The following is a 72089-nucleotide window of genomic DNA, read 5'->3' on the forward strand; positions in this document are numbered from 1 at the left end:
TCCTGGCACTATTCTTCACTTTTAGCACAACATATACAAAATGGGTAGACCTTCAAAACATCATGAAACCACACCTCTAAGTTATCATGCAAAAATTTTATAGACATTTCCAAACATAATTAAAAATCCACATCTTACTGAACTATACATGCATCATAGATTTATAGTATTTCATGAAGAGGTCCTTGAAAATATCCTAGGGTAGAATGACTACTAGTATAGGTAAGAAATTTATTACATTTTAGGTTTTTAATGCATGCCTACTTATATTAAATACTAAAAAATTTCCTTATAATGCTGCCCTAGAAAACCTAAAAGTATAAGTCTAAATGTTACCTAGTTTGGAGTGTAATTTTTTTGAATATCTTTTGCTTGCTAAGTTCACTTAATCATAGTTGTAAAAGTCCTAAAAGGTTCCCTATTGTCATTCTTAAAGTATTTATGTTTTATTAATATAGGAAAGTCTTATCTCTAAGAAAAAATTACATAATAAATTTCTCTTAAAAAACAAAAGTGGAATACATTTCTTAATAAATACTTGATACATAATAATTTCCAACTCTTTCAAAAGAATAATTGCAACATTTTTCATCAATAAAATTTCAAGAAAGGCAGATAACAATCATATATTTACATATCAATACCCATTACAACCCTTCTTTCCTACCTATCCAACCATTTTACATTCCTTAATTTAAAATACAAGAAGTTCCCTTTTTGGATTTATATTTTACATCAATTAAAATACATCAAGTTATCATAATCTAGAAAGATCTTCAAAAAATCATCATAAGAATCTTCATAAGTATCTTTATAATCAGAGAGATTAGATTTCCGCGATCCATTAAAATTGTTCTTAATTGCTTCTAGATTAGATTGTGTCAATTTTTTTTACCATCAACGTTTCGAATCACACTCCATGATTCATCAGAAGGATGAGAGAGCAAGAGCTACAAAAAATAGCATAAGTTGCACATTGGGACTGACTCTAAAGATAAAAGGGACTACATGGAGGGAGAAAGCACACAAACTAAGGGAGGAGACTAAATAGCTTTAACAAAGAAGTGAATAAATAAAAGGAAAACTAAGAGACCATAAGGGAATGATAAAGTAAAAGTAAAAATAAAATAATAAATGGAACAAAAGAAGACCAAGCTGACCGCACCATCATGGAGCCCAAGACGCAATGTGTAAATATAAGAAAATATACAAGCGAGCATCTATATATCTAAACATGGGTAAATGTCCAATGTACCTATGTATGCAAATACAAAAATGCCTAGGTATGTTAAAAAAGTATAAAACATCTAGATGCAAATATTTATATCTGAAAAAATACCTATAAACCTAAATGTATAAAAATCAATATATCACCAATTATATGTGTGTGTGTGTGTGTGTGTGTGTGTGTGTGTGTGTGTGTGTGTGTGAATGTGTATAGGTAAATATAAATAAAGACATACACCCAACACAACCTAAGCCAAAAATTAAATAAAGAATAAATAAGAAAAATTATTAAAAAATTAAAAATTAAGAGTTTAAAACTAAAATATAAATGAGAAGAAAATAAACAACAAAAAATTGAAAATAAATGAAATAAATTTTAATAAAAAATAAAATAAATAAATAAGTAAATAAGTAAACCTAAAAACACAAGAGAGAATAAATGCATTAAAAAATAAAATCAAAAAAGAATTGAAAAGATTAATGGAAATAAAGGTAAATAGAAAAATTAAGTAAACAATAGAAATTACAAGGAAAGAACATGGAGGAAAACATCAAAAGGAATAAATAAATAAATAAATGAATGAATTATATAAGCAAAAGCATGAATAAGTTAATAAATAACACAACTGATAACCAAGCAACCCACACTAACCAGGAGCCCAAGACGAAAAGAGTATATATATATATATATATATAAACATGCGAGAAACTATATATTTGAACCTAGGTGAATATCCCATGAACCTATGTGTGCATCTACAAAGATGATGAGCTATATGAGTATATTAATATTGTATAAGAATTAATATTTGAAAAAAATACCTACATACATAAATATATAACTATGAATATGTCTCAATTTATACCTATACATATATAGTATATATACATATATAGCTATAATTCACTATATTTATACATTAATGCGAGTATGTACACACACACACACACACACACACACCCAACACAACCTAAGCAAAAATAAAAAATATAAATAAATAAATAAAGAAAAATAAGTAAATAAATTAATAAATTAAAAAACTAAAATATGAATTAGAAGAAAATAAAAAACCAAAAAAATGAAAATATATTGAATCATTTTTTTGTAAGGTAAATAAATAACTGAGTAAAAAAGTAAGAAAATAAGTAACATGCCACACAAGTGTTAATGAATGAATTAAAAATTACAAATCAAACAAAGAATTGACAAGAATAAAAGAACATAAAGGTAAATAAATTAATAAAAATTAAAGAAACAAAGTAAAGTACATGGAGGACAACACCCAAAGGGAAAAAATAAATAAATAAAAGAAAATTACTGCCAAGCAAGGAAGAAAGTGAGAGAAGGAACAAGTGGAAAGCTAACAACCCAACCTAAGACCTAGACCTAAAACTAAAAGAAAAAACCTAGAGGAGAAGCACCAACCACAAATTCCACAAGCAACAAGACAAAAAAGAACTACACAACAACCACAAAAGAGACACTGCCTTAGAGGGAGGAGCACAAAATGCTAGAGCAGAGGTAGGGGGAAGGGGGGGAGACAAGAAAAAGAAAAGAAAACCGAACGAAGGAAAGGGGGGGGGCGGGGGTGGTGAAATTAACCCTTGAGCTAGTCTTGGGAGGCCAGCATAGGTTGCCAAGCTAGGTTAAGGGTCCAAACCTCATCACAATTAAGGTTGATAGGGTGGTTGTTGATTTCAACAACTTCCTTTAGAGTTAGTCCCTATCTGCAACATATGGTATTTTTTGTAGCTCTTGCTCTCTCATCCTGATGATGAATCATGTAGTGTGATTCGAAACATTGATGGTAATTTTTTTTGACACAATCTAATCCATAAGCAATTAAGAACAATCTTTATAATCGTCGTAAAGATCCAACACTAGACCACATGCAAGCCTCAAAATATGTTTCCATCCAACCTGAGCTAGGAGGAAAAACCATGAACCACATTTATTCAAAGGCAATCTAAGGCTTATACACAAAATCAAGTACAAAGGTAACATAAGTCTCCATAAAGAATAATAAACAAAATGAAAACACAAAACATATGGAAAATTAGAGCCATAACTAGAGTGAGGGGTTCAACTACATCTAAGTGAGTTTCATGGTAGATTCTTATAGTGTTGGGGTTTTTTCCTTGACCCAAAGAACATCCTGGAACATATAGTGTCTTCTCCATGAGCACTCTAAATGTATATGTATGGTCTTGTAGTGATGGGATCACTCCTGTAAGTCAAAGATTGTCCTTACTAAATAGAACATCATCTCTCTATGTAATCCAACAATAAATCCTTATTAATTAATGTAAATTCCAAAACCACCATAACTCATAAGTTTAATTAATATTATCACTTATTAGTCAATTAACATGTATAGCCAGCCTACACAAGGATCTAGTCTCTAACAAATAGGTATTGTAAATCTAATAAGGAAAGTAAGATGCTGAAATAGTGGGGAGGGAGGGTGGTGAATCGAGATCTATAAAGAATTTCAAGACTTGAAACATAAATCACATTCATACTTAATTCACCACACAAGTATGTGTAGGATCATGGTGTACCAAACTATGGCCTTAAGTGGCAGTCAAAAATCAGTAAATCAGAGTTATGTCAACTTGACACATAATTTTAAAGTGGTTATGGACTTTATATCAAAAAGTTTTAAGAAAATAATTTGTAGGAAACTGAATGTAGTTTATTAACTACTAGACCTTATCTTGAGAAAAAAAAATTGATTGGTTAAAAGTTTGGATTTTAATGTAGTACTACAAAAATTTCAAGGAAAAAATAAAAAATACATGTATGTCTAACCACCTTAATCAAAATCAAATGATAATATTGTTTTAAAATAATTATAGATATAAAAAGTAGACTCATGCCTGGATGTGAGACATATTTTTGAGTATTTTTATTTCAAATAAATAATTAAATATGAATTTTCTACCAAAACTTTTTTGGAAAAATAAACTCCCATGTTTGACCACCTTAACTAATAGAAAATTTTACCAAATAAAAATTATTTTTCTTATACTAGGCAAAGCATAGAATTTGATGCAACTGTTGGATTTAAAAAATGTTATATTGTTTGAAAGTTATAGCTATTTTTCAATTAGTATGTCAATCAACACTTTACAATAATCTTCATTAAAAATTAACTAATAAATACTTATTGAACTTAGAATTTGACAACAATTATATCAATGGAATCTTGAGAGTGATATAAAAAAACCCTTTTCATTTAATTCAATTTTGATCAAAATAACATTATCAGATGGCTATCCAAAGTCTGAGTGTCATTGAAACCCTTCTCAAACACATTTTTTGGGTTGACTGAATAGGATTGGTAAATACTAGGTCTAATCGGATATCCAATTTCAAATTGGATATCTGATCAGGCCTGACAATTTTCCACACCAATTTGGAGGGGGGATTTTTTTCAATTTTAAATTTGCAGGGAGAGAAATTTAAGGGGAAATAAATTTAAGAGGAAAACTTTAGACTGTTTTAGAGAGAAATTTATTTTGGGAAAGTGCGAACATTAATACTATTATTATTATGTATTATTATATTATAGTAATATGTATGATTATTATTATTAAATATAATATAGTTATAAATATAATAATAATAATTACAGCTAAATATAATATAGTGATATATATGATATATATTATTATTATTAAATATATATAGTAGTATTATATGACTAAATTACTATATATAATAATATATATGGTTATTATTATTACTAAATCTATAATCTACTAACATATATGATTATTATTATTATATAATCTAATAATAATTTATTATTATTATACTAAAATATACAATATTATTTAATTATTAAATATAATATTGTCATAAAATGCAACACTTTGATGCATTTCATGACAACATATGTCACTAGGGCCCCTAATGACCCCTTTCGACGCATTCTCAATGGTCCCCAGGGGTCCTAGGGATATACATTGTAATGGAATGTGTCGAAAGGGGTCATAGGTCAACCTATGACCCCCTTCAACCCATATGAATGATTCTAATATATCCTTAGGGGTCCTAAGACCCCTAAGGACATATGTTGGTCGAAAGGGACCTATAACCCCCTTTGACCCATATGAATGATTCTCCTAGGGACATATCTCATCATGGAATGGGTCGAATGGGGTCATAGGCCACCCTATGAACCTATTCAACCCATATGAATGATTTTAATATGTCCCTAGGGGTCCTAGGGACATATGTCATCATGGAATGTGTCAAAGGGTGTCATAGGTCACCCTATGATCCCTTTCGACCTATATGAATGATTCTAATATGTCCCTAGGGGTCCTACGACCCCTAGGGAAATATGTCATCATGAAATGGGTTAAAGGGGGTCATAGGGTGACCAATGACCCCTTTTGATAACCCCCTTCGACCCATTCCATGATGACATATGTGCCTAGGGGTCGTAAGACTAGGGACATATTAGCATCGTTCATATGGGTTGGAGGGGGTCATAGGGTGATGGGTCGAAGGGGGTCATAGGGCACCTTATGACCCCCTCTGACCCATATGAACGATGCTAATATGTCCCTAGGGGTACTAAGACCCCTAGGGAAATATGTCATCATGGAATGGGTCAAAAGGGGTCATAGGTCACCCTATGATCTCCTTCCACCCATATGAATGATTCTAATATGTCCTTAGGGATCCAAGGACCCCTAGAGACATATGTCATCATGCAATGTGTTGAAAGGGGTCATAGGTCATCCTATGACTACTTTTGATCCATATGAAAGATTTTAATATTTTTAGGGGTCTTAGGACTCCTAGGGACATATGTTGTCATAGAATGGGTCGAAAGGAGTAATAGATCACCCTATGACCCCCTTCAACTCATATGAATGATTCTAATATGTCCCTAGAGGTCCTAGGACCCCTAGGGACATATGTCATCACATAATGGGTCAAATAGGATAATAGGTCACCCTACGACCACCTTCGACCCATATGAATTATTCTAATATGTCCCTAGGGGTCCTAGGATCCCTAATGACATATGTCATCATGAAATGGGTCGAAATGAACTATGACCCTCTTCAACCCACATGAATGATTCTAATATGTCCCTGGAGGTCCTAGGTCCCCAAGGGACATATGTCATCATGGAATGTGTCAAAGGGGGCCAAAGGTCATCATGTGACCCCCTTTGACCCAAATGAATAATTCTAATATGTCCCTAGCAGTACTAGGACCCTAAGAACATATGTCATTATGGAATGGGTCAAAGGGGGTCATAGGTAACTCTATGACCCTCTTTGACCTATATGAACGATTCTAATATGTCCCTAGGGGTCTTAGGACAACTAGAGACATATGTCATCATGGAATGTGTCCTATGACCCCGTTTGACCCATATAAATGATTCTAATACATCCCTAGGAACCCTAGGGACATACATCAACATGTAATAGGTTGAAAGGGGTCATAAGTCACCTTGTGAATCCCTTAGATCCATATGAATGATTCTAATATGTCCCTAAGGGTCCTAGGACCCCTAGTGACATATGTCATCATGGAATAAGTCGAAGTGACCTATGACCCTTTTTGATCCATATGAATGATTCTAATATGTCCCTAGAGTTCCTAGAACCCCCAAAGACACATGTCAACATCTAATGGGTTGAAGGGGGTCATAGGTCACCCTATGACCCCCTTTGACCCATATGAACGATTCTAATATGTCCTTAGGAGTTCGAGGACCCCTAGAGACATATGTTGTCATGGAATGGGTTGAAAGGGGTCATAGGTAAGCCTATTACCCCCTTTGATCCACATGAACAATTCTAATATGTCATGGAATGGGTCGAAAGGGGTCATAGGTCACCCTATGACCCCCTTTGACCCACATGAATGATTCTAATATGTCCATAAGGGTCCTAGGACCCCTAGGGACATATGTCACAATTAAATTATCTGAAAGGGGGTCACAAGTCAACCTATGATCCCCTTCGACCCGAATGAACAATTCTAATATGTCCCTAAGGGTCATATGTCATCATGAAATGAGTCGAAAGGGATCATAGGTCACCCTATGACCCCCTTCAACCCATATGAATGATTCTAATATATGTCATCATGTAATGGGTCAAGCAGGGTCATAGGGTGACTTATGACCCTCTTTGACCCATTCCATTGAAAGGGCTCATAAGTCACCCTATGAATCCTCTCAAACCATATGAATGATTCTAATATATCCCTAGGGGTCCTAAGACCCCTAGCGACATATGTTGTCATGGAATGTGTCAAATGGGGTCATAGGTCACCCTATGACCCCCTTCGACCCATATGAACAATTCTAATATGTCCCTAGGGGTCCTAGGACCCCTAGGGGCATATGTATTTATAGAATGTGTCAAAGGGGGTCATAGGTCACCTTATGACCCCCTTCGATCCATATGAATGATTCTTATATGTCCCTAGGTGTCATAGGAAGCTTAGGGACATATGCCATCATAGAATGGGTCAGAGGGGCTCATGAGTCACCCTATGACCACCTTCACCCCATATGAATGATTCTAATATGTCCTTAGGGGTCCTAGGACCCTTAGGCACATATGTCATCATTGAATGTGTCAAAGGGGGTCAGTAGTCACTCTATAACCCCCTTCAACTCATATGAATGATTTTAATATGTCCCTAGAGGTCCTAGGACCCCTAGGGACATATGTCATCATGTAAAGGGTTGAAGGGGGTCATAGGTTGCACTATGACCCCCTTCGACTCATATGAATGATTCTAATATGTCTCTAACGTTACTAGGACCCCTGGAGACATATGTCATCATAGAATTGGTCAAAATGAATGATTCTAATATCTCCCTTGGTGTCCTAGGAGTGCTAGGGACATATGTCATCATGAAATGTATCGAATGAGGTCATAGGTCACCTTGTGACCCCCTTTGACCCAAATGAATGATTCTAATATGTCCCTTGGAGTCTTAGGACTCCTAGGGACATATGTTATCATAGAATGGGTCGAAGGGGGTCATAGGTCACCCTATGACCCCCTTCGATCCATATGAATGATTCCCTATGACCCCCTTCGACTCATTTCATGACAACATATGCCCCTAGGGGTCACCTATGACCCCCTTCGACCCATATGAATGATTCTAATATGTCTCTAGATGTCTTAAGACCCCTAAGAACATATGTTGTCATGTAATGGGTCAAAGGGGGCTATGACCACCTTTGACCCATATGAACAATTATAATATGTCCCTAGGGACATATGTCATCATGGAATGGGTTAAAAGGGGTCATAAGTCACCCTATGAACCCCTTCGATCTATATGAATGATTCTAATATGTCCCTAGGGGTCCTAGGACCCCTAGGGACATATGTCATCATTTAATAGTTTGAAGGGGGTCATAGGTCACCCTACGACCACCTTTGACCCATATGAATGATTCTAATATGTCCCTAAGGGTCTTGGGATCCGTAGGGACATATGTCATCTTAGAATAGGTCGAAAGTGACCTATGATCCCCTTCAACCCACATGAATGATTCTAATATGTCCCTAGGGGTCATAGGATTCCTAGCCTAGACATATGTCGTCATGGAATGTGTTGAAAGGGGTCATAGGTCACCTTATGACCCCCTTCAACCCATATGAACAATTCTAATATGTCCTCAGGTGTCTTAGGACCCCTTAGGACATATGTCATTATGGAATAGGTCAAAAGGGGTTATAGGTCACCCTATGACCCTCTTCAACTCATGTAAATGATTCTAATATATCCCTAGGGGTCCTAGGACCCTTGGGCACATGTGTCATCATGTAATGGGTCAAAAAGGGTCATAGTTCACCCTATGACTCGCTTTAACCCATATGAATGATTCTAATATGTCCCTAGGGGTCCTAGGGCCCCTAGGGACATATGTCATCATGTAATGGGTTAAAAGGGGTCATAGGTCACCCTATGACCCATATGAACATCATCATGTAATGGGTCGAAAGGGGTCATAGGTCATGCTATGTCCCCCTTCAACTCATATGAATGATTCTAATATATTCCTAGTGGTCTTAGGACCCCTAGGGACATATGTCGTCATGGAATGTGTCAAAGGGGTTTATAGGTCACCTTATGAACCCCTTCGATCGATATGAACAATTCTAATATGTCCCTAGGGGTCCTAGGACCCTAGGGACATATGTCATCATGGAATGTGTTGAAGGGGGTCATAGGTCACCCTATGACCCTCTTCGAACCATATGAATGATTCTAATATGTCCTTAGGAGTCCTAGGACCCCTAGGGACATATTTTGTCATGGAATGTGTCGAATGAGCTATGATCCCCTTCAACCCATATGAACAATTCTATTATGTCCCTAGGACCCCTAGGGACATATGTCATCATGGATTGTGTCTTTTGACCCATATGAATAATTCTAATATGTCCATATGTCATCATGTAATGGGTCAAAGGGGGTCATAAGTCACCCTCTGATCTCCTTCGACCCATATGAAGGATTCTAATATGTCCCTAGGGGTCTTAAGACCCCTAGAGACATTTTTCATCATGGAATGGGTCAAAAGGGGTCATAGGTCACTCAATGACCCCCTTTAACCCATATGAACAATTCTAATATGTCCTTAAGGGTCCTAGGACCCTAGGGACATATGTCATCATGGAATGTGATGAATGGTGTCATAGGTGACCCTATGACCCCCTTCAATCCATATGAATGATTCTAATATGTCCCTAGGGGTCCTAGGACCCTTAGGGACATATGTTGTCATGTAATGGGTCAAGACCTATGACCCCCTTCAACCCATATGAACGATTCTAATATGTCCCTACGAGTCCTAGGACCCCTAGGGACATATGTCATCATGGAATAGGTCAAAAGGGTCATAGGTCATGCTGTGACCCCCTTCAAGCCATGTGAATGAGTGACATATGTCATCATGAAATGTGTCGAAGGGGGTTATAGGTCACCCTATGATCCCCTTCGACCCATGTGAATAATTCTAATATGTCTGTAGGGATCCTAGGACCCCCAGAGATATATGTCATCATGGAATGAGTCAAAAGTGGCCATAGGTCACCCTATGACCCCCTTCAACCCATATGAATTATTCTAATATGTCCCTAGGGATCTTAGGACCTTTAGGGATATGTCTTCATGTAATGGGTCTAAAAGGGTCATAGGTCTCCCTATGACCCCCTTCGACCCATATGAATTATTCTAACATGTCTCTAGGGGTCCTAGGACCCCTAGGGACATATGTCATCATGGAATAGATTGAAAGGGGTCATAGGTCACGTTGTGACCCCCTTCGACCCATATGAACAATTCTAATATGTCCTGAGGGGTCCTATGACCCTTAGGGACATATGTCATTATGGAATGGGTCGAAAAGGGTCATAGGGTGACATATTACCCCTTTTAACCCATATGAACAATTTTAATATGTCCTTATGGGTCCTAGGACCCCTATGGACATATGTCCTCATGGAATGGGTCAAAGGGAGTCATAGGTCAATCCCCTTCGACCCATATGAATGAGTCTAATATCTCCCTAGCAGTCCTAGGACCCTTAGGGACATATATCATCATGTAATGGGTTGAAGGGGGTCATAGGTCACCTTATGACCCCCTTCGACCCAGATGAACAATTCTAATATATCTCTAGGGGTCCTAGGACCTCTAGGGACATATGTCATCATAGAATGAGTTGAAAGGTGTCATAGGTCACCCTATGACCCCCTTTAACCCATATGAACAATTCTAATATGTCTATAGGAGTCGTAGGACCCCTAGGGACATATGTCATCATAGAATGTGTCGAAGGGGGTCATAGGTCATCCTGTGACCCCCTTTGACCCATATGAATGATTCTAATATGTCCCTAAGGATCTTAGGAGCCCTAGGGATATATGTCATCATGGAATGAGTCAAACAGGGTCATAGGTAATCCTCTGACCACCTTTGACCCATATGAATGATTCTAATATTTCTCTAAGCGTCCTAGGATACTTAGGGACATATGTCATCATGTAATGGGTCGAACGGGACCTTTCAACTCATATGAACAATTCTAATATGTCTTTAGGGGTGCTAGGACTTGTAGGGACATATGTCATTATGGAATGGGTCAAAAGGAGTGATAGGTCACCCTATGACCCCCTTCAACCCATATGAATGATTCTAATATGTCCTTAGGGGTCTTAGGACCCCTAGGGACTTATGTCATAATGGAATGTGTCAAAGGGTGTCATAGGTCATCTTATGACCCCCTTTGACCTATATGAATGATTCTAATATGTCCCTAGGGGTCCTAAGACCCCTAGTGACATATGTCATCATGTAATGGGTCAAAAGAGATCATAGACCTATGACCCCCTTTGACCCATTACATGATGACATATCTCACTAGGGTTCCTAGGACCCCTAGGGACATATGGCATCATGGAATGGGTCAAAAGGGGTCATAGGGTGACCTATGACCCCTTTCAACCCATATGAATGATTCTAATATGTCCCTAGGGTTCCTAGGACCCCTAGGGACATATCTCATCATAGAATGTGTCGAAGGGAGTCATTGGTCACCCTATGACCCCCTTTGAATCATATGAATGATTCTAATATGTCCCTAGGGGTCCTAGGACCCCTAGGGACATATGTTTTTATGGAATGGGTTGAAGGGGGTCATAGGGTGACCTATGACCCCCTTCAACCCATATGAATGATTCTAATATGTCCTTATGGGTCCTAGGTCCCTTAGGGACATATGTCGTCATGGAATGGGTTGAATTGGGTCATAGGGTTGAATCCTTATGAACGATTTTAGTATGTTTCCAGGGGTCCTATGACCTCTAGGGACATATGTCGTCATGTAATAGGTCAAAGGGGGTCATAGGTTCCCTTCAACCCATATGAATGATTCTAATATATCCCTAAGGGTCCTAGGACCCCTAGCGATATATATATATATATATATATATATATATATAAAATGTATTACATTATTATATTTAATCTAAATATAGTAAAAATAATAATAATATAATATAATAATGTATATTATCTTTATATATTATAATAATAAAAATATAATATATTATTATATATTATATCTTTACATAGTCATAGAACTCAAATAACTTATAACTCACAAACTCAAATTATATCATAACCCACAAATTTGTTTTTCCCTCCAAATTTTTTTGGACGGGTATCAAGTATCCAATTTGATATTGGATATTTGATTTGAAATCATAAATCCTATATCATATTAGATATCTGTTATATTAGCATGATTTTCCACAAATATTACATGTCATTGCAGACCCAATAACATCATTTTTTGGGGGTCTTTTTCATGGGTTTTACAAAAAGTACATTTTGGGGCCCAAGCAACCGAAAAAAGTTTTATAATATAACTCTAGGTGTCCAATATTGTCATCTGAATGGCGAGTGGTAGTTGTCAAAAGGTTAAACACAAAAGGAAGGTACCCAATGAAGACATTGCAACATATAGGGAAAGGGACAAAATGGAATATCGAAGAAAAATACAAGGAATGTTAAATGTCAGTCAAGTTGATGATGAATTAGTAAAAGGTGAAATCATAGAGTTAGATAATGAATGTGTAGTTGGGGAATGAAAATTTACCAATTGAAAATAATAATGCTAGAATTGAAAATTTAGAGAATGAAAATTTTGAGGATGAAATGCTACCAGGTCATAATGTAAATCGCATAATTGACCATGCCAAACATGGTAATGCAGAGGAACCTAATGCACAAGAACCTTACATATCTCCTAATTATAATCAACATGAAGGTTCTAGAACATCAAAATGGATAATTAAAATTGATGAAATGATTATTACTAGTTTGGAAGGGAAAAAATTAGAAAGAACCATTTGATTATGGGCTTTGAGACTATATAAGATGTTTTTCAGCAATAAGACAGTGGTGGAGCAATGTCATCTTTTCATGCACTTATTAAAGATGCAAAAGATGAGACCTATGCTTTCCAAATTGAAGATTCGTGTCAATAAAAAGTTGAAAAGAAATGCCATTATTGTGAAGAATCTTTTCAATTCTCTCAATAGCATTGGAAAAAATAACAGGGAGAAGGATAACAGAGCTGCTTGAAGGGTTATTACAACCTCTTTGGTAAGTTATCATTTGAGAAAGGGTAGATATATGAGACAAACTTGTATTGATTTGAATCTAAATCATACTAGTTTGAGAAGTGCACTTAGTCAATGAGAGAAAATTGATGATGCTCTTCAAAATGAAACATGGGCATTTGGTGAGAGACTTCCATATTTTGATAAGAAGCTATATGATGATGTAAAGGAAGAAATTACACAATTTTGGTACTATAGCTCATGAGTATTACCCAATGCTAAAGACATGTTAAAGTTGAGAATTAGCATTAGAGATTGCATGCCACATCCTAAACACTATTTGGAGGTAAGTCAAACTATGTTATTCAAACATTTTAGGGAGAGTTATCTAAGTCTTCATATATCACAAAGGGCTTTTGAACCTTTGAAGCCATTTTATTGTGTGCCACTCAAAATTTGAAATACATGTTGTTGCAAATATCATGTTGAGTTTTTTGTGCACCACGAACTATTACACTCCATCCATTCTACTTTGCATAGTAAAGAAATGTTGGAGGATTATGGTTCTAGTGGGCTTCCAAAATCATCAAGAGACTTGCTAGATCAACTTTTATGTCATAGAGTTGATGGTTGTTTCTTTTATAGAAATTCTTGCTTAAATGAGAAGTGTTTAGAATGTAGTGGCTTATCCAAGTTTGACGTGCATATTTCCATGAGGGGTGCAAACAAGATCTTGGAAAGAAAATAGTGAAAAATGTTAGAATATTCAAATATGGAAAGAGTGCTTATGAGAGGTGGGGGGGGGGGGGGGGTGAATCAGAAGTATCACACTTTAGCCAATAAAACTTTTAGGTGGAAGTAAATTGCATACATGTAAATACATCAAGTAAACATGAAACTAAACACATGCATCAACAACACATAACACTAGAATTTGGTAACCCAGAAATCCTCCAAGAATAAAAAGGTAAAACTGGGGTGGGGATGATACCCACAAAAATTACTACAACAATATTGTTCAACCACTTCTGATAGTCTGCCCTGTTAAAGGCTTTACACTGTGTCAATAGTGACCTAGTTAAAGGATTTCAAACACTTAACATGAAGTGTCACCATGTTAAAGGATTTAATCACCTTTTGATAAGGATCTACAAATAGCTATTAATCCAACCTATCTACATAGGATTTTCTTTCTAATACAATGGTAAGAGAGTATTAGGTATTATAAACCTGATTGTTTGCAATCCTTGATTACTGAATGCAGGAACTTGTTCTGGCTCTTTCTCTGATTTCGATCCTTTGAGATCTGATTTCTATTTGTCTACCTTGCTTTGTTCTGATCAACTGATTAATGAATTGCTGCTCTTACTTTCTAAGTCTCCTCTCGCCAAATACCATTCTATTTTTCCTTTTTAATTCTGCTCTACTCCTCTCATTTTTTTTTCAATGAACCTTTCATCTTCCTTAAAAAGGCTTTGAAGACTTAGGGTTAGATATGGATCTATGATCCACATTGAATCTCAATTTCTTGCTCAATACTTGTCTTTTTTTGATTGGTTGCATGCCTTTCCAAGTTTTCCAATTGACTGCATGCAAATTGCATAGGAAATGTAAAAGATTCATTCTTATCTCCATATCTTTCGAGATTTATCTTATGTCAGCTACAAAAATAGTTTACATCATAATTTGTGCAATCAAAAACTCTTATGCTAATATCCTGAGTTACTCGGCTCTTGAAGCATTTTTGATGCTTAGCACATGCTATTTCTTGCATAGCTCGGCACCTAAACAAAACTATATCACTCAACACCTACTGTTACTCGACACTTGTTAACAATTGATGCTTGTTACACTAGGCACCTACTATTACTCGGCACTTGTTAACACTCGACACCTACTGTTACTCGGCACTTGTTAACACTCGGCACCTACTATTACTCGACACTTGTTAACACTTGGCACCTACTGTTACTCGGCACTTGTTAACACTCGACAACTACTGTTATAGCTTGGCAGTTGATATAGCTTGACACTTCATATTACTTGGCACCTACTCTTTGTTCGGCATTGTTTAGTGGAAAAATGGTTAAGTGTATTGACACTCAGTTGTCAAAATTATTCTTTAAACTAACAATCTCCCCCTTTGACATGAGTGGCAAAAACACTTAACTAAGATCCTTATGACTCCTTGTTAGTTGATCCTGTATGAAGTCTCCCAAAATTTGTTATCTCCCCCTTTTATCATACTTATCATTTCATTCCTAATCATACTTATCATTTCATTCCTGTACTTAACTCCCCCATACTTAATCTCTTCTTATCACTCCCCCATACTTATTCTCCCCCTTTTTGACACTTATGTCAAGGGTCTTACAAGGAAATGCCATACTTGGCCAAAAATGTACTATTTACTTCAAGGAGTACCTTCAGAGTTGCATCCCAATTTGCTAGTGCGACATCCAATGACTTATGTTGGATGACAATCTCTGCTACTAGGTGTACAAGTCCATCAGATGAAGAAAGATTGGGGTCTTTCTTGAGGACTGTCTCTGCATTTATCTGCTCCTTGTGAAGTAGTTCTAAATGAGGAGTTATTGAGGAAAAATCAATATTTTCTCCAAGCTCAATATTTTCTGGCTAGTGTCTTGTGTGAATGTGGAAAAATCACACAACTTGTTGTATAGGGAAAAGATGTTTCCTACTACAGTTTTAACTGTTTTAATTTTCTTTGCTAGTTCTACTTGTGACAGTGCTATATCATTGGATATTTTATTATTTACCTTGCCTTGGAACTTCCTTTTTGACCATTCGAGCAATTTGGCGATTGTTTCCTAGTCTTCACTAGTCACCTGGTCAACTATATTAGATAGTTGCTCTATAAGTGGTCTTGAATCATTTGGAGACTGTAAGCAGAAAGCTTCTGTGAATATGTCTTTGATTTCATTCAAGGTAAGCTTATGCTTGTGTTCTTTTCTTAGTGCTTCTTGTCTCCTTCTTCTGTCCAATGCACTCTGAATTTCATTGATCTTCTCTTCAGTGAGAGTGCTAGATTCATAATATGGGATCTTTATTTCTTCATCAAGCTCAGGAACTCCATAGTGAAGTTTCTTGATTGCCTTTGATGAGCTTGAGCCTGGTGTCCTGATTTGTAGTTGTAACCCATTAGTGCTCGGCTACTGAAGAGTCTGTGTTGGAGTACCAAATTTTGGTAATGCAACCAGTGTTTGTATTGTAGACTCCTCCTTCTTCTTTGTCTCTTCTTTTTCTTCAGCTTGAGTATCCCTTTTATGATCGCTAGGTGGGGTCAAACTTGTTGGTTGTTCAGATGTTTCTTTTATTTCCCCAGGTACTGTACTCGGCATTTGAAGTGTATAAGTAACTACACTTGGTGGATGTGGTGGTGGAAGAAATAGAATACTAGTAGTTTGTATGGTCGAGGGTAGCACTTGTGCTTTTACCTTGACTATCTTTTTTTTAACTTCTGGATTATGTAATTCATCAACACTGACCAATACAGGATTTGAACTTAATTTTGCTACTAGTGATGATTGGTCAAGGATTTCTAAATCCTCTACAGTTAATGGATTGATGTTTGGATTTGAAGTGTCTGTAACATCTTTTATTTTTATAATATTTGCAGGTGTGATGGTGGCATGAGGAGGACTAGGAGGAGATACCTGTGTGTCTTGCAAACTTTGATCTTGTGGCTCAGTTGTATCTTTCTCTTCCTCTTTCTCCTCTGTATGTGGCTTTTCTTCCTTTTCTTCTTCACTCTTCTTCTCCACTTGTTCCTTCTCTTTTTCCTTGGTTCCTGACACCTTCTTTTCTCTTATCTTGGCACTTGACTCTGCCTTATATTCTTCATTATACACATCTTCTATTTTCTTGTAAACTATTTTCCACAATCTTGTGGATTTTGTAACTACCTCTTCAATTTTATTCTGTAATATGCAAAATGCTTTATGCTTGGGAGTGAATCTATTATTATGCCTTTTTACTGCATTTGTTACTTGATCTCTAGACAAATCAGACAATAATCTAGCTAATATTGACTCCCTTATCTCCCTTTCCATTTGTAAACAAAAATGCCATTTATCCTCTACAATTTTGTATAATTCTTTAGGCATTGATTCATCTAATTCTAGAAGTGTGTGCTTATATTCAGCCATCATAGCATACACAGATTCCTCTAATTTATTTTGCTCTTCTTTGGTGAGCTTAGAAAAATTCAGGTTCTTTAAACCTTTCAAATCATCATTCCTAATTTTTGAACATAATCTATCAACAATAGTCTTCTTTGAGTCTTTCTTCTTTCCTTTTGCCTCCTCTTGGGCTTTTTGTGCTACAGCCCTTATGGTAGGTCTCTTTGGTGCAGGAGTAGCTACTTTCTTTCCCTTGGATTGAGGAGCAGGAGCAGTTGTGGCCTTTCTTTTAACTTGTGCTTCCTCAGCTTCTTCTTCCTCAACACTTTCCTCTTTATCTTCTCCTAACCCTTGAGTCAGACCTTGAGGTTTATCTCCCTCTTCTTCAATGTCTTCTCCTTCCTCTTCTACTATTCCTTCTTCTTCAACACCAAATTTCTCTTAATTTGTCTCACCATTTTTTCTTTCTTCTTTACTGCAGAAGAAGTCTTCAAATCTATTTTCACCCTTGATTTAACAACATCATAGGTTCCAAAAGCTTTTACATTTTTATTAGCTTCTTCTGCAAGGAGGGCTGTTATCGCTGCAGAAGCTTGATCAATATCAAGTTCATAACTTAGTGGCCTAAGCCATCTTACTCTAGGTATAACTGCTTGTATATAGGTATAATATATATCTACAAGAAAAAAAATGTCCTTTTCATATTTCTCAGTCAATGAGACTGGAATCCTCATTCTTTGTTTCATGGACTTTTTGAAGTCCTCAAAGTAACTAGTCATTTGGGCATCAAAATTTTAACCCATCTGTTCAATGTATCCATTGATTTGTTCAACAATTGTTTTGTCTGGACTCCATCTTACCTTACCCATAGAAGGGAATTCTTTCATCAGATAGAAAAATATGCACACCTAAACTGATCCAAATTTGCACTGAGCTCCCTTGATCTTCCTTATAGCTCCCAGATTCTCATTAATATGTTGAAACATGAGCTCTACTAGATCATAAGTGTGATCCTTTTTAATTATCTTGTATGCAACATCAACTGCTATACAAGGTACACTGTTTAACCTACTTGATTGATAGAATTTGTGTGAAATGATTCTCACAGCAAAATCTAGTAGGGGATCTGCGACTGTGTCAATAGTCATTCCTCTATTATTCCATTTAGCACCTTTTTTTTTCTCTATTACTTCCCTTTTGTCACTTCGTAGGGTCTTTGGCCGATCTAGGGTTGGAATACCAATAACCCTATGAATAGTTTTCTTGGTGAATTTTACTAGCCCTGACTCTAAGCAAAAGGCTCCATCGTGTATTCTGCTCAAAACTATCCGTAGCCATTCAATTTTGAAAACAATCAAAAATTCTAGAGTTTTGGTTAATCCTTTTCTTTCTATTATTGAGAACTCATCTTTCAGTCTTTTGTTCTCACATAGCTTGTCATATGCATTGTAGATCTCTAAATCTCTTATGGTTCCAATTTTGCAGTTATAACATTTGCAAACATCTTGGACCATAAAAACTTTATCAGGAATAATTGATAATGCACTTACGGGATCATTCTTGTATGCTACTTCTGGAATGGGCTTGAATTTAGGTTGTTTAACTTCATTGCTGACCAACTATATTTCATGAATCTCTCTACCCTTAGTGATTCCTGACCCAGATGCCATTGTTTTCCAAACTAGGGTTTACGATTTAAACAAGTTTATAAATTCTATGTAGCTCGGCACTTAAGTAAAATACCTCAAATCGATGAAACTTGTCCTGAATCACTGTTGAAATCTTCACAAATGGCTTTTGAGCTGACCTTGATCTTCTCCGCTCTTCTCGAATTTGCTTCTCATTTGAATGGTGGGAAAATGATTGAAAATTAAATTTATGTACCCTTCAAAATAGAGCAATTAATGCTTAGTGCGCTGACAATTGTCTACTCGGCACCTGAAGGGTTTCATCATGACTCGGCACCCATTGTGTTTCAATTTGCTTGGCTCCTATTGATATTTCACAACTCGGCATCATCTATCAACTCGGTCGCTGTTAGGAACTCGGCACCTGAAGACAACTTTGACAGATCTTGCAAAACTCTCAATTTTGACTTACCATCTTTGCTTATGCTGATTTCTTCTTTGCAGTTCTTCTATGTCTTGGAACTGATGTATGATGTAACTTGGTTTATGAATCCCACACACTTATTCTTGCTTAATTTGATGAAGTGTGATCACTTGACCTATTAAGTGAAGTGATCTCTGCACTTGATGTGCTATACTCATCTTTCTTCTTCCATGTCTTATTCATTTCACTTTTGATATGTCCAACATCTATCTTTGCCTTTCCATTGCTGAACTTAGAACTTGATGCCTTTGACCTTGTTGGGACATTCCTGCTGACATGACTAATTTTTAAGCAACTAAAACATGTAGTTTGACTCAACCATATTTTATAGTTTCCCTTGAAATGTGTTCTTATGTAATTTTGGGGTGTATGTCTATATTCTTGACAATAGTGACAACTGTACCTAGTGTTGTAATCCCAAAATTCATAGTTTGATGTCTTTTCTGGTTGATTTAATGTCCACATAGGCTTTGATCTACATTCAAAAGCTCTATGTCCATATTTTTTGCAATTATGACAGTGACCCTCAAATCTTGATGTCTTAGTAGTTTTGGTTCTGCATTCATATGCTTGATGACCTTGCTTCTTGCATTTATAACAATGGTTTATACTTTTAGGTTTATCATGCTGATGGACATTCTTGCTTCTACATACATTAGATGTATGTCCTTTCTTTCCACAAAAATGACATGTAGGTTTAACATCTTTACCTTTATCATTTCTTTGTTCTGCACACTTTGATGATTCTCCAACTTCAGAGCTATTGTATCCAAGTTCTGATGTATCATGGGTTGATCTTGGGGATTTCAGTAATTGCTCAAAATATTTGATGGCTTCACTTGACTTGTTGAGATTCTTTGCCACCTCTTTTTCTCTGTTCAATTCATTCTACATTTGTTCATTTTGCATCTTCAAAGTAGAGATCTCAATATCTTTCACATTGAGTTCATGATGAAGGCTCATCATTTGGGCAAGTGTATCCATCTGCATGTTTGAGATCCTTGTCGATTCAGTACATTTTTCTTCAAGTCTGTTTGCAAGATTTATTTTGTCATTTTCCATCATGACCTTATCATCAACTGCTCTTTTCTTTTGTTCAGTAATTTCACATATCATTATGGCCTGTGATTCATGTTCCATCTTGAGAGATCTTATCTCCTCTCTTTGAACTTTTTTTTTCTCCATCAGTTCTGTTGTTGCTGCATCAAACTCTTTAGTGTCTCCATTGGAAAATATGTTGGTGGTATCAATCTCCTTGTAGTTTATCTCATTTTTGGCTATGGCTAGATCCTTCCTTTTTTTTAATGAATTTCTCAACTTGTTTCTAAATTCCTCCAAGCTATGTAGAGCAAGTTGCACATCTATCACCTGATTTTCAATGATCTTTCCAAGTTTGAAAGCTTCCATCTTTAGATCTTTTCCTCCAAGCTGTTAGGCTTTTCCTTGTGAGAACCTAGATTAGCTCTGATACCAATTGTTGGAATATTCAAATATGGAAAGAGTACTTATGAGAGGGGCGGGGGGTGAATCAGAAGTATCACACTTTAGCCAATAAAACTTTTAGGTGGAAGTAAATTGCATACATGTAAATACATCAAGTAAACATGAAAATAAACACATGCATCAACAACACATAACACTGGAATTTGGTAACCCAAAAACCCTCCAGGAATAAGAAGGTAAAACTGGGGTGGGGATGATACCCACAAAAATTACTACAGCAATATTGTTCAACCACTTCTGATGGTCTGCCCTGTTAAAGGCCTGCCCTGTTAAAGGCTTTACATTGTGTCAATAGTGACCTAGTTAAAGGATTTCAAACATTTAACATGAAGTGTCACCCTATTAAAGGATTTAATAACCTTTTGATAAGGATCTACAAATAGCTGTTAAGCCAACCTATCTACATAGGATTTTCTTTCTAATACAATGGTAAGAGAGTATTAGGTATTATAAACCTGATTGTTTGCAATCCTTGATTACCGAATGTAGGAACTTGTTTTGGCTCTTTCTCTGATTTTGATCCTCTAAGATCTAATTTCTGTTTGTCTAGCTTGCTTTGTTCTGTTCAACTGATTAATGAATTGCTGCTCTTACTTTCTAAGTGTCCTCTCGCCAAATACCATTCTGTTTTTCCTTTTTAATTCTGCTCTACTCCTCTCATTTTTTTTCAATGAACCTTTCATCTTCCTTAAAAATACTTTGAAGACTTAGGGTTAGATATGGATCTATGATCCACATTGAATCTCAATTTCTCGCTCAATACTTGTCTTTTGCTGATTGGTTGCATGCCTTTCCAAGTTTTCCAATTGGCTACATGCAAATTGCATAGGAAATGTAAAAGATTCATTCTTATCTCCATATATTTCAAGATTTATCTTATGTTGGCTACAAAAATAGTTTACATCATAGTTTGTGCAATCACAAACTCTTATGCCGATATCTTGAGTTACTCAGCTCCTGAAGCATTGCTGATGCTCGGCACATGCTGTTTCCTAGATAGATCGGCACCTAAACAAAACTATATCACTCGACACCTACTGTTACTCGGCACTTGTTAACACTCGGCACTTGTTAACACTTGACACCTACTATTACTCAGCACTTGTTAACACTTGGCACCTACTGTTACTCGACACTTGTTAACACTCGACACCTACTATTATAGATCGACACTTGATATAGCTCGACACTTCATATTACTCGGCACCTACTCTTTGTTCGGCATTGTTTAGTGGAAAAATGGTTAAGTGTATTGAAACTCAGTTGTCAAAATTATTCTTTAAACTAAAAAAAAAATGGTATATGAAACAGTGAAATACACATTGAAGAGTGGGGGTGAGAGCTCTAGATGTGAATTGGTTGGAAAAGATATTAGTGTGGCTAGTTTTATTTTAGATTTCAAGGAAAATCTTTTCTACAAGTATGCAAGACATAGTCACAGGTCTCAGTGGTTGGATCAACAATTTAGAATGTGTAAGGAGAATTTTCCTATTGGCACTATTATATCAGTTGTTGATTTTGCTAAGAACTACACATTGGAACCTGAGAATGAGACACAATCTCAGTATTACAACTCCATTCAAGTTGCTATTTTCGTTCACATAACATATAGACATGCCCCTAATAGTGCAGAAGATAATCAAAAGATTATTAGAGAGTATCATTTTTATATGAGTGATGATAGATTTCACTCTCACAAGTTTGTGCAACATTGTTTCAAGAATTTTTTTGATTTCTTATATGAGCATGCAATTGCTATGGATAGACATATCATTTGGTTAGATAACTATACAGGTCAATTTAAGAATGCTTGCATGTTTTATTGGTTGTGTAGGATGCACATTGAGAGGGTGGTGCCTCATATTTGGAGTTTTTTTGAGTTCGAGCATGGAAAAGGGGAACATGATGGAGTAGGGGCATGTGTGAAGAGAGCTCTAGTTAAGGAGCAACTGAAGATTTCAGCAGCAAAGCTTCTTGATGGTCATAGAAAATTTGATTGGTGTAGTTTAGCATTATCACAAGGGGGACTCTTGATTCAGTGGTACACAGGTTCTTTTGGTTTCTTGAGGAAGGGTCCGTAGATGATAGATCAAATTATGCTACAATGAGAGACTCATAAAAAATGCATTTATTCTAGAGCTTTGATTCTAGTACATGGACCATTTGGACATGACAGCTAGCTTGCTTTTGTCCTAGTTATTTTTAGTGTGATTGAGATCACTATGAGTCGAGTGACTGGGTGGACACATGAGCTCCACATTATCTTACTCCATTTTCTATCACACCCTCTATCAAAAATGATGACATGGAAAGTTCACTTGATCATAACCATCTATAAAATCCACTTCAGCTAGGAGATGTCTTTGCATTAGTTGCACCATAGGGGAATGATGAGAAATCTAATTATTGATTAGCATGTTTTGTAAGAGGTAAAAAAAAACTTGCACAACCGATAATAGATGATGATGGATTCACATATCCTACTAGTTTAGTGGTTGTCGTTGGAACATGGCTATGTACATACATGCTTAGAAGGAACAAAATTCTTACATTTGAAGACTATCATAAGCACAAAATAATTCTCATATATTCACATCTTATTATAGCAACAAATGTAAAGTTTTTAAAGCATCAAGGAAGACCAAAAGTAAAAGAACTTTTTACTATTACTAATGCTAATAATGAAGCCTTATTGTAGACCCTAAAAAAGAGAGAGGACCCTACTAGAACACTTGACTAGGTATATTTACTTCCTATATTATTTTCTTCAAAATGATTTAGTGAATTGCTGATTATCTTGTCTAATACAATAAGTTACTAATTTTTTATGATATTGCAATGTAGGTATATCATGAAGAGTGGGGGCGTGGGGGGGTGTTGGGGAGAATTACTAAGATTTATGATGTATTATGATGTAAAATGTAAAGTTTTTTTTGTATATCATGGTTTTTGTAATAATGAAAAAGACAAGTTATTCAAAATAACACATACACATCCAAATACATGCAAAAGATTTGAATTATTCTATTTTTATTTATGATGAGTGGTCTAAATTACATGATATAATTTAGTACTTGAAAAGAAAAGATCAATTTAATTTTTTCTATGATTGTCTCTTTTACATCATTGTGATATATTAATCTCATAGAGAGGTGGTTTTTCAATTTTTATAAACTTCCTATAAGATTTTTACTCTTTAGAACATTTCCCACACTTTAGAGGGGAGATCTCCACCATGCAAGATGATCAACCAAAATAGAGACGGATGATAAATAGAGACACTATAGAAGAAATGAGGAGTCCTCATAGAGAATCCCCAAAAAATTCTCAACATCTGCATGGAGAAAAATCAAATGGAGGAGAAAGAAACATACTACTACGCCATACTTACTATTAAAGTTGCATCCCAACTACCACAAAAATAGATTTTTAAAAAGAATAAACCTTAAAACACAAAGGGTATTCAAATATCATCACCAAGATAAAGAGAGAGGGGGCCAAAGAAACTGTATAGAATCTTGATCTCTCAAAAATTGCCTAACATTACTCTCACATATCAACATAGCCATTCACCATAGGTAAGAAAAGAGAATAATCATGAGTAAGAGAGAATAAAGTCACCACTAAGAGAAGAAGCAAGAGATTGAACATAGAGCTAGGTTTTATTGGGAAACACAAAACCTATCTCAAGCACTCCAACATGAAGAGACCCTCCAAGAAACCCCCCTAAAGAGATCTATACACCCATCTAAATAGATCTATAATATAATATTGAACTGACTAGACTACTTAAGGATTAGATTCATACTTATTAGTCTCTATCTTTTAGACATGAGACATTAGTTTTGATGTTTTTGAATTATTCAATTTGCAAAAGTTATTCAATTTCCAAATACACATCCATAAAAGTGCATAAAAATAATGTTCTACCATTAAAGGATCACTAGAGAATAACTCTGAAACCACTGATATTGGCATTGAATCATCAATGCCATTAGCTCTGGGTGGACGGGTGAACCCTAGTGACACCCTTGTTCCATCCATGGAGACCATCCATCATCTATGGCCACCCCATACCTTGGAGTCTCCAAGGTGCTCTAAGTGCATTTTGAGATTGATCTTCCAAGGGTCGTAACTCAGAGCTCGTGAGGGCTATTGATGAAACATTAAATTCTATAGGATGATGATGCTAAGGACTAAAATAACCTGTCTCATTTTTGAGAGATCAGATTCCATTTGGATTTAGCACAACGATCTCGCTTGATGCCAAAACTCATAGTGTGCCTTAGTTCATAGGTGCACTAGAGTGTAACTTTGAATCCACTAATCTTCGCATCGAATCATCAGTACCGTTAGCTCCAGGTGGATAGGTGAACCCTAGTGAAAACTTTGCTTCAGCCACAAAGATTATCCATCATCTACGGCCACTCTGTACCAAGGAGCCTCCAAGGTGCTCTAAGTGCTTTTCAAGGTCGATCTCTCAAGGGTCATAACTTAGAGCTCATGAGGGCTATTAATGAATTGTTGAATGCTACAAGATGATGATGTTGAGACCTAAAATAAGCTATCTCATTTTTGAGAGATCACATTCTGTTTGGATTTAGTACAACGATCTCGCTCCATGCCAAAACTCATAGTGTGCCTCAATTCATAGGTGCACTAGAGCATAATTTTGAAACCACTAATCTTGGCATCAAATTGTCAATTCCATTAGCTTTGGTTGGGTGGGTGAACCCTAGTGATAGCCTTGTTTTGACCATGAAGACCATCCATCATCTACGGCCACCCCGTACTGAGGAGTCTTTAAGATGCTCTAAGTGCATTTCAAGGTCAATCTTCTAAGGGTCATAACTTAGCTCATGAGGACTATCAATGAAATGTAAAATTCTATAAGATGGAAATTTTGATACCTAAAATAACCTATCTCACTTTTGAGAGATCACATTCCATTTGGATTTAGCACAATGATCTTGCTCGATGCCAAAACTCGCAATGTGTCTTAGTTCATAGGTGCACCAGAGCGTAACTTTGAAATTGTTGATCTTGGCATCGAATCATTAATAACATTAGCTCTAGGTGGGTAGGTGAATTCTAGTGACACCCTTGTTCCATCCACAGAGATCATCCATCGTTCGTGACCACCCCATACTAAGGAGTCTCCAAGGTGCTCTAAGTGCATTTCAAGGTCAATCTTCTGAGGGTCATAACTTAGAGCTCGTGAGGGCTATCAATGAAATGTTGAATTCTATATGATGGTGATGCTAATACCTAAAATAACCTATCTTATTTTTGAGGGATCACATTCCATTTGGATTTGGCACATCAATCTCGCTCGATGCCAAAACTCTCAATGTGCCTCAGTTCATAGGTGCACCAGAGTGTAACTTTGAAACCACTGATCTTGGCATCAAATCATCAACACTATTAGGTCTAGGTGGGCATGTGAACCCTAGTTACACCCTTGTTCCATCCAAAAAGACCATCCATTGTCCACGGCCACCTTGTACTAAGGAGTCTCCAAGGTGCTCTAAGTGCATTTTGAGGTCAATCTTTCGAGGGTCATAACTCAGAGCTCATGAGGGCTATTTATGAAACATTGAATTTTATAGGATGGTTATACTGATACCTAAAATAACCTATCTCATTTTTGAGAGATCACAATCCATTTGGATTCGACACAGTGATCTTGCTCGATGTCGCCTCAATTCATAGGTGCACCAGAGCGTAACTTTGAAATTGCTAATCTTGGCATCAAATTGTCAGTGCCATTAGCTTCAAGTGAGTGGATGAACCCTAGTGACACCCTTGTTCCATCCAAAAAGACCATCCATCATCCGCGGCCACCCCATACCAAGGTGTCTCTAAGGTGCTCTAAGTGCGTTTTGAGGTTGATCTTCCGAGGGTCATAACTTGGAGCTCATGAGGGCTATTGATAAAAAATGAAATTATATAGGATAATGATGCTAATACCTAAAATAACCTATCTAATTTTTGAGAGATCACATTCCATTTGGATTTGGCATAGCGATCTTGCTCGATGCCAAAACTCACAATATGCCTCAGTTCATAGGTGTACCAAACTGTAACTTTGAAACCACTGATCTTGGCATCGAATCACTAGTGTCATTAGCTTTGGGTGGGTGGGTGAACCTTAGTGACACCTTTTTTTCATCCATAGAGACCATCCATCATCCGCGGCCAACCTGTATCGAGGAGTCTCCAAGGTGCTCTAAGTGTGTTTCAAGGTTGATCTTTCGAGGCTCATAACTCAGAGCTTGTGAGGGCTATCAATGAAATGTTAAATTTTATAATATAGTGATGCTGATACCTAAAATAACCTATCTCATTTTTGAGAGATCACATTTCGTTTGGATTCAACATAGCGATCTCATTCGATGCCAAAACTCGTAGTGTGCCTCAATTCATAGGTGCACCAGAGCGTAACTTTGAAATTGCTAATCTTGGCATCAAATCGTTAGCACCATTAGCTCCAGGTGGATGGTTGAACCCTAGTGACACCCTTGTTTCATCCATGAAGACCATCCATTGTTTGTGGCCACCCCGTACCAAAGAGTCTCCAAGGTGCTCTAACTGTATTTCGAGGTCAATCTTCTGAAGGGTCATAACTCAGAGTTCATGAGGGCTATTTATGAAATGTTAAATTCTATAGTATGATGATGTTGATATCTAAAATAACCTATCTCATTTTTGAGAGATCACATTTTTTTAAGATTCGGCACAGTGATCTCGTTCAATGCCAAAACTCTTACTGTGCCTCAGTACATAGGTGCACCAGAGCGTAACTTTGAAATCACTGATCTTGGCATCAAATCATCATTGCCATTAGCTTCAAGTGGGTGGGTGAACCCTATTAATAGCCTTTTTCTAGCCATGGAGACCATCCATCATTTGCGACCACCCCATATCGAGGAGTCTCCAAGGTGCTCTAAGTGCATTTCGAGGTTGATCTTTTGAGGGGCATAACTCAGAGCTCGTGAGGGATATCAATGAACTATTGAATGCTATAGGATGGTAATTTTGAGGCCTAAAATAACTTGGAGCTTGTGAGGGCTATTTATGAACCATCCAATCAAGTCTCTTAAGTTGAGATATTTTGAGGTTATGTTGAAATTGAAAAGTTGTAGTATGAGGATAGTAATAAAGTGAAGTGCTAGTTATCAAAGATTATGAATCTAGGAATTACTTCATGGTTGGGAATAGAATCCATGGTTGAGGAGTGGAGTCCTTAATTGTGTTGAGATTAGATTTGAAACCAAGAGTTAGTTTCAAGGTTGAAGGTGGAGTTTAAAATCAGATTTGGGGTTATCTGAACCTTGTGTAGGAGGTTAACAAGTGTGTTTATGTCATGATAGCACTTCAAATTAAACATTACATCCAAATTTGATAATAAAGGTTCTTAAAATTTTATTAAAAAAATTATTGCATTTGAATCGAATATAACAAACATAATCAAAATTAATGATATTCCATAAACATGAACAATACACATGATCCACAATAAATTGAACAATACTAGATATTAAATTAATATGTATATAATTGTGCACATAAATGAAAAAAATATATATCAAAATACATGTATCCATAGACAAAATTTTACACAAATATATATCAAAGATCTTGTATCCATAGAAAAAGTACTCAAATATATATCAAAATACATAGATCCATATAGAAAATGTGGCTAATCATGCCATTGGAATGTGTATAACATCAATGTTTTTGTATACAATGTGGCATATGCCATCTCAAAATGTCTCATGATGCATCCTACAACAACTATACTATCCTAGGGTGCTGGTGGATGATCAAAATGTAGCCTCTTTGCTACACTAGGTGGATCGGATGGCTCCTACATAAACAAAAAAGGAAAACTCAAAGTTAGACTACTAAATTTATATGATTCTTTGTACCTAACATTGAATTACTCAAATGCATAATGATATTTTTTGTAATGAAGATTTATACTATTAAAATTTCATAATAAATACCTCTCTCACTGACCTCCTATGCCAGTTAGGAGTCCTCTCGTATACCCTCAGCAATACTTCTACTTCACTGATTGTGGGCTATGTATGCTCAAATATGTTTGTCAGATGAATCTACAACTTAAACTATAACATTATAATTCATAGCATGCTAAATTTATAAGATATTTAATCATGAATTCAAACTACAACTTACTATTGTAGGCTCCTCCTTAGGATAGAGTGGCTGCATCATCAAATCTACATAACTCTCTCGTCTGACCTCATATGCACTAGGAGTCTCCTATGAGATACATAATAGTAGTTGTTAATATTACAAAAAATATTTTTGAATTTATTTACGAATATAAGGAAAATAGAAAATAAATGATACTTATACATACAATGGGGGTCTTAGTGAGAATGGAAATACCTGATCGTCTATAATGTGAAATCTGTAGAGGCTCATCGCCAGTAGCCATGCCCTATATACAATAAAGAATGTAATTAAATTTCATTACCACAAACATTTTACAAGAATGCATCGATATTTAATCAAATAGAAAGCTCCTAATTACCTTTCCTTTGTCAATGCATGCTGGCTCATCCCTTGCACTTTGTCCCCTCGAGACAGGTGGCACCTGCAAGATAAAAGAAAGATTTGCAACCATATATGCTACAATATCAAATAGAAAAAACAATGCAAATGCAACATAATGTACTGTAGATGTCTCAAGGCCAAATGAAATGGTAAAGAGTGTGGCATCATAAATTTTTTTGAGCTCCTCTTCAGTAATCAACTAAATATGAATGAAGATCACATACATGTATAAGTCAGTATGGCTTAAAAATTAAAATTACTCTATTATAAAAATTAACTTTAAATCACATATGTCATAACAAAAAAATGTATACATGTATTGACACTGAAGGAATCCATGCCTCTGCATTCCCCTCCTCCCTCACATCAGGGTCTATAGCCTCTATGAATGTGTTTAGTGTATCTTTGTCTAATAAAAAATGATACTCAGGAAGACCACCTATTGGTCCCAGGAAAATATTCTTGCACATAATGCAAGTGTGAGGTACACAAACATGTGATGAGGTAGCCGATGATGAACTGGCTCTAGCATCATCAACACGAGGAGGCATGACTAACCTAGCCTAAGATATTATTAGGCTACTCATCCTATGAATGGCTATGATGGTGAGAGAGCTAGCCTCTACCATAATATTAGGATGCTACACTCGAAGAGGGGGGGAGATATTAGTGGGGGGGACAAAAGTACCAGCTTTCTTCCACTTGGAAGAGGGTCTATCCTAAGGAGCTCCTAGTCCTACACCCATGTTGGGCTTCATGCTCCAATAGTTCACTTTAAGTTTCAACACAAATTTTGCATATCATTTTGTAAGGAAATAAAATAGCACATCTAAATTGCTATGTGGAGGGATATCAAAAACAATCCACCAACGATCCCAAAAGTTTGCATGTATGGTGTCATTTGTGCACCATTTAATTGATAGTTTGGTTTTTTTTGGGTCGATTGGTATACTTGTTTTTGAGTTTGCAAAAAGGCTAGCCAAATATTTTTTGGTTATATTGAGGGTTGCAACCTCAACATAGTCCAAACCATCATCAAACATTTCGTGCATTTCATCACTCCAACAAAGAGAAACATTTTGTTGGTTCGTAAGGGTTTCAATGTTATCCACTATGGTGTTTAACATGGATAACATAGGAGCCAATACAGGTACAATATTATATCTTCTTCACAAACCCCTCAATTCAGTGAGATTTTCATTTATCAAATCCTTGATTCGAGGAGGGTTTTGAGGGGGTAGAGGATCATTTGGTGGACAGTTTTGTGGGGGCACTAGATTGTTTGATGGGGGGGTTATGAGGAATATTATTCCTTGCCTCAGTGTCATGATTTTGATCAGCCATTCCTATTGAATTGCAAAATGTAATATATATTTAAAAAAACCTTAATTTTAACATTTTTTTCAAAAAAATCCTAGATTCACCTAAAACTATAAAAATCATGATAAAATCTACTGAATTTACATTAAAAATGATTTAAATTTTTTTTAAAAAAACCTTTATATCCGATATCTAATTTAATATCCGATATCAGATCCTTTCCTTCAAATATTGGTGTCAAAATAAGCCAAATATAAGCCCACGGGTTTGTCATTTAAAAAAAAAAATATTGAGTCATAGATATCGGATATCCGATACAATATTAGATGTCTGATTTTGGTATATAGTGCTAGCTATAATATAATGCTAGATACATTTTATATTATATTATCATATATTACTTTTTTATTGCATATTATATTATAATATATTACTTTTTTATTATTATATTATATTATATTATTATAATTTATAATATATCATACTATTATAATGTAATAATAATTATATTATATTATAGTATAATTATTATAATAATAATAATATTATATTATATAATATTACATAATATATTAAACTATTATATAATATATTATACTATTATAATATAATAATAATAATATTATATTATAGTATAATAATAATAATTATTATATTATTATAATAATATTATGTTATAGTAATATATAATTATTATATAATTATTATAATATTATTTTATAGTAATTTTTTTTTCCCATTTTATTAGATATTAGATATTAGATTAGATATCTGATAATATCAGATATCCAATAGATATCCGATAAGCCTTGGGCCTTACTTTCTAGGTTTGGTACCTGGATAGGTGAAAAAAACTCAGAGTGGATTTTGAAGCACTTTTAGACATCTTCAAACTCCATTTTTTTCACATCACCACTTTTTGGCACACCATGATCCTGTACATACCCACACACATCTTTTCCTAACATCTTATATCAACATGTAATATCATATCTAACATCTAACAACACATATGAGTAATAGATCAACACATGACACCAAATATGGTAACACAGAAACCCTCCAAGCGAAAGGTAAAATTTCAGTGGGGATAACACCCACATAATCTTCACTACTACAATAATAAAGTGTGCCTATTAGGGCTACAAATTTTGATCATTTATAATGATCTACCTAGTGAGGGGTCTTCCCTATTAAGATCTTACAAGACTTATTTAGTCTACCTTCATTAAAGGATTTTGACTACACAATTAAGTGAGCACTCTATTAGGAGATTTCTAATAAGTTTTTTAGGACCACTCTATTAAGAGATTTATTTTGAAACACCTATTAAAATGTAGCAGTACCTTGGTCCTTCAGTTTGCACTTAAATATTGATGAAATACATCCTCTCCATAGTTTGATATCACCTCTCTATAAATAGATCTTCAATAGCTTCTATCTACATTTCTTCATTTCCTTGCACCTCATTGACACATAACTCCACTGGATTCACCTTCAGCTTTAGATAAAAAATTCTAACTTGTAAATTTTTTTTGACCTAAAGTCATTCTTAAATAACTATCATAGAAGTTTTGAGATCTCAACCAATTGTTCAGATTCATCCTTTTTAGTGCTTAGTCCTTCTAATTTTGTGATTGGTTAATCTCATTACACATGGATTAGTGATATGTAATGATAGGCATAATTACTTCTTTGACTCTCTTCTTGATCATAAAATATGTTTCCTTACTTGAAAAATAGTTTACATCAATGTTTGTGTCATTCCAAACATTTATACAAAACTATGGTACTCAGTACATGTACACCTTTCTTATGCTTGGTGCATATTGGTTCTTCATGCTATCACTCAGCTTCAACTGTACTCATCATTAATTGAGCTTCTCACATTCCATAGCACTTTGTACATGCATTGACCCAAAAACCCCTTGATACTTGGCAATGCTTGATCTACTCAACAATAACCACTTCTCATCCATAACTGATTATATAAATATTCTCCAAAATTGATTTTATTCATCTTCTGTTGAAAATGTATTTGATACAAGCATGAAATATGTTTCAATCATTATTTTTTCACTGATGTCAAACCTACTAATTTTTGGTGAGACAATTTCTTAGATGATTTGAGTACTATCATTTGTTTGATTGATGAAGGGCATTTGATCAAATGAGGTAACAATAGCACCTAGATGAAAGATTGAGTTATGATATCAAAAAGAAGTACAAAGATTAGTTAAGATAGTGATATTATAGTGATTGATTATCTACTTCAGGTTGCAAAGGATGGATATATTGATTAAGCCTAGAAGAACAATAGAGAAGAATTGAGTCTACCAAGCTTGACCAAGTGGATAGTAGGTACCAAGAAAAGTTAGTGCAAGCTAAGCATAAAATTAGTTGGAGTTGAGTAAAGTCAAAATTTAGTGTATGTTCAGTGAAATAATATTAGCTGAGTAAAGTTTAGTTGATGCTGAGTACCAATAAGCTTTATTTCATGCTGAGAAATTTTATAGTTGATGCTGAGCAACATGGTATGTGTTGAGCATCAAAAACAAGTAAATATCTAGGGACAACATTATTGAAAAGGTCATGAATTCGATGAATCTGAGCCAAAAAATTTGATTTCTTGAATTGTGTGAACTATATGGAAGACAAGCTTGATGAGTTCATGGCACAAAATTCAAGATAAATTATTTTAAGGAGAATTCAAAGAGGATTGAAGGAGAAGTTTCTAGAAGGGAATATAATTGAAATAAAGGGTAGATTCATTGAATCCTACCTAATCCCATCAAACCCTAAAATAGATGATGGAGGATGAATGATAAAAGACCCAATTTCTCTTTCTAAGGGAATACACGACATAAAACAACAATTAAAATATGTTTCTAGTGACAATGATACATATGAGGAAGATGTAGAACAACTTGAAGCACTACTAGCAAGGAGATTTTATAGAGGTAAATGAAAATACAAAGGTAAGTTTCCTATTATATGTTCATATGTTTTAACTGCAATGAGGTTGGTCATATTACTACTAGATGTCTAGAAAAGAAGAATTACATAGGTGGAGACAAGTAAAAGAATAAAAGAGATAAAGACAACAAAGATTACAAAGACAAGGGCAAGAAGTCTTCCTACATTGTTGAAGAGGAAACTAAAGATGAATCTAATGATCATGATGATGAAGTGGTGTATGTTGTAGTGAAGGATGATTCTAAGGAAGATGAAGCAATTGAACTAGTTTCTCATGTGAACAAGAATCATAGATGGATCATTGACAAAGGGTGTTCACATCACATGACTGGAGATAAATGTTAGAGAAAAAGGTTAATTTAATTTAATTTATTAAATTACCTTTTCTCCCTTCTTAAGATTTCACTTTATGCATTTTTTTCTTTCTCTATTTAATAATTATTTTTTAATTATTAAATAGTTTTTCACCTTTAAGTTACACTTTGTAACTTATTAGGTTACCCTTTTTAGGTTTCAATAATCTTTTATAAAGATTGATCTCTTTGTAATTTATTATCTCTTCTTCATTCGAACATACAATTTACATATTTTTAGAGAAAACCCTTGCCTCTTCTTATCTTTTGCTTCTTTGTGACAAGTTTTTTACATGTAGGTATTCAAGGGCTTTGTGGATTTGATTTGCATATTTGCTCAAATCCTTAATGTTATTAGAGCCAGATCTACTATAGCTTGTTTAATATTTGAAGAAAAAGAAATAACAAGGGTTTGACAGATTAGATCTAGATTTTTTTGGGTATTTCCTAAGAAAAGAGGGGGGAAGAGTGGGGTCACCAATTTTTGGAGTAGTTTGAGGCCAAATGCACTTCATAGATAGATCTAGAAGATGTCAAGACCCTTATTTCCATATAAAGTTTGTCTATTTTGGACAACATTGATCTAGGAGGCAAAAATTTTTTGTCTAGAAGGTCTACAACCTCTTGCACACATTACGAAGAAATTTTATCAATTTTTTTTTTTAAAATGGCCCACCATTGTTTTTTCGGTGAGTAAAACCCTTTTTTAGCACTACTTTTCCATTTTTTTGGTTGCGAGTGCTTTTTTTGGTGTGCAGAGGTTTGTGCAACATTTTTCAAGCATGAGATTTTTTTTTGGTCACTACTGGCAAGGTTTTCTAGGCATCAACAATTTTTCTTGGGTTCCACTAACATTTGTTTCCTGGACACTAATCTGTTTGGCTACCGATGAGTGTTTCTCAACCACTACATTTTTTCTAGCAATTTTTTTGGCCATCGGTAAGATTTTCTAGTTTTTACCATTGCTTTGGTGTCATTGCCACAACTCACCACTCTAGGTGCTACCTCCACCTCCACCACACCCTTGCAACTATTCTCTCTCCCTACCCATGTGGCACTGGTGCCACATTGGTACCTACCACGTGGCAATGTCATGTTTGTATATTTCAGGGCCCATTGCCATGTGGCAATCTTTTTTTTGTGGAAAACCCTAGGCCATCATTTTTTTTAGTGAAATGATGACATCAACATGATGTTAGCACTACATCAACACCCTCTACAAGCCCTTCAGTCCTTTTTTGACCTATTGTTGGTTTTTTGTCCGTAACTTGAGCATACAAATGCATTTTTTGATATGAAAGAAGCATAGGAAAGCTGATTCTAAGATGGAGACATTGAAGGTGTAGGGATGTTTTGGTTTTAATATAGTTTGGTTTCCTATTTTGGTAGTCAAAGTTGGATTTTTATTTTTTCACTCTAGAGGGCATATCTTGAGCGTCCCATCTCCATTTTTTGAAAATGTTATATTTTTGCAAAGTAGGTTCTGTCCTCTTTTCAAAAATGCTATAATTTCTTCAAGATTCTACTCCATGCTCTTTCTATCATATTTTTAGCTTTATTGCTCTATGGTGGATATCTTGGTTGTTTCAAGTCTAGGAATTATTTTCATGGCATTGGATCTCTTCTTTTGGGCTGTAATATCTATTATATCAGCTCTTTTCCCATTCTGATCTTTGTTGATATCATTTGTAGGCATTTTTATGCAAATGCACTAAGATAAAGTGTCTCTCCTTGCTTTTCAAGATCTTTTTCATCATTGTGATTTATTGAACTTGCACTACATTATAAAGTGCCATGAGGGGATAGATGTTTGCCTTTCAGTACGATCGTTGTCAAATGAGTGTTCCTTCCATGATATTAGCCCCATTATGTGTCAATGACATGTGCCTTTATAGGTGATTGTACCTCTTCCTTACTCTTGTTTTTTTTGGTTCTTTCTATTTTACAAGAGATTCTTGGCCCACTTTCTCAACTGCCTATCACCTCACCCTTGTCTACATTAGAGGGGTTCTTCTATTGTTTCTAATGCTTCCTTGGTTTGTTGGAGTGAGCTATGTATTTAGTATTTGATCCTATGTACTAGGTGATTGCAATGGTTGGATGCCTATGCATTTCTGTGAGATGGATCATCTATCATATAGCCACTCTCTTCTTTTCATTCCTATTTTGGTTGTAGCCTTCATTGGTTTGATTGATCAGCTCTTCAAGCTTTGGTGTTTTGTGCCATCTATATTTTTGAGTTCAGTTGTTTGCTTTTGTTTGCCTCCAAATTCGATGCAGATTATAGTCTTCTATACTTGGTTAGGTTCTATTTTAGAAGAGGTTCTATAGATCAGTAGTTTCCTTAAATTGCTAGTGTTTGCAGCTTCTTCATGCTTAAGTGGTTTTCTTCATAATCACTCTTTGTTCCTATTTTCTGGAACATTTCTCTAGTTGGAGGCTTCTATAGTCCTTCACTAGGTTTTCAACTATCTCTTTTTGGAGTAAAGTTTTTCCTGCTAGGTTTTCTCTATTTCTCCATTTCATAGAGATTTTGTTGTGATTGGGTACCTCATCAGGCCTTGTTTCTAGGACCTAGGTTTGATTTCAACATTTCATTGTAGTTTCCTTGCTCTTTCTACATTGTTTGTAACTGCATTTTTGCTCCTCTTAAGGGGGGTATTAGAGAAAAAGGTTAATTTAATTTCAGTTATTAAATTACCTTTTCTCCCTTCTTAAGATTTTTCTTTATGTATTTTTTGCTTTCTCTATTTAATAATTATTTTGTAATTATTCAATAGCTTGAACACCTTTAGGTTACCCTTTTTGGGTTTCGATCTCCTTTATAAGGATTGATCTCTTCTTCATATGGATATACAATTTGTGTGTTTTCAGAGCAAACCCTTGCCTCTTCTTGTCTTTTTCTTCTCTATGATAAGTTTTCTACATGTAAGTATTTGAGGGCTTCGTGGATTTGATTTGCATATTTTATCAAATCCTTCAATAAAATTAAGTTCATTACCTTAAATTATTATGATGGAAATAGTGTAAGGTTTGGTAATGACACACCTTGTTTGATAAAAGGAAAAGGTTCTATCAAACTAACATAATTTTTTTTATGTGACAATGCTTATTATGTTGAAGGATTTAACTACAATTTTTTGAGTGTGTCACAATTGAATAGTTGAGGTTGTAAGGTTGAATTTGAAAAAAAAATTGCTAAGATATATTATGCTGATGGAAAACTACTTGAAAGAGGTGATCAAACTAGAGGTAGTTTATTCTATCTTGACATGAAGGATGCTACTTGTTTAGTTGTAGAATTTGATGATGTATTGCTATGGCACAAGAGGTTATGTCATGTTAATTTTGATAACTTGGTTAGTATTAGTAACATGAGAAGAGTCAGAGGTTTTCCTAAATTGAAGAAACCTGACAATATAATTTGTAAACTATGTCAGTTAGGCAAAATGAGAAAGTCAAGTTTTAAGAGTAAGACTCATACCTCTAAAGAAATATTAGAGATTGTTCATATTGACTTGTGTGGACCAATTGAAGTGCAAAGCTACAAAGGAGATAAGTACATTATGCTACTTATTGATGATTATTCTAGAATGGTGACTATTATGTTTCTAAAATAGAAATTTGATACTTTCCAAATATTTTTGATTAGGAAAATAGGTTTTATAGGGATCCTGAAACCCAAATTTTTACAGCATAAAACATCTTAAAGTAGAAAAAGATAGAAAAAACAAAAGCTGCCTCAAAAGGCCAGAAACAAAAAGGCTCGAAGCTAGAGAAACAAAGGCCAGGAACAAAGCCTGGCAGGCAGACTAGTGTCCCTTCTTTTCCATTGTTTGCAGGGTTTCTGCAGCATCACTTTCCTTCTGGTTGGCCTCTTCCTCCTGGCTCGTGGGGAGGAAATGCATCTGGTCCCCCTGAATTTCCTGGATTCTAGTCTCTTTCTAAGGATCTTCCTAGCTGGTTCCATCCTCTGTACTTTGCTCCATGTTCCCCACAAGGCTTGCCTTGGTCAGATAGTCCCCTAGATTAACAATGTTTTCATTCAAGGTATGGAGGGTATCCACAATCTGTTTACTCACAATCTGGTGGATGAAATCCAACCTTTGGACCTTTTTCTCAAGTTGGGTGATTCTATCCTCCTGATTGTCTTTGGGGTCCTGGCTTCTATCTTTTTCTTGGCTGCCCACCTGGTCTTTACTACCTCTGGCCTCATCATCCTTGACATCCCCCCTGTTGTTGGTTTGGTTGGACCTGTCCTTTAGAGTCTCAATTTCCTGAAAGAGCCACTTAATGGAGCAAAAATTGTCAATCAGGCTGTTCTTTGTATTGTTGAGAAAGTTGAAACCCATTTCTCGAGCATTGTCAGAGAGAACTAGAAGAGTCAGGTCAAGGAGCTCGTCATAGTGAGTGCTACTGTCAAGATCCCCCAACACCTGGATTTTAGCAGATTCTCTTACAATGCCCATACTGACACTATCCATATTGAAATTTGATACTTTCCAAATGTTTAAGTGGTACTTAGAAAGAGTTGAGAAGGAAATAGGTAAAAGTTTTAAATGTTTGAGATTTGACAGAGGAGGAGAATTTACATCAAATGAGTTTGAGATGTTCTGTCATGACAAAGGAATCAAGAGACAAACATCTATACCTAGGACCCTTCCATAAAATAGAATTGTTGAAAGAACGAACAAATCTATAATGAACTATGATAGGACACTCATGATGGAGAAGAATGTTTCTTTGAAATAATGGAGAAAATATGTAAGTACAACTGTCTATACATTAAATTGTGCACAATTCAAGAAAGGTACTCATTCAACACCTTTTGAACTTTGGTATGGATACTCACCCAATGTAAAATATTTTAAGGTATTTGGAAGAAAGTGCTATATTTTCAAGGATTTTAGGAATGGTAAACTAGATGTTTTTCCTTGGCTATTCCATAAGAAGCAAAGAATATAAGTGTTTAAATACTAATACTAACAAGGTTGTGGAAAGTGCAAATGTGAAATTTGATGAATATATAGAAGTATGTAAAGCTGAACTTATGAAGGAACCAGGGGAATAGAAATCATTTATATAGTTTTATGAAGGTATGCCTGTTGATGAAGATATTGTAAACTAGGCTAAAAAATCAACAAGTTTTAGTGATTATTGAGTCACATACGATGAATGCTGAGTTGCATTCAAGAACCAAGCTAGATTCAAATGTCAAGTTACATGATGAAATTGAGACACATTCTGATTTTGAGATTAGTGTATATAACATAGATGTTGAACTACCTGATAGAGGTGTACATAATGATTTAGAAGTTGAGAATCCAAATGAGGAAAACATAGTAGAACCGCTATTGTCAAAGTATGTCAAGAGACATCATCCTGTGGGATAAATCATTCAAGATAAAGATGCTAGACCAATGAAAAGAAACAAGTTGAGAAATGATACATGTTTTCTTAACATGCAAGAACTTAAAATAGTGAAAGGTGCCTTAGAAGATGTGGACTAGAGAAAAACCATGAAATAAGAGATTGAACAAATTGAGAAAAATAAGACATGGACTCTAGTTCCTAGACTAGAAGATAAGAATGTGATTGGCACCAAGTGGGTGTACAGAAACAAGTTAGATAAAAATGGTGAAGTCACAAGGAACAAGGAAAGATTGGTTTGTAAAGGATATGCATAAGAAGAAGGGATATACTTGTTAAGTACCAGAATTTGCACCCAATACTAAATTGAAAAGTTCAGTAATTTTGGCATAACATGGGAATCACTTCTTGGTGAGATATGTAGTTGAAGTGAAACCTATAATTTCTAGGTTGGCTCCTATTGAATGATCAATGAAATTTCCATGAATCTAATCTAAACTTGTGGGAAAAAGGATAGAGATTACTAAAAATAATCCTAAAAACCTACAGTCTAAACTAAAGAGACAGGTGGTACACGAAAGTGATGTGAAAGTTTGAACATAAATGAAAAAGAAGGATTATTTAACTTGAGTGAATACAAAACACTTCCTTTTTGTAAAGATTTGCATAAATAATTTGTAATAATGTCTAAATGATGAACTTGTGAAAGGAGGAATAAAAATGCCTCTCTTTTATCAATTTCACCTTTTCAAACATACATTACAACTTGCAAATAAACTTACTCCTCTAAAACTAGATGCTTGAATGAGACATAAAAACAAGGAACAATAATATTTCACTAATTGTTCTTATCAAATCACTTTGACACTACACACATAATTGCAAAAAGAAAAGAAGGTTCAAAAATAGACACAAAATAACATAGACTCAATTGCTATCACCTATATTAAATTTTCAAAGATGAATTACAAATTTCTATAAAAAAAAAATGATAAGGACTCAAAAGTCACAAAAATATTCTCTGCATAATTAGAACTCTCCATAATGAGTTCAAAAACTCACTAAATATAATACCTAGATCTTGGGTCAAATATAGAAAAAAAGCCCAGAAATGAGGACTTAATGACTCATGAAATAAAGTCCTATCCCTAAAAAAGCTCCACTAAGTCATTAGGAACCCTATGAATCACTCCAAACTACCCAGAAAATGCTCTAACAGTCAAGAAAAACCCCTTAACTACTAGGGTAAAGTCAAATTCAACCCCAAACTTCCTCCTAGAAAGACTCCTAATGTTTTCAAACCAACTCTTCCTTTAAAGACCATGACATAAGAATAAAATGACTCACCTTTCTTTTGCATTAAAGATCGAAGACATTAAGTGATATATAATTATATATCTTTAGTATTTTCTTTGCAAAGACAAATTTATGTGAAAAAAAGAAAAGGTTAAACAAAACTTCAAAAAAGAATGAACCCCCCCAAATCCACCCCCCCAACAACCTACAAAAAGGAAAAGAATCCCATGAAAAAGGTAAGAAGATTCCAAAAATTATGAAAAATGAAATAGGGCATTATAAAGTTTGAATACCCTAAAACACTTTTCATTTTACATGAATAATCTAGAAGTGTTAAGAGGAAGAATGAGGGTTTTCTGGTTTGTCCACTACCAATGTCTACTTGTTGGAGCTAGAAATGAAGCTCAAGGGTTTGTTGTTTTATTTATGCATATTATTCATCACCACTGTGAAATCATTGATCTTCAACTACTTGCGATTCATGGCAATGGAGTTGGAGCTTAGCCCTAAGCTAGTGAGTTTCCTTTTGAGAACTAAAAAAATTATAGTTTTCAAATTGGGTTTCTTGCTTTATTGGTGGCCATTGTCTTATTTGTTGCCTAAAAAATTTGGAATAATATGACATGTATTTTTAGTTGTTTCATTTTCTGGGACTACATTTGAAATTTCATCTTGATCACTCTTTGAAAGCTTTATGCTCAATGCTGCAATATTATCATCCAAATTCTTCATTTTAATTGTTCCTAGAATGGGCACAATGTCATCTCCTTGATGGAGAACCCATGGAAAAGCTAGCTAGGCTATTGCACAATTATGCTTCTTTGAAATATTTGAGACACATTCAAATAAAACTTCATTCTTCTTTAGATTTTTAGGTTGAAACCTTGAGCGATTACTCCACCGTGTGTTCTCATAAGTCGTTGCTTTGAAAACCTTTCCAAAAAAAATGACCCTATGGACTATAGGGCACTATTCCAATGCCTAGTTCCCTACATGTAAGAATTATTTATGTTTCAGTCTCTTGAAACCATAAGGACCATTCATACTATACTGCAATTATTGAGTGCAGTGCATAAGCTCTTCTTATTATATCTACACTAGCATCATAGAGTCCTATATACTTGGTTTTCCCTTCATGGACAAGTTTCTTCATTTCCCCTATAGTTTCCTTAATTGGGACTTGTCTATCTATACAATGTGGGTAGTATAAGTCAACATAGTCCATGCCCAAATGGTGAAGGCTAGCTTCACAAGCTTTTCTAACATGCTCTACAGTACCCTTTAATTCAAGTTTACCATTACTATTAAAATGGACTCCAAACTTTGTTGCAATTTGAATTATCTCTCAAGGTAAACATTTTAGTGCCTTCCCAACCAATATTTCATTTGTGAATTTTACATAGATATCTGCAGTGCCAAAAATGTGACCACCCTGTTGAAAGCATGTTGGAATAGGGAAGTGTTGGATACAATTGTTAATTGTGTATTGTCTTTCATGTTACACAAATGTCATATCAGTCATCAGATAGAGTCTACCTAGCTCAGATGATCTGCAAAGCAATTTACAATGTCTACTAAACATTCCTAAACTTAACAAAGAAAAGTTAATGTTTACCGAGCTCACTCGGGCATCAAAGGATTTTGTAGCAAAAGTTAGTATTAACCGAGCTCCCAAGGTTAACAAAGAAAAGTTAATGTTTATCGAGCTCACTCAGGTATCAAAGGATTTTTTAGCAAAATTTAGTATTAACCAAGCTCCCAAGGTTAACAAAGAAAAGTTAATGTTTACCAAGCTCACTCGGGCATCAAAGGATTTTGTAGCAAAAGTTAGTATTTACCGAGCTCGCAAGGTTAACAAAGGAAATTTAATGTCTACCGAGCCCCCAAGGTTAATGAAAGAAAGTTAATGTCTACTGAGCTCCCAAGGTTAATAAAGGAAAGTTAATGTCTATTGAGCTCCCAAGGTTAATGAAGGAAAGTTAATGTCTACTGAGCTCCCAAGGTTAACAAAAGAAAGTCAATTTGTCTATCGAGCTCACATTGTCAGCAAAGGAAGGTCAGTGCTAACCGAGCTCACTCAGTCTCCAAAGGATTTTTGTAGGGTTTGCAGTGTTTACCAAGCTTCACTTGGTTAACACTAGAAAACCATTCTGGAGCAGTGGTTATCAAGCTTGGTTGGCTAGCAAAGGATTTTACTATTTTGATATTAAGTTTAATTGCTTTATGTGGCTGACTAATGTAATGATTTTTTAAAAGTTATTGGAACCTATATTTAACCCGACTTGATAATCTAAAAGGTATATATATAGATGTTCAAGTTGTGAATTAGTGTGTGAGTGAGAAAATGAGCATATGGATAAGGATGGAATAAGTGAATTGAGCAAACTCTGATGAAGGATTAGATATCGTGGAGGAAATGCAAAGTTGTATTCGATTAGCTAGGATCTAGTAAAAGCAGAACAAAGATATGTAATTAGCAAAAGATAAGTTACATATCATTCAGGTCACCTCATTGTTGCTTTCTAATCATTGTAACAGTGAATCTAGAATCTCTTAACAGAGTTAGTTTAACAACCATTTTATAAATCCTCTAACAAGGTGACAATTCAGTTGAATTATTCTCAAGACCTCTAACTAGGCCACTCTTAACAAGGTGATTAAATCCTCTAACAAGGTCACACCTAACAGTGCATTTTGTAACTTTTAATAGGGTTGGCTCCTAATAGGGCTCACTTCAGAAGAGTGAAAATTGGTGACTAGTTACTTGGTGTTTTTTCCCATATTGATTTTCCACGTTAGATCTGGTGTCTCTTGTGTTCATTTATTTTAATCTTTGCAAGCATATTAATGACTATGAATGCTAGATAAATAGTAATTAATTAATCTACCGAGTTACAATTTTCCTGCACTATTTACTGAGTATCAATAGTATGTAAAGACATCTAAGGGATTTATTTTGGAATTGATTTTTATGGTAACTAATTCACCCCTCCCCTCTTAGTTACTTCATCTATATTTCCAACAATTGGTATTAGAGCTTTTGTTGCTTGCAGGACAAGATTTCAAGGATCTAAGCCAAAGATCATGATGTCTTATAAGAGGAAAATTCCAACACTTAACAAGGACAACTTCTCAGCATGGCAAGGGTTGATGAGACTTCATCTAGCTTCTATTGGAGATATAGGACTAAAATACTTTGATGAAAAATATGCAGAACCATCTGGTACATTATCTGTCCATGATATTTCTGAAAAGAAGACCCACAACATTATGATGATAGATATAGCATCTACTATGAGTTATGAAGAATTTGATGACATTAAAGACTGCGAATCTACCTTTGAAATGTGGGAAAAGCTAAAAGAAATCTATGGAGGAGATGATAATGTAAGAAGGCCAAAGCAAAAAGTCTGAGAGGACAATTTGAACAAATGAGGATGAGAGAGGATGAAAACATTGCAAAATATGTTGAAAGAGTGAAAGCATGTGTCAGTGAAATCAAAGCATCTGAAGGAGATATCAAGGAGGAGACAGTAATAAGTAAAGTTATTAGAACTCTACTTCCCATTTATGCAATCAAAGTTTCTGCAATTCAAGAAAGAAGATGTGAAGCAAATCACAAGATAAATCTAGAGACCATAGTTGGAATATTGATTGCATTTGAACTAGACAACTTTGACAACTACGTTCTAGCTTCCAAGAACATTGAATCAGCATTTGAAACCAAGCTTTCACTTAAGGAGAAAAGCAAAAAGAAAAAGGAATCTCAGTCAGGAAGTGAAGATGAATCATACCAAAGTTCAGATAGTGATCTTGAAGTGATTGAAGCTTTACTAGAAAGGAAATATTCTAGAGGCAGAGGTAAATTTAAAGGTAAAGTTCCTCTAATATGCTTTTCATGTGAAGAAGTTGGTCATATTTCTACTTGGTGCCCAAACAAGGAGAAAAAAGATGATAAGAAAGGTTACAAGTACAATGGCAAGAAAGACTTCAAATTATTCAAAGATAAAGGTAAGAAAACATGTTTTATGGCTAAAGATTCTAATGATTCTAATGATGAAGAAGAAGATGAAATTGTCTACATTGCTGTGAAATATGAATTTGATAATGATGAGGAAATGGCACTCATTTCTCATATGAGAAAAAATGATACATGGATCATAGATAGTGGTTATTCTCATCACATGAATGGTGGTAAAACTAAGTTTGAATACTTTAAAAATTATGATGGTGGCAGTGTAAGATTTGATAACAATGAACCTTGTTGTGTAAAAGGAAGAATCTCTCTAACCAAAGAACTTATATGTGATAATGCCTATTGGGTAGAAGGACTAAAGAATAATTTTTTGAGTGTGGCACAGCTACTCAATAATGGATTCAAAGTAGAATTCATGCATGGAAAAGCAAGACTGCTAGATGGCAAAGGAAAATTGATTGGATCAGGCACTCAAACAAAAGGTAACTTATTTTATCTTGAACTTGGTGAATGTTCATATTTTATTGCTCAATTTGAAAAAAGTTGGTTATGGCATAAAATGTTGTGTCATGTCAATTTTGATAACTTGGTAAAGATAAGAAAATTCAAGAAAGTAAGAGGCATTCCTAACATAAAGAAACCTGAGGTCGGTCTATGCAAGAATTGTCAGATTGGTAAAATGGGAAAGACTAGTTTTAAAAGTAAAAACTACCAGTCTGAAGATATATTAGAAATTGTGCATACTAATTTATGTGCACCTATTGGAATTGAAAGCTATATTGGAGAAAAGTTCTTCATTCTTTTTGTTGATGATTACTCAAGAATGATGACTGTCATGTATCTAAGGAACAAATCATAAGCATTTGAGAAATTCAAATGTTACTTGGTTAGAGTAGAAAAGGAAATAGGAAAAAGATTGAAATGCTTGAGGTCAAACAGAGGAGGACAATTTATTTCACATGAGTTCAATAACTTTTGCATTGAAAGAGGAATCAAAAGACAAGTATCAGCCCCTGGAACTCCTGAACAAAATGGAATAGCTGAAAGGAGGAACACATCTATCATAGATTGTGCAAGAACCCTAATGATTGAAAAGAACATTGCTATCAAATACTGGAAGGAAGCTATCACCACTACAGTACATACCTTGAATTGGGTACAACTTAAGAAGGACTCATTCAAAACTCCCTATGAGCTATGTTATGGCTACAAACCTAATGTAAGTTATCTAAAAGTATTTGGAAGTAAATGTTACATTTTGAAAGAATCTAGAAAAGGAAAATTTGATGTAAAAGGTGATGAAGGAATATTTTTTGGGATACTCTTGCAAAAGTAAAGCATATAGATGTTTGAACTTGTCTACTTACAAAGTCATAGAAAGTGCAAATGTGAAAGTTGATGAGTTTGCAGAAAGGACTAAAGAAGAAAGAAAAAGGGAACCAAAAAACTATAGAAGGTTTGTTTTCACTAAACCTAATACAATACTAGTCAATTAGGAATCTTCTACTCCTGAGTCATCAGTAATCGAGTTACAAGTAGTTTAAACCAAGCTATAGCAAACCAAGTTACATTCAAATGCTATCAAGCAAGTGTCTACCGAGTCTGAAGGACCCGAGCCAATATCTACCGAGGTAGAACCTAAAGTTGAAATGCAAGAAGATAACAATGAAATTCTTTCAAAAGGCAAGGAACCTGTATTAGCAAAATATGTCAGGAGACATCATTCAGCAGATCAGATCATTGGAAACAAATCTGAAGGAACCATGAAATAAGTAAGTTGAAAGGTACTTGTTTACTTGCTGATTTTGAACCTAGAAATATCAATGATGCATTGGAAAATGATAGTTGGATTGAGGCTATGAATGAAGAAATAGAACAGATAGAGAAAAACAAGACATGGACTCTTGTATCTAGGCCTAAAGATAAAAATGTGATTGGAACCAAGTGGGTATTTAGAAACAAGTTGGATGAAGATGGTAAGGTATCAAGAAACAAAGCTAGACTAGTATGCAAAGGATATGCTCAAGAAGAAGGAATAGACTATGGAGAAACTTTTTCTCTTGTTGCAAGATTGGAAGGAGTCAGAACCTTACTTGCATATGCTGCTCACAAAGGATTCAAAGTTTATCAAATGGATGTCAGGTTAGCATTCCTGAATGGTATACAGATGAAGAGGTCTACATTGAACAACCTAAAGGTTTTGTTGATCCAGATAAAAGGAACATGGTCTGCAAATTACACAAGGCATTGTATGGTCTGAAACAAGCCCCTAGAGCATGGTATGAAATATTGCATAACTATTTTATTCAGATTGGTTTTCAAAGAACTAATGATAATAATAGTTTGTATATAAAGGAAGGACTAGATAATAAGATTTTTTTGGCAGAAATATTTGTAGATGATACTGTTTTCATAGGAAATGATGATCTTTGCAAAGAATTTTCAGAGCAAATGAACAAGGAATTTGAAATGTCTATGTTTGGTGAAATCAAATTCTTTGTTGGTCTTCAAATTCAGCAGAATAAAAATGGTATCTACATCACTCAATCAAAATACATCAAGGAGATATTGAAAAAGTTTGGTATGGAAGATTGTAAACCAGTTGGGACTCCTATGTGTACTGGATTAAAACTTACCAAGGAAGATGAATCAAAAGAAGTAGATCAAACATTGTATAGATCTATGATTGGAAAGTTGCAGTACGTAGTTCATACTAGGCCAGATATTGCCCTTGCAGTCGGTATTGTAACAAGATTTTCAGCAAAACTAAGAGAAAATCACATGATGGCAATCAAAAGAATAATGAGATATTTGAAAGGAACTGAAGATTATGGTTTATGGTACAAATTTGGAGGTAATCTGGATTTGAAAGTGTTTACTGATGCTGATTGGGTAGGAAACCTTGATGATAGAAAAAGTACAAGTGGAAGAGCATTCTTCCTTGAAAAAAGGTTGGTTTCTTGGACAAGCAAAAAGTAGATTCGCACATCCCAATCTACAGTAGAGGTAGAGTATGTTGTTGTTGTAGTAAACTATTCTAATATTGTTTGGTTTAAACAGTTGTTGGAAGGCATGAAGGTGGAAATCAAAGAACCAGTTGTTATGTTTTGTGATAATACAAGTGCAATAAACATATCTAAGAATCTAGTGATGCATTCCAAAACCAAGCATATTGCAATAAAATATCATTTTGTCAGAGAATTGGTACAAGACAAGGAGATCAGATTGGAATATGTTCATACAAAGGAACAAATTGCTAACATATTCACAAAGCCATTACCTAAGAGTGCATTCTTGTATCTAAGAAGTAAGTTAGGGGTCACTCCCCTATCTGAAGTTCACTAAAATAAAGTTTTAGTGATGCATCAACACATACCAAGTTGAAAATCTATTAGTTGATGCAACATAATTAGGAAATATTGCATATGAACTAGTACTAAAGGTAAATTAAAATCATTTGAGTAGTGTTGTTTTTGGCATGTGTTGTTAAAGAGGGAGAGTTTTATTGTCTTTCTGAAATTTGTTTGAAAGGAAGAAGTTTGCTATGATATCCCTCACAGAAGGGGATTACTGAAAGAGGGAGAGTTTTCTATCTAATAGAGAAAGTTGTTCGAATAGAAAAAGGCTTGTTAGACTTGTTTTCAAATTTCATTCTGCTATGACATGTTGTGTTGCCATCAATGCCAAAGAGGGAGATTTTTGGATATAATTTTTAATTGTGTATTGTCTTTGATGTTACACAAATGTCATTTCAGTCATCAGATAGAGTCTACCGAGTTCAGATGATCTGCAAAGCAATTTACAGTGTCTACCAAACATTCCTGAACTTAACAAAGAAAAGTTAATGTTTACCGAGCTCGCTCGAGCATCAAAGGATTTTGTAGCAAAAGTTAGTATTAACCGAGCTTCCAAGGTTAACAAAGAAAAGTTAATGTTTACCGAGCTCACTCAGGCATCAAAGGATTTTGTAGCAAAAGTTAGTATTAACCGAGCTCCCAAGGTTAACAAAGAAAAGTTAATGTTTACTGAGCTCACTCGGGCATCAAAGGATTTTGTAGCAAAAGTTAGTATTTATTGAGCTCACAAGGTTAACAAAGGAAAGTTAATGCCCACTGAGCCCCCAAGGTTAACGAAGGAAAGTTAATGTCTACCGAGCTCCCAAGGTTAACAAAGGAAAGTTAATGTCTACCGAGCTCCCAAGGTTAACGAAGAAAAGTTAATGTCTACTGAGCTCCCAAGGTTAACAAAGGAAAGTCAATGTCTACCGAGCTCACATGGTCAGTAAAGGAAGGTCAGTGCTAACTGAGCTCACTTGGTCTCCAAAATATTTTTGCAGGGTTTGCAGTGTTTACCGAGCTTCACTTGGTTAACACTAGAAAATCATTCTGGAGCAGTGGTTACCGAGCTTGGTCAGCCAGCAAAGGATTTTACTGTTTTGATATTAAGTTTAATTTCTTCATGCAGCCAACTGATGTAATGATTTTTTTTAGTTATTGGAACCTATATTTAAACCGACTTGATAATTTGAAAGGTATATATATAGATGTTCAAGTTGTGAATTAGTGTGTGAGTGAGAAAATGAGCATATGGATAAGGATGGAATAAGCAAATTGAGCGAACTCTGATGAAGGATTAGATATCTTGGAGGAAATGCAAAGTTGTATTCGATCAGCTAGGATCTAGTAAAAGCAGAACAAAGATCTGTAATTAGTAAAAGATAAGTTGCATATCATTTAGGTCACCTCATTGTTGCTTTCTAATCATTGTAATAGTGAATCTAGAATCTCTTAATAGAGTTAGTTTAACAGCCATTTTATAAATCCTCTAACAAGGTGGCAATTCAGTTGAATTGTTCTCAAGACCTCTAACCAGGCCACTCTTAATAGGGTGATTGAATCCTCTAACAAGGTCACACCTTATAGCGTGTTTTGTAACCTTTAACAGGGTTGGCTCCTAACAGGGCTCACTTCAGAAGAGTGAAAATTGGTGACTAGTTACTTGGTAGTTTTTCTCATATTAGGTTTCCACGTTAAATATGGTGTCTCTTGTGTTCATTTATTTTAATCTTTTCAAGCATATTAATGACTATGAATTCTAGATAAACAATAATTAATTAATCTACCAAGTTACAGTTTTCCTACACTGTTTACTGAGTATCAATAGTATGTAAAGACATCTAAGGGATTTATTTTGGAATTGATTTTTATGGTAACTGATTCACCCCTCCCCTCTCAGTTACTTCATCTATATTTCCAACAAGAAGTTACATCTTCCTCTGAAGCATAGTCACTATATGCCCTCGAAAGTCTTGAACATCCTAGACCTAGTGCTGAAACCTTTCCTTGATATTTAGTGAGATAAGACACTTGACCGTTCCAATTTTTTTTATGTTCACATGCAAAAAAACTTAAATCTATAACTGCAAGAAAATTGTCAACATTGGATGCTTTTTTTCCATTAGTACCATGGAGAACCCATGTATCATTTGATGCTATCGAATCTTCTTTGCATTCTACATAGCTACATTCTCCCAGAGAAACTCCATAATTTGTCATGCTCTTTGACTAGACTCTATTAGTTTCATGTAGATTAGAGTATCTCATACAATCTATTTTATAAAGACTTTCTATCATTTCATTCTAGTTAGCTACTTGATGTACTTGGAAGCCATTTACTTGTAACCATTGGGACATTGTTGAATGATCAATGTTCCCATTTAGAGCTAGGAGAACCATTGTGTGGTCCTTATCAATGCCCCACCAAATATATTGGGAAATTTTCTTTGAGTTTTTAGTAGGTGCACCAAACACTATAGTCAAATGCATAAGAGTTCTTGGACCTTCTTTTTATTTCACACTAATCTGACCTCCCATTTTGTTAACCAATGAACATTCTATTCAGAGGCCAAGTCATGTTTCTCCATACGTGCAAGTTGTTGATACATCAGCTTGCACAAAGCTCTCAAAAATTGATTCCCACTTGTTAGGATCAATTCCACACCCCATATCATCAACTTTTAAACCATAGTGTTATTTTCACATCAATCAATTGGTTGTAGTTAAGTAGTTTGGGGTCATATCTAATTTCTTCTTCTTCTGTATCATTCTCCTTATCAATAAGCATCTCATTTGTTCTTCTTTCACCTTCTAATAGATGTATTTCTTGCTGAATTTTCATTTTCTTGATTATTGGTACTCTAGTTTTTGATGATGTTTGAAACTGTATTTCATGAGGTTTGAGCATGGGCTTGTGACACTCATAAACTATCCTTCTATGATTTGCACCTACTACTTATGAAATCAACATACTTGCTCTTGATTATAATGAAAGGTTTCATATCAGAATTAATATGTCCCTTTAACATTATATTTTTGCACGTAGAATACAGTTTACTATTTTTGATATGTATTCAGAATAGGAAAAATATTGCATGTGTGGGTACATAGTTATAGGTAGCCAGTCATTGCTTAGATCTTTCAAGATCTAACCCCACTTTTTCCTATGTAGGAGAATGAAGACCCGAAACTATCAGATTGAGAGCTAGGCTAGGAGCAACATTGAAGATCATATAACTAGTCAAAAGCTGAAAAGGCAATGACTGGTTACCTCTAACTTTACCTTACTATGTTTTTTTTTTAATTCTCAATATGTATGAAAGACAATAGTTAAACTCATGGCTTGTATGTGATTTTTCATCTCCAACATTTTCTATTCATTCCATACTTTGTAAAACTAAAAATTATACATATTAGTTCATGATTTATACAATAAACATTTTACTTCCTTTTGCTCATGATTTCTATATGATTGCAAAATTATGAAATGTAGATGAATAGAAAATGAATGATTTGGATGTTTTCTTTTGTAATGTTACTATTAAGGTAAAATTCCAACATGTGTAGAATTTTAGTAACAAGACTATTGAGAAATATTTCCCCTGTTGCAAGATTGGAAGGAGTAAGAACTTTGCTTTCTTACTCTACATACAAAGGTTTCAAAGTTTATCAAATGGATGTCATGTCTATATTTTTGAATGGTATAATTGAAGAAGAAGTTTATATAGAACAACTAAAAGGATTTGTTGATGTTGACAACAAAAACATGGTATGTAGACTACACAAAGCTTTATATGGTTTGAAGCAACCACCAAGAGCATGGTATGAAAGGCTACATAACTATCTCATGAATATTGGATTTGAAAGGACTGATGATAATAACAATCTATACTTGACAACAAAGAAAGGCTTTGGTATTTTACTATCTGAGATTTTTGTTGGTGATATCATATTTGGACATCAAGATACATTATGTAAGGCTTTTGCAAATGAAATGAAGAAAGAATTTGAAATGTCTATGTTTCAAGAAATCAAGTTCTTCATGGGTTTGCAAGTACATCAAATGAAATTTGGTATATACATCACTCAATCAAAATATGTAAAGTAGATACTAAATTTTTTTGGATTGGAAGATTACAAGCCTGTATGCACACCTATGGTGACATGACACAAATTGTCAAAGAAAGATGATTTAGATGAGGTGAATCAAACTTTATACAAGTCTACGATTGACAAATTACAATACACACATAGTAGACTTGATATTACATTATCTATTGGGATAGTTGCTATATTCTCTACTAATTCCAAGGAGAACCATTTGATGGTTGTAAAGAGAATAATGAGATATCTAAAAGGAACAAAAAATTATGGTCTATACTATACGAATAATGAAAAATTTGAATTGATGGCCTACACTAATGTTGATTGGGCTAGAAATACTGATGATAGAAAGAGCACTAGTGGAGGAGCATTTTTCTTGGGAAAAAGGGTAGTTACATGGACTAGCAAGAAACAAAATTGTGTATCTCAATCTACTACTAAATCTTAATATGTTGTTGCTACAGTAAATTTTACAAACATTGTATGGATCAAACAACTACTCAAAGGCATGAAGGAGGAAATCGCTAAATCTATGATACTTTATTGTGAAAATACAAGTGCTATAAATATATCAAAGAGTCATGTGATGCACACAAAGACTAAAAACATTGCAATCAAGTATCATTACTTAAGAGAGTTAGTTCAAGATAAAGAGGTGAAGATGGAATATGTTAACACAAAAGAGAAAATAGTTGATATCTTCACAAAAGCATTACCTAAGAATGCACATGAGTATCTAAGAGGTAAACTAGGGGTGATATCCCTATTGAAGGCTATGTAAGAAACATGAGGAGTGCCCTACATCAAACAAATTGATTGGTATATGTCACAAATTGATGTAGTAGATCTTACTTTAGGAGCTACCTAATGTAATCAAAGAGCTAGAGCTACAAATCAGTCACAAGCCAAGTGATAGAGGAAGAAACTAAAAATATTCATATTTGCATATTAAGATGACAAGTCTTTGGCATTATTTTCAAAGAGAGAGAAATTTGTATGAGGGAGAAATCTCTAAAAGATAGAGAAACTAATAAAAGAACAATAAAGAAAGAGAGACTTAGAGGGAGATAGTGTACCTACTAATTACATCTACTAGTAACATAGAAGGAGTCATAATGAAGAGATGATTATCTACTGATTAGAATAGAGTTTTGTAACCTATAGAAGATGAAAATTGATTATAGAGGGAGAGATTTCAATTCAAGGAATTATTTTCTTTTTGGTATTAATGTTAGCTATATCAATTAAGTTTAGTTTGGCATCAATTCCAAATAGAGAGATTGTTGAAAATAGATTGATCTACAAGTATGAAATATAATTCAATCATTGTTTTGTCACTGATGTCAAACTTACTACTTTCTAGTGAGAAAATTTCTTAGATGATTTGAGTACTATCATTTGTTTAATTGATGAAGAGGATTTGATCAAATGAGATAACAATAGCACCTAGAGGAAAGGTTGAGTTATGATATGAAAAAGAAGTACAAAGATTAGTTAAGATAGAGATATTATGGTGCATTGATTATATACTTTAGGTTGCAAAGGATGGATACATTGATTAAGCCTAGAATAATAAAAGAGAGGAATTGAGTCTACCAAGCTTGACCAAGTAGATAGTAGGTGTTGGGAAAAGTTAGTGAAAGCCAAGTAGAAAAATAGGTGGAGCTAAGTAAAGTTAGAATTCAGTGTATGTCAAGTGCAACAATGTTAGTTGAGTAAAGTTTAGTTACTGTCGAGCACCTATAAACTTTAGTTTGTGTCAAGAAATTTGATAGTGCATGTTGAGGAATGCAGTATGTGTTGAACTATGGGTAAAAGCACAAACCTGTGTCACCTTTTATAAAGGGGAAGTGATATCAGAATTTAAAGTCTTCAACTTTAATGACATAAAAGTGGCATTTTTGCTTAGAATTTGAAGATGATGTAAACTAATGAAATGTGTAAAATTAGATGACGTTTATGTTTGTAATTTTTTTGAAATAAATTGAGTGAAAATTTTATCTATTTTTTAATTTTTAAAGTCTATTTTTTAATTTTTTTAAAATGTTGAAAATATAGAGTTTTTTTCCCATCAAACAAATATATGAAAATGTTCATATTTTGGTTTGATTTTGGAATATGTTAGAGTCAACATGTATACCTAGTGCACCAAAAAAGAAAAATTGAAATTCAGCTAATATTTTTAAAGTTATAATTGGTCAAAGTCAAAGTTATCAGAAATTGACATTTTTTTTCTCCCGTCAAACTTTTTCCATCAAATCTACATATTTTTTAAAACAAATAACATATTCTTGAAGAAGACTCTCTCCTCTAGTGCAGCATTAAAAAATAATAATTTTTGAACATGATTTACTATTTTTTTCTTATTTTTGAATAGACATCTTCCTGAATCTTAAAATACCTACTTGTACTATTTTCAAATTATAACATATTATCCATAATCAAAATTTTAAAAAAATTATATAATCATAATCTTGACTCTGAGACCTACAAAGATTTATTTTTATTTTTAAAAAAAACTTCAATTTAGTAAGTCAAATTTTCCTTCAAAGTGAGAAGTTTGCAGAAGTTCTTATTTTTGCTTGTGTGGCTGCCACGTAGGATACCACATAGGTAGTTCTGGCCAAAACTGTTTCGGCCATAACAGTTTCAGCCGAAAGGGTTTCGTCCATAACCCCCCAATGTATAAAATTATTGTCAATCACTTTTGGCTATTTTAATGATATTTTTAGCCATTTGAAACATGGGGGTTACGGCCGGAACCATTTCGGCCAGAAGTGTTTTGGTTGTAACTGTGCATGCCACGTTGATGGGAAAACTTGCCACATATGTATGGCCAAAATGTGTTCGGCCATAATTGTTACGGCCGAAACTACTTCGGCTGTAACCCCTCCAAATATCACAAATGGTGACATAGGTTTGTGCTTTCACCCGAGTATCAAAAGAAAGTAAATGTCAAAGGACAACATCACGAAAAATATCGTGAATTCGATGAATTTGAGCTGACAAGTTTAATTTCTTGGATTATGTGAACCATATGGAAGATAAGCTTGATGAATTGGTGGCACAAAATTTAAGATAAACTATTTTAAGGTGAATTCAAAGAGGACTAAAGGAGAAGTTTCTAGAAGGGAACAAATGAAATAAAGGGTAAATTTATTAAATCCTACCAAATCCCATTAAACCCTAAAATGGACGATAAAGGATAAATGACATAAGATCCAATTTCTCTTTATAAGGGAATACAAGGTATCAAACAATAGTTGGCATGTGTGAGAACCTAAGGAAGACAAGGAGTCTTGGGTGTTGTTTCATATGGTGGCCAAACTATATAGTCTGTAATTAGCATGCAAAGTAAGAAGACTTGAATAGATGCTTGAAGGGTGAACAAATTGTTAGAGCTGAAGTATATGAAATCCAAGCCGAATGGAGGACTAAAAAAAAGATTTGTAATCTACAAGATGAATTTGTAAGTTGTTATCAGATCAAGCCTTACTATTACTTTCTAATGATTGTATTAGTCTAGGGTAAATCCTTTGGATTAAGATTGACCTAACTATCATTTGTAAATCCTTTAATCAAGTGACATTCCAAGTGAATGATCAAAAGTCCTCTAATAGGGATCACTGCTAATAGGGTGATTGAAATCCTCTAACTAGGTCACATTTAACACCATGCATTGTAACCTTTAATAGAGTTGGCATTTCATAGGGCATAACTTTAGAAGAGTGCGAATTAGGAGCATGTTACTAGTGATTTTTTCCAAATTGGGTTTTCACATAAAATCATTGTGTCAAATGTGTTATTGAATCTATTATTTTTCATGCTTGTATTTATACAAAGTTGATTTGACAATAACCTACAAGTTTAAGTATTTGTTTGATCTAATAGATGCATGCATGATGAACATGTTTTATGGATATGGGTTCACTATGTTGTGAAAATTTTTATTTATACATCTATACCTTGGATAAATGATTCACCCTTGCTTAGCTATTCTAAAGAATTCCAACGTCTTCTCCATAACATCACTCAACCTATATAGAATCAATCAGTCATAGTGTTGACTGACTAACTCTACCTAGTAAATAACTAAGTGCTTTGCACTAATTAACAATGCTATGATTTTCTTTAATGTTAAAAATCGGCTCCTTTGACATTAGTGGTGAAAACACTTTGTAATAATCAAAACTTGATATTCAAAAAATTCAAAATAAGTACTCCTCCTTAGGATGCAATCCATACCTATAGCTTGATTTATACATATATCATTTTACTTGTATTTTAAAAATATTTTTCAAAAACTTTTGATTTCACACATTTGAGCATTAGATTAACTAACTCCTTATTACTCCAAAATATATAAAAAAGAGTTTCAAAAAGTTTGATAACATACATACATGATCACATAGTTCCCCTTTTAAAGATACATACACTTTATTACTAACTTGATCATGCATCATTTATTCCCCCTTGTTTTTGTCACTTATGACTCAAAGTAATTTTTAATTGTTGTACTAGGAGGATCCCAAATTCCTTTAGAAATGTATGGTGCAATTTGATAATGGTTGTCACTATGTTCTTTGATTTCAAAGGAAAAAGATATGGAGGTGATTAGATATTTACACCCACAAATGAAGCTACAAAGGAAGAGGGGTTCTAGATGGAAACCAAGAAGGATGATAATATGATGCTTACTACCCACAAGAGAAATACTCTTGTTTTGACTTGAATGACTAATAAGTAGGAAGATTATTTTGCACATAATCTAAGCCGAAAGAGGCTACATTGGAAGAGACCCACATTGATCTTGGTCACCATGAGTTGAAGAGTGTCAATAAGGAGACTAGGGAAAATAATTTTAGTGGAAGGCTTCTATTTCTTGATAAAGATAAAATGAAGGTGGATGTGACTTTGTAAGTTGTTACATGGCTCTATAGTGAAATCATTTCATTATATAATTTTTCTAAAGAACTAAAGAAGAATCTAGATATTGAAATAAACAAAATAATTGAGCTTGAAGGGAAAATTGTGAATATTCATGGGAAAGAAATGGCCTATGAAGTCGGCCTAAGGCAACTGGTTAGGGATAGTGGAAAATAGATGGACATGATAACTACCAGTTTATGTGTGGTAGCGGTTAGTTTAGGTAGTAGGAGTAATGAGGAAATTTGTTGAAGAAGGAGATTGTTGAAAACAAATTGATTCAAGTATGATAAATGTGTTTCAATCATTATTTTGTCGCTAATTTCAAACCTAATTTTTTTTGGTAAGACAACTACTTATATGATTTAAATACTATTAACTATTTGATTGATGAAGAGGATTTAATCAAAATATGTAACAATAGCACCTAGAGGAAAGGTTGATTTATGATATAAAAAGGAGTACAAGAATCAACTAATATAGTGATGTCATAGTGCATTGATAATCTACTTAAGGTTGAAAAAGTTGGTTACACTAAGCAAGTTTAGAAGAACAAGTTAAGAAAAGTTTGTCTACCAAGCTTGACTGAATGGATAGTAGGTATTGAGAAAAGTTAGTAAAAGCTAAGTAGAAAATTGGTTAGAGCTAAGTAAAAGTATATTGTAGTGTATACTGAGAAAAATAGTGGATGCCAAGTAAAGTTTAGTTGATGCTAAGCACTAGTAAAATTTAGTTTGTGCCAAGTGATTTTATAGAGGATGCCAAGCAATGCAATATGTGTCGATCATCAAAAAGAAAGTTAATGCTGAGTGATAGCATTATTAGAAAGATTGTAAATTCAATGGATCTAAGCTGACAAGTTTATTTTCTTGGATTGTGTGAACTAGATGGAAGATAAGATTGATGAGCTGGTGGCATAGAATTTATGGTAAACCATTTTGAGGAAAATTTAAAGAGGATTGAAGGAGAAGTTTCTAGAAATGATATAGATTGAGGGGTAGATTCATTGAATCCTACCTAATCTATCCTAATCCTAAATTGGACAAATGGAGAATGACCAAAAAAAGATCTTAATTTTCTATTTATAGGGATTGCTGGTCAAAAGCAAGGTTTGTTATGTGCAAAAACGTAAGGAAGACAATGAGTCAAGGGTATTGCTTCATTTAGTGACCTAATTGAAAGTCTAAATTGGCATGTTAAGTAAGAAGGCTTAAGGGTATGGATGCTTGAAGGGTGAACAAGATATCAAAGTTGAAATATGTGAAAGCCAAGTATAATGGAGGATTAAAATAGAGATCTATAATCTACAAATGGAGTTTTAAGTTGTTATTAGATCAAGCCTTTCTATTACTCTCTAATAATTGTATCAGTCTAGGGTAAATCCTTTGGATTAAGGTTGACCTAACACTCATTTGTAAATCCTTTAATTAGGTGACATTCCAAGTGAATGGTCTAAAGTCCTCTAACAAGGCTCATTCCTAATAGGGGGATTGAAATCCTTTAATAGGGTCACATTTAATAGTGTGTATTGTAACCTTCAACAGGGTTGGCCTTTCACATGCATCACTTCAGAAGAGTGAAAAAGAGTAGCATGTTACTGATGGTTTTTTCCAAAGTGGGTTTCCATATAACTCATTGTGTCAAGTGTGTTGCTAAATCTTTTATCTTTCATGCTTACATTTATGCAAATTTATTTGATAGTGACCTACAAGTTTTAAGTGATTGCATAGTCTTATGGATGCATGCATGACGATAAATGTTTTATGGGTTCACTAAGCAATGAAAAGTTTTATTTATAAATTTGGACCTTGGATAACTAATTCACCCCACCCCCACTTGCCCACCCTTCTTAGTTATTCTAAATTACCTCTCTTATGCATGCCAAAATGACTTGTGGTCCTAGAAGAAGGACAAGGCAGTATACTAAAAGTGTCATTGAAGTTTCCCCTATGTCCATTGTTGAGGATCTTCTTCAAGGGATTGTTGATACTACCAAAGATTTTAATAAGGATATGCAGAAACTCTAGTGACATGGTTTTCCTATTTTTCTTTTGTTGGTCATGATTGTTGGTCTAGGTTTCTGGTTTTGGTTATGAACCATTATGTTGCTTGTATTTTATTGTGTTTTTACTTTCCAACTAGTTTTTTTTTTAGAATTCTACTTGTAGGTTTCAGGTCTTGATAAAACCTAATTTTTTTTATGTTGTTACTATTTTATCTATTAATTGAGTAGATTCCTATGCACTAATCTTAGGGTACTCTCTTATTTAAACAATTATAAGAGTTGTGACTCGATCTGAACTAGACCTACACTTTGCACATAAAGGAAAATACAAACAATAAAAGAACCAAAATTTTACATACTATTCTTTGTCTTCGTAATGGTATCGAGATTGTCTTCCAATCATTTCAACTATAAATCAACTAGGTCATAGTAATGATCCTTCCCATCAATCTTCCATGCTACACTAATAGAAACACATGGAATGCTATGTAGTTAGCTAGATTGGTAGAACCTACATGAAATTTTCCTTACTATGATTTTAATTTTAGTATCTTTACTGGTGGAAATTGGCATGCCTCATTTATTCCATTTAGTCAGTGCGTTGGCATCAATTGCATCTTTTCCTTAACAATGAATGGTTTTAACTGTTTCCATGATAGGTTATCCTATAATAAGATGGATAATCTTATTTTTATATATTAACTAGTCCATTCTCCAACCATAAATTAATATCATGCATAGGAATCAAAACAAATTTGATTTATTCAACCTTAAAATTCCTTGGAAAGTTTAGGGCATGTGTTAACCCTTTCTCGACAATAGTCTTGTTTCTGTCCTTCAGTCTTCAATTCTCTAATAGTTTTTCATATGCATTCCTTAATTAAACATCGCCCACTTCACCTATCTTGCACATTTAGCATGATCTTACATTATGGGTCATGATTACCCTAGGTGGGATTGATGACAAGGCACCTGAGGAATCTCCCATCATCACAATTTTAGGATACACTCTAAATTTAGGTTGGAGACAAGTATTGTTTCTAACCCATCTCACATTAATGACCTTTAACTCCATTTTATTCTCAATTGAGGCTGAGATTTATGAAATTTATTCAATTTAGGGTTTTGCATAAATTTTGCACAACTCAACTTTCATGCAATTTCCCTTTATTCACAAACTTTCTAAAATGCTCTTAGATGCTTGAACGACATTTTCTCTTCATAAAAATCAAATGTTGTGTGGTTGAAAGTACTTATAAATATTTTTATATATCTTGGGAATTTTAATTTTAGGCCTTGTGCAATGCTCCATAGGTATAGTGAGTGAGCTAAAACTATCTTGACCATCATAGGGAAACTAGGTCATCACACTTATAGACTCCTACTCAATCATTTAAACCATATCTCTATCATAAATTCAAAATTTTAACTTGGTTGTAGAACAATTTCAAGACTTCAAAGGTGATACTCAGTCATCATTAACACTTCAACTCAGCAACAAAATACATTACTCAATTCAAACCTCTATATGTCCTTGTACATCCATTAATATGTTGATTTGGACTTTTATACATATTATCTTAGGAAGAGCTCGACTTCTATAGCACTCAACACATGTGTTGACTTGGCAACCACTATACACTAGGAGATAGTTTAACTGCACAGTAGTAATTACTACTTAGCCATAACTAATTATATACATATTCTCCATAATATCACTTGGCCTATATAGAATCACTTGGTCATAGTCAGTTTAACTACACAGTGGTAATTACTACTTAGCCATAACTAATTATATACATATTCTCCATAATATCACTTGGCCTATATAGAATCACTCGGTCATAGTATTGATTGACTAACTCTACCTAGTAAATGACTAAGTGTTTTTCACTAACTAAAAATGCTATGATTTCACTTAGAGTCAACAATAGGATCCTTTAGAATCCACTTCCAAGCCCTAAAGCCTATTGTGAGACACTCACCTAAGTTCTCTACCCTACTCATCAAAAGAATACAAAAGCACAAAATTTTATAGGGTACAATAACCTAGGGTTCCATACCCCTATTTTAAAACCCTAACTCATATATCAAAGTATATTCACATGAAGAAAAATTATAAAATCACAATAATATAGGACACTCCAACAAGATAGAAATTTGTAAGCCTCTAGTGATGGGAACCTATTTAATTCAAAATCCAAATCAATTAGATAAGAGGGAGAGCTAGTCTAGGGTATATTTCTAGGGTCCCATGCTCCTAGGTCAATCCACTAACCCCTATTTCATTACATGAGAAATAAAATACAACAGTCCCATATCAAACACTTTGTAAACAAGAATATTACATTTTTAGAAAGTAAAATGCCTCAGATGTAAATACAATATCACAAAACATAAAAGGACAAGTTAATTTGCTAATTCCTAAATTTTGGGTAAGCTTGAAATTCCTTAAAACCTCAAAATTCCAAAATCTTTATTTTAACTCCTATGAGTTCAAAGCCTATATCAAAAGGTGTAGGATATATAACATAAAATGTAACTTAACGTATATGCCACTTATATTTAAATGTTCATTTTATGTTATACCCTGATGTTGAAACTTACTTAGGAAGTCTGATTTATGAATTTTTCCTATTGTTGTGCATCCATTTCTTATTCCCACGCATTTGTTTAAGAGAGCTATAAATTTATACATTATTCGTATGTATCCATATGATATACCTATACTTTTATTATGTAGAAGTACACATTTTATTCTTACACTAGATCTATGCATACATTAATCATATCGACACATATGTTCATTAGAGCTATGTTTTTGTTTACTGTTGTTGTGCTTTTGTTTCTTATAGCTGAGATTTTGTTTCCTAATTTTGCACTTTTGATTTTGTAAGGTCAACCTTTTGTTCAAGGTAACAAAAAAAATATGAAAGTGAAAAATTGCACATATGTGTAGTATATACATTTATTACATAAAACTCAAAAAAAAAAATGATTCTATGAATTGAATTCCTAGATTTATTTTGAATGTATGAGGGTTTCCAAAATATTAAGTGTTAAATCTCTAGGTTCAAACCCTACTGTCATTCCTTCTTGAGGGAATTCAACTCCTAACATTTTATTCCGTACACAAATTACTTAAGGGTACAACATAAAACATGAAATTGCATCCATTTATGGAAAGTCATCACAATATTCATATACTTGAAATAGTCAGATACAAACATCAATTTGTTTTCAATTGCTTTATGTAAGAATCAAATAAAGGGTAGAACTAATTAAAGCCTAATTAGTTTTATGTTTTGGGTTGAAGTTGATGTCTCTATGTGTGAACCTCAAGCTTCCTAGCCTCCCACATGACTTGGTTCTCTTCTTCTTCCTAGTTTTCTCAAGTTTTGTCCTCATGCAAATTTTCCTAAATAGTTTTTGTACTAAAGTTTTAGCATTCCAATTTTCAATATTTTCTTTGTTGGGAATGTTCCTAATTTATAGGAATCCAATTTCATTGAAATGGTTGTGTCTATTGTAATGAGCATTCCAACTAATGTTTTATTTAGTAAATCAATCTATTTGTTTATGTTTTAAAAATTGTTTAATGTTTTCCACTAGTTGATAGTTATCTAAGTCATCAAGGAGGTTTAATTCCAAAGATGTCTTGTGATGTATTGGTTAAGTTTTACCATATTATTTCATAGTTCATGGGCTATGACCTTTTTACTATCCTAAGACTATAAGTTGGTCACCCTTTTATAAATGAAAAGGCTAACAAAAGCATTACAGTTCAATTTCAATGACATAAAACTAGTATTATTAATTAGAATTTGAAAATGAAGTAAACTAATGAAATTTTTAGTAATGGATTAAGTTTAAGATTATTATTTTTAATGATTATTTGGAATAAGAATTGATATATTTTCCTAATTTTTAAGGATGATTTTTTTGTTTCCAAAAAACATTTAAAATTAGGGGTCTAGTTCCCCCCACAAAACTATATGGAAATAAACCATTCTCCCTTTTATCTCAGACTATGTTATAGGTGACATATATAGCTAGATCAATCAAAAATAAAAATTGTATTTTGACCTATATTTTGTCTTTTATATCAACTCAAATTTCAGCTCACTTGAAATTGATAGTTTTCATCTCCCACCACATATTTCAAAACAAACCTATTTTAACCAAAAAAAAAATTTATACATTCTAGAAGAGTAATCTCTCCTCTAGAACTTCATAGGCATTTTAAAGTTTTTTAGTAGGACTTACTATTTTTTCTTTCTCAAATTTAACATCTTCTCGAGTCTCAAAATCAACATCTTTTCGAGTCTTAAAATTATTACTTGTAGTATTTTTTTTAACTACAACATACTATATCTAATTAAAAAATTATAAACTCTATATGAGGATATTCTTGACTTTGAGCTCTATAAAATGGTGTTTATATGTTATTAAAAAAGATCACTAAAAAAAGTAAGAGTTGTTGAAACATCAATTTTATGAAATAATTTAATTTTCTTTAGTAATCAGACAAAAACTAGTATAAAACATGCATTTAATATCATTTTCCAATTGTAAAAGTGTAAAAACATCTATGACTTAGCTAGAATGAATTTATCTAATGTTATGTTTGAACAAAATTGTTTTTTAAATAGAAATACTCAAATTCAGTCATTCTGATTGTTGACATTTTATTCAAGTTTGTTTATTAGTGAAACACACTTATTTAGATGGTTAGTATCTATTGAGATTATTATAAAATTAACAATGTTAACCAAGTAATTTAGGCTCTACCAAGTTCTATAGTTGCTACTGAGTATGAAAAAAAGTATTTAGTTTGCGTTGAGCAGTTTCTTCTAGGTTGATGATTATTAGTGTAAATTGAGCTTCTTAATGTTTATCAAATTTCTCAGTGCAAACCAAGTTGTATAGTGGTTATTGAGTTTGTAGTTTTAGTATTGAGAATCTAGTGTTGATTGAGCCATGCAATGTCAACCAAGTGATTCAGTTTATACCAAACTCATAGTGATAGCATTGACTGAGCTATGTAGTGTGAATCAAGTGATTCAATTTATATGCCAAGTTTCTTAGTATTCACTGAGTCACCAGTGCTGATCAAGTTTAGATTACTTGGAAGTGATTAGTATGAAGTGAGATTCTATGTCTACCAAGTGCATGATGATGCCGAGCATTGACAATGTATTTCGAGTATTAGAACCTCATTGATTTTGTCTTCTAAACCCAAGTTCCTATAGTTGGGATGACTTTGTGTATTTTAGTGAAACTTGTATTGTAGCCAACTTTGTTGAATTATAATTTGGATTGGTAAATATATAACTTATTGTACCACATCCAAGGGTATATGTGAATAATTGTATGAAGAAAGAAGAAACTAGAAGTATGAAGTAAAAGGCTACAACAGTATAATGAGCATAAAAGATTTATCTATCACAACAAGGTGATCATTACACTTAAATGTATCTCATTCAGAAAACCAAGTTCTAGATTTGAGATCAATCACTGGTTCATGCGGAATAGTTAAATCCTTTCATAAGGTAGAATTAATAGTCTTTTGTAAATCTCTTTACTAAGTGCATACTTCATTGTATGTTTGTAAATCCTTTTGCAAGGTGGACCTAGCAGTCCTTATTGCTCCTAATAGGATAGATCATTCGAAGTGATCATTGTAAGCCTTTATAGGCCAACTTTATATTGTAGTACTAAAGATTGTGGGTATCATCCCTACCCTAGTTTTACTTTATATTTGGAAGGTTTTTGGGTCACCATATTGTGTGTCAAAGTGTTATAAATATTTTAATGCTTTTAGTTTTTCATGCATATACATAAAGGATTAATTGGTGTATAAGATTAAGTTTTATTGGTTATTGATTCACCCCTCCCCTCTTAGTAACCTATCCTATCATATAGTTCCAACAATTGGTATTAGAGCTTTGTGGTTCTCAGAGAAAAAGTTTAACAACTTAAGCAAAGATCATAAGCTATGGAGGTATTCAGATTTGATAAGGCTATTGACAAGGAAAAGGAAGATTTGGAATTGGCTATTGGGAAACTCAAGAAAGAAAAGGAACAAGTCTCTCAATCCTTGAAAAGAAGAAAAGATCTTTTAACTTAGATGAATGACAAACTCTACATTGAATAAAGAATTGAAGACATCCATTCAAAAAGTAATTCAAATGAAGGAAACAAGGCAATCAGAGAACTATTAGAAAAGAATGGCACACTTCAAGAAGAAGTAAGAAAGTTGAAAAGAGAACAAGAAATTCAGTTAGTAAGATTGTGTGAAGTCATGGAAAATAAAAAAAAAATAAAAGAAGAGTTAGAATAAAAGAATAATAAAATTCAACATCTATCCCTTCAATATGCAAACTTCATTGATCAACTTACTAATGTAAATGAAGAAATCATGAATCTAAGATTAGAAAATGAAAGATTGTAGAATGATCCTAGAAACACTAAAAGTAAAACCAATGAGAGGATTATGAAATCTCAAGAAGACATGGATCAAATAAATGAGAAAATTAATTATATACAAAAGGGAAAAACAAGAATTGGATATATAGAAGAAGGTGAATCATCCAAGGAAGGAGCTCAAGAGAATCAAAGACCTAGTTGTAGTCACTATAGTAAGATAGTTCATACATCAAGAAAATGTTGGAGCAATGGCAAAGATAAATTTAATGGAAAATGCTACAATTGTAATCAACATGGTCATAGAGCTAATGAATGCAAAGAGAAGCTTAAATTTGAGGGAAAATGTCACAAATGCAAGAAGCATGGGAACAAATCTTTTGAATACAAAACTAAGATATTGAATCTAGCAGAACAAATTGTAAAAGCTATATTTGGTTGGGACTACAACACTTGGTGTAGATGTCATTATTGGGGAGAATTTGGACATATTGGAATGAATTGTGTAAAACATCAGATGAGGACAAGAGACACCACTAAAAGATATTTTATTTGTACAAAACTTGGTCATCTTTCCAAGAACTATATGAACACTGGAAGAATTGAAGATGAAAAGAAAGCCAAGGCTAATAACATTAGAAAGTAGGTGAGATAGAATTGGATTCCAAAATCTTCTGGGAATGCAAGTCTGAGAAATGAATCACATGTCACTCAAGAATTGGGTGACTCAAGAATTTCTAGTTGATCTCCCACAAGGATAATTGGAACTAAGATTCAGAAGTAGACATCCTACATTAGTTCTAGTTAATTAGAAGTGAAAGAATCCATCAAGAATAATGAAGATTAACTTACTTTGAGATTTAACACTTCTCTAATGCTAATCAATGACATTGAACATATGGTAAGGAATGCCACCAACACATGAAAGAATATTTATAATCTTCATAAGCAGAGTGATTTTTTGGTTCATGTCAATGACAAGGATAATGATAAAGATGACAAGGAAGAGGACATGGATGATGAAGAAGAAATAAATGATGAGAATATAGATGATGGGAAACAAGAATAGGAAGCTATTGAGGAGAATCTCCTTGAGATTCAGAGCATTAAGGAGACAAACCCTGAGAAGATTGTAGTAGTAGTGATAGCCTCACTTCCTCACTCTCCAAGAAAAGCATTAAAGACATCAAGATTAGAAAAAGCTACTATGGATTTGGTCATGTCAAAAATTGCAAATACAAGAAATTAACTACTCTTTGCACCTGTTCATATTAGTACTTCATTGACAGAAATGACCAACACTTCATCTATTGAGCAATCAATACTTCCTCCAATTTTGGTCACTTAGCATCAAGGTATCTCCTTAATAAGTGCAATATCTACTTATACTGCTAGTAGTTCTATTTCTACCATTGTTTCTATTCCAAGCATGCAATTAATAAGTACTAAGACAATTAAGAGCAAGGCTCAACCAACTACGAACGTGTCTAGAAAAGGAAAAAATAAGGAAGAAGAAATTGATCTTGATGAGGATATAGTTATCTTAAATTTGGATATCTCCAATCTAAATCTTGATTAAATGCATATAGTAGGAGAGATAATATAGAAGAAAGCTAAGAATCAAAGGCTTAGAGAGGAAAGAAACAGAGAGTTTCAAGTGCTTGAAGATGCAAAGAACATTCTTGTAGATGCACTTAGCATTATGGTTGACACTTCTCAACCAATTTTGGCTCAGTTAGCAGAAGTGGTCCAAAAATTCAATGAATATTTGAATGGAAAAGAGAAATTGTTGCAGAGAGTAGAGAAGAAATTTGAAAATAAAATATTGGAGCTAGTAGCATAGAATATTGTAATACATCAAGTAGACTTGTCTAATATTCTAGGCTCATTGGAAACCTCTGCCATCAATATCAATTCTCTATTCAGTAAACTCTGTGACACATCCATTTTTACACAAGAAATAAAAGAAAAACTATCCAAAATTGATCAAGATATGAAGGCAAGTTAACAAAAGTTGGTACTTGATCCAAGTTATAGTTTTTCTCACTATACAAAGATCAAATTTCTAACTAATATGTAGATAGAATTGCTAAGAAAAGAGGCTAGGATAAGAGCTACACTTGTAGATATACAAGGCATGGTTCTTTTTAACATGGATGCATTGCAGAAACATATTGTACATTCTAAAACTCTCATACATTATAACAACTTCTCTACTACTGAGATCACATGATAGAATTATTAGGAAAAGTTTAGATTGCATTGCACAGAAGCAAGGTGTTGCAAGAAAATTGGGACAAGACAATGCCACTGATTCTAAAGGTACATTCTAATTTCTTGTCACATTTTCTCATAATTGTATAGGATACACCTTTGGAATTTATGTCAAAAGGGGAAGAAGATGTATATAACATGTAAAGTATGGGTATGTGCAGGATCATGGTGTACCAAACTATGGCCTTAAGTGGCAGTGAAAAACCAACAAATCAAGGTTATGTCAATTTGACACATAATTTTGAAGTGGTTCTGGAATTTATATTAAAAATTTGTATGAGAATAATTTTTAGGAAATTGAATCTAGTTTCTAAACTACAAGGCCTTATTTGGAGAAAAAATTATTTGATTGGTCAAAAGTTTTGATTTTAATGCAACACTACAAAAATTTCAGGGCGAAAATAAAAAGTAGGTGTATGTCTGACCACCTTAATCATAATCAAATGATAATATTTTAAAATATACTTTTAAATATAAAAAGTAGACTCATGCCTAGACGTGACGCATATTTTTGGGAATTTTTATTCCAAATAAATAATTAATTATGAATTTTCTACTATACTATTTTCAGAATTGAAAAATTCCCGTGTCTGACCACGTTAACTAGTTTTAAAAAAGTCAAAATTAAGTTTTTTTTTTTTTTTTCTTATACTATTCGAAGCATAGAATGTGACGCATATTTTGGATTTCACAAATCTTATATGGTTTGGAAGTTATAGCTATTTTTCAACCAGTATGTCAATCAACACTTTGTAGCTAACTCCATTAGAAAATAAGTTTAATTACTTACTGAACTCATAATTTGACAAACCTTACATTTATGAAAAGCTAAGAACATTCTTAAGAAACCCTTTTCATTACATCAAATTTTGGTTAAAAAAAATTTGTCAGCTACATGCTTGAAGTAAAAAACACATAAGAACATACCAAAATACATTTTTGAGATGTTTTAAAGATGACCATATAAGGTTGGTATCGAAAGATATAGTAGGAATTATAAAGGTATTAATTGTTTTCATTTAGTATTAGAATGGGTGGAAAAAAAGTTGGAATAGATTTTGAAATTCTTTGAGGCATTTCAGAACTACATATTTTTCAGATCACCACTTTTTGGCACACCATGATCCTGCACATACTCGTATATTATAAAAAGGGGGGGGAAATGTGATGTATAAAAGAGAGAAGAGAAGAAGATGTATTTAATGTAAAGTATATTGAATATATATATGGGGGAACAACATGAAACATCATGTATAATACATGTATAAATATTCAGATAAACATCTCTTACAAAAGAAATTTTGAAAATTTTTCAAAAATAAAGATTGTTTTGAAACTTGTTGAGAATTTAGTTTTGATTGATAAGTTTTTTGTCAGTAATGCCAAAGGGGGACATTGTTGACATTTCAGTCAAGTTTTTTTATTAGTGACACACACTTATTCAAATGGTTAGTATCTACTAAGCTTATTGTACAATTAACAATGTTAACCAATTAATTCAGGCTCTATCAAGTTCTATAATTACTACCAAGTATCAGGAATAATATTCATTTTTTATCGAGAAGTTTCTACTAGGTTGATGATTATTAGTGTAAACTGAGCTTCTTAGTGTTTACCAAGTTTCTTAGTGCAAACCAAGTTCTACAATGTTTATTGTGTTTTTAGTTTCAGTAATGAGAATTTAGTGCTTACTAAGCCATGTAGTGTCAACCAAGTGATTTAGTTTATACTGAACTCGTAGTGATAGCATTGACTGAGCTATGTAGTGTGAATCAAGTGATTTAGTTTATATGTCGAGTTTCTTAGTATTCACCGAGTCACCAGTGTAGACCAAGTTCAAACTCCTTGGAAGTGATCAATATGAACTAAGCTTCTATGTCTATTGAGTGCATGATAATGTCGAGCATTGACAATGGATGTTGAGTACCATAAGCTCATCGAGCTTTTCATCTGAACTTGAGTTCCTCTAATTGAGATGACTTTGTGTATTTTTGTGAAACTTGGATTATAGCCAACTTTGTTGAATTGTAATTTTGATTGGTATATATGTACCTTATTGTACCACATCCAAGGATATATGTGAACAATAGTATGAAGAAAGAAAAGAGTAGAAGTGCCAAGTAAAAGGCTACAAAAATATAAGAAGTAGCAAAGATTTATCCATCACGACAAGGTGATCATTACACTCAAAGGTATCTCATTCAACAAACCAAGTTGAAGATCCAAGATCAATCACTGGTTCATTCTAATAGGTGGAACAATTAAATCCTTTAACAAGGTAGACTTAATAGTCTTTTGTCTTTACCGAATGCATACTTCATTATATGTTTATAAATAATTTTACAAGGTGGACCTAGTAGTCCTTATTGCTCCTAATAGGGAAAATCATCAAAAGTGATCATTGTAGGCCTTACCAAGCCAACTTTATACTATAGTACTAAAGCTTGTGGGTATCATCCCCGACCTAGTTTTACTTTCTATTTGGAAGGTTTCTAGGTCACCATATTGTGTGTCAAAGTGTTATGAATGTTTTAATGCTTTCAATTTTTCATGCACACACATAAAGGATTAATTGATATATAAAGATTAAGTTTTATTGGTTATTGATTCACCCCTCTCCTCTCATTAACTTAGCCTATCACATATTTCCAAAACTAATAAGTCAGCCTAAAAGGTGACACAAATTTGTACATTTATTGATCAATAAAGAGCCAAGTGGATGAGTTGTTTGATACTTATATTGAAAGGTTGTAGGTTTTAAATTCAAACCTCATAATAATTTTGATAAATTTTACTTATTAATTATAATACTTGCAACTTAATTCACATAAGAGATAACATCACATTAAAGAAATTACATACATACATACATACATACATACGTACATACATATATACATACATACATACATGCATATATATATATATATAAAACCATAAAGTTAAAAATCACAAAGGAGCCTTAAGTAAAATATCATCAAACCAAACAAGGATAAAATCCTCAAGTTTCCAATTTGGTTGCAATAACTCCCTAATAGGACATGTAGGCTCAAGGTTCCTATATGGATAATGGTTCCATCTCTAGATCTACATACATACATACATACATATACATATACATATGTGTGTGCGTATATATATATAACCATAAAGTTAAAAATCACAAAGGAGCCTTACGTAAAATATCATCAAACCAAACAAGGATAAAATCCTAGAGTTTCCAATTTGGGTACAATAACTCCATAATAGGACATGTAGGCTCAAGGTTCCTATATGGATAATGGTTCCATCTCTAGATCAATAGAAAATTTAGAGGCTTTTAGTACTTGTTCTTGCACAAACTTGCATCACTGGTTCAGTAAACATACATCTCTACAAATAATACGATCATAACATACATCATATAGGTTAGTAGGGTTAGAATCTATATAAATCTATAATAAATAATCCATACATGAAAGCATATGAAATATACATAGGAAGTGTATCTCAAAAAATATCATGTTAGAAAGTATCATCTATCCTCATACAAAAATTTAAAAAAACCATAAGAAGCAAATCTAGTATCTCAAAATAGATCTCAAACTATGTTGCTAGGGTAGAATTACAACCTCCTAGCTGATGACTACAATTTCTCCTAAAAGATGACAATTAAGTACGGATAAGATGTCATATGTCTACTAGAATCCTCCTTGGTAGTAGAGGACTTATCATTGAGGTCCTATTGAATCATATCCTACTCCACAATTCAATCTCTAAGGTGTAGGGTTCCCTACTATAGGATACATACTAGCTCTATAGATAGCTACCCGCCCATGACATGAGGTTTCAATAACTATTCCTTGAAAATATTTTTGGCACTAGTCTACAATTATAAATATTGTGGGAGCATCCTGCATCTCTTACTGTGGGCTCAGAGACTACTTTACTTTGTGGGAATGTTAGAATTTTCCTTTGTGGCCAAATTTCTACATAATGTCCTTAATTTCCATAGGTGAAACACCCTATATTTCTAC

The 72089-nt window shown here is 33.9% G+C and overlaps 1 pseudogene; it reads right to left on the reverse strand.

The window, feature by feature from the left end:
- Positions 1-41615: 41615 nt before the first annotated feature.
- LOC149544332 (putative aldo-keto reductase 1 pseudogene) lies at positions 41616-50558 on the reverse strand (annotated as a pseudogene).
- Between the last annotated feature and the right edge of the window lie 21531 nt (positions 50559-72089).

This window comes from Cupressus sempervirens, chromosome 8, assembly GCF_028749045.1.
Source record: "Cupressus sempervirens isolate cs-2001-9-10 chromosome 8, ASM2874904v1, whole genome shotgun sequence".
Taxonomy (NCBI): domain Eukaryota; kingdom Viridiplantae; phylum Streptophyta; class Pinopsida; order Cupressales; family Cupressaceae; genus Cupressus; species Cupressus sempervirens.